We start from the raw sequence: 72089 nt of genomic DNA, 5'->3' as shown, positions 1-72089 counted from the left end.
AGACAGACACATAGCCCAATGGATCAGAGTAGAGAGCCCACATATGGACCCTCAACTCTATGGTCAAATAGTCTTCGACAAAGCAGGAAAAAATATCCAATGGAAAAAAGACAGTCTCTTCAATAAATGGTGCTGGGAAAATTGGACAGTTATATACAGAAGAATGAAAGTGGACCATTTTCTTAGACCATACACAAAGATAAACTCAAAATGGATGAAAGACCTCAATGTGAAACAGAAATCCATCAAAATCTTAGAGGAGAACATAGGCAGTAACCTCTTCAACATGGACCACAGCAACTTCTTTCAAGACACGTCTCCAAAGGCAAAGGAAACAAAAGTGAAAATGAACTTTTGGGGCTTCATCAAGATCAAAATCTTCTGCACAGCAAAGGAAACTGTCAACAAAACAAAGAGGTAACCCATGGAATAGGAAAAGATACTTGCAAATGACACTACAGACAAAGGGCTGATAACCTAAGATCTATAAAGAACTTATCAAACTCAACACCCAAAAAACAAATAATCAAGTGAAAAAATGAGCAGAAGACATGAGCATACACTTCTCCAAAGAAGACATACAAATGGCTAACAGACACGTGAAAAAATGTTCATCATCATTAGCCATCAGGGAGATTCAAATCAAAACCACATTGAGATGACACCTTACACCAGTTAGAATGACCAAAATTAGCAAGGCAAGAAACTACAAATGTTGGAGAGGATGTGGAGAAAGGGGAACCCTCTTACACTGTTGGTGGGAATGCAAGTTTGTGCAGCCATTTTGGAAAACGGTGTGGACGTTCCTCAAAAAATTAAAAACAGAGCTAGGATTTGAATCCAGGTAGTCTAGAAAAAGATCCATGGAAAAGAAATTAAATATATTAAATTCACTATCTCCTTCTCATTAGCCCTTGTCCCATTAAAACTACTTCATTAATGTCTTCTGCGTCCTTTGCTTGAACTGCACTTCAGAGTTACCAGCACGTATATGTAATATGCTATCCACGGCTTCTGACCAATCTCCTCACCTATTACATACAGCAGGGTTGGCATTGCTTCTGATCCAGATGGACCACAGAGATACTATGCAAAGAATCTGACACATAGTGGACTATCAATATGGATTCATTTTTTCTACCTGAACTGTTTTGTTTCAGTTTACTGTTACTTGGCTATTTTATTTCTTTCTTTCTCATTTCTTAGTTTCGGTTTTTTAAAATGAGGGGATCACTGTATCCCATTTGAAAGAGCCAACATACTGAGCTTTGAGCAGAGTTGGGAATAGCTTTGTGTTCTCATAGAAATATAAATGCCTTTCTTCTTGGGATCCATTATATCATGGACCATTTATCCAGACAGATAATCCAGCAACTGAAATCTCACTCCTCCCAGACTATAATCCTATGATAAAGGACTAAACCATTTGTACTGGGTTGAATAGTATTCCCCCAAATTCACAACTATCTGGAATCAGAATGTGACCTTACTTGGAAATAGGGTCTTCGCTGATGTAATTAATTAAGATGAGGTCATATTAGATTAGAGAGAGCCATAAACCAAATGACTGGTGTCCTTATAAGATAGCCATGTGAAGATCCAGACGCACAGAGGGAAGAGGGCCATGTGAAAAGAGAGGCAGAGATTGGAGTGATGCAGCTACAACCAAGGAATGTCAGGAATCTCTGGCAACCAACAGAAGCTAGAAGAGGCAAGGCAAGATTCTTCTTTAGAGCCCTTAGAGGGGCATGGCCCTGCTGATACCTTGATTTCAGACTTCTAGCCTCCATACTGTGACAGAGTAAGTTTCTATTGTTTGAAGCTACCCGGCTTATAGTAATTTGGTATAGTGGCCCTAGGAAACTAATGCACTCTTTGTGCTAATTATTTTCTCAGTGCTTTAAGTGCTCCCTCCTAGATTCTGCTCTGTGATGCTAGGGCTAGTATTTTGAAGCCATGTTTATGCTTTGCCAGCAGCTCCCTGTTAGATCTCCCAATTTGAATCATAGAAGGAAGCTTCACAGTTGGGGAGAGTTATGAGGCACGCTTTGTCCTGTTTGCTACTCTTCGATGTGTGTTAACACAGCAATGCTTCTTCACCCTAGTGTGGACAGTTAATTCCAGGAGCAGCCCATACTGTCAGAACCAGTCTCATTGACCTCCCCAACCAAGAAACCAGTACCAATCTTCTAATTTCCCCACAACAATCATGGGGCTCCATGTCCTAGGAGACCGTCCTCTAAGTTTCTACATGATAATAATCCAACCTCCTACCTTTGCTTCCACAGCCCTAGGGTGGTCAGCTATAGTTAGTCTGTATGCCATAGTCTCTTTTTGCTCTGTCAGTTCTTAGTAACAAGTTAACAAGTCTTTAAAATATATTTCACCCTTAAAATAACTAATGTAGTTTCTCCTTCCTAACTGGACTCTGATTGGTTCAGCCTGTAGTCCTTGGCTTAGTAAAATGCTCCATTCCTCCCTGTTTGTTCAAATTAGCCATGGGGAGGCAGATCAGTTAGGAGGATTGGGAGCAGTAAGAGTAAGACCTGACTACAATGGCTTAACCCAAAGGCTTTTCTTTCTTTCTTTCTTTCTTTCTTTCTTTCTTTCTTTCTTTCTAATTAAGACTTTATTTTTTAGAGTAGTTTTAGTTTTATAGCAAAATTGAAGGGAAGGTACAGAGAGTTCCTGTATGCTTCCTGTCTCCACTTTTACACAGCCTCCCCCATTATCAACATCCCTCACCAGAACACATTTGTTACAACTGATAAACCTACATTGACACATGGTAATCATACGAAGTCCATGATTTACCTCCGGGCTCACTCTTGGTTTTGTGGGTTTAGACAAATGTATAATGACATACACCCATCATTATAATATCATACATAGTATTTTCACTACCCTAAAAATCCTCTGTGCTCTGCCTTTTCTTTTCTTGGCTTCTCCCCCATCCCATCCACAACCACTGATCTTTTTTCTGTCCCCATAGTTTTGCCTTTTCCAGAATGTCATGTAGTTGGAAGTTAAAGTGTAAAAGTTTACAGTATGTAAAAGTAAAGTGTAAAAGGTTACAGTATGTAACCTTTTCACTTTGGCTTCTTTCATATAGTAATATGCATTTAAATTTCCACTGTGTCTTTTTTTTTTTTTTTTGGATTGATAGTTCGTATCTTTTTAGGGTGAATAATATTCCAGTGCCTGGATGTACTACTCTTTGTTTATCTATTCACCTACTGAAGGATATCTTGGTTGCTTTCAAGTTTTATCAATTATGAATAAATATGACATAAACATCTCTGTCTAGGTTTTTGTGTAGTATATGTTTTCAACTCCTTTGGGTGAACATAAAGGAGTACCAAAAGCATTTTTTATGAGGAAATATCCAGAAGCTGGCTTCCCTGTTTATTAATTCAGTGGCTCAAGGCTATAGTGTCATGACTTCCTTTTCTCACCTCTACCTCATGGCCGTGGGATGTCTGCAACAGTTCATGACACAACAGATGTCACATGGAGAGGTGAGGATGTATAGTGAAGACAAGTAGCATGCTTCCTCCTGTATACCTTTTACTAGGGAGTAAAATCTTCACAGAAGCCCCCAACAAATTCCCCCAAAGGTTGAACTGTAACACATGTCCATACTCTAGCTCAGATAGGTGTCAAAAGTGAGCACCTGGCATTTGTAGCCTCTTATATGCAGGACAGTCACCATCAGCTTCCTTCACTTGACAAACCTTTTCTAATATGAGCCTCATTTTCCTTGTCTATTAAGTAGGGTAATAAAAACTATCCATAAAATATTTTTGCAAGAACTAAATGAGGTAAAGGACTCAAATGTTCCTAACATGTGTGGCATTTAATGCACATTCTATAGAAACAGACTTGTCCTCCTATTATCTGACTTCTTGTCCAAGGGGACTGCCTACCCCATACAACCAAGAAGATGCTCTTGGTTCTTGGTCTTGTATTTGGGAGGTCAGAGCTCAAAACTCCTGCTAGAGCTAATGGATCTTCCATTTACATGGCACTTTGTCTTTTTTTGGAGTACTGTCACCTATGTCACAAAAATTGTGTGAGGAAGTCATCATTACCACAAATGTGGAAGTTGAAGTGTTAAGGAAAGAGTTGGATCCCTGTCCCTGATGAGTTTATCAATATGACTTTTTAGTCCAGAGTTGTGGGAACCATTCTACCTTTTAGGATGAATCTAGGTGTCTGCAGAGATTTTGCCAGGAATAACATAGACCCCCATTTTATGGTAACAAGGCTTTCTGCTCAAGTCTCAACCACTGAAATTTTCTTAAGAGTTACTGGGAGTATACACTATGGAGTATTATGCCTCCATCAGAAAGGATGAATACCCAACTTTTGTATCAACATGGATGGTACTGGAAGAGATTATGCTGAGTGAAATAAGTCAAGCAAAGAGAGTCAATTATCATATGGTTTCACTTATATGTGGAGCATAAGAAATAATATGGAGGACATAGGGAGATGGAGAGGAGAAGGGAGTTGAGGGAAGTTGGAGGGGGAGATGAACCATGAGAGACTATGGACTCTGAAAAACAATCTGAGGGTTTTGAAGGGGCAGGGGGTGGGAAGTTTGATGAGTCTGGTGGTGGATATTATGGAGGGCATGTATTACATGGAGCACTAAGTGTGGTACATAACCAGTGAATTCTGGTGCACTGAAAAGAAATTAAAAAATAAAAAATAATAATAAAAAAATAAAAAAAGAGTTCCTGGGAGAAGTATTTTCTGTACACAGTTGTAAATTTATTCATCTATACCCTAAGAACATCATATTTCTAACACTGCATTTTTATTTTGACTTCGACTCTCCCCAGCCTTGTTCATCTGCACAAAGAACCACTTTGAATCCTTTCTGCTTCTGCTGAATTCACAAGCATATTAGAAGCATCAAGGAGAAAATGAGGTTGTTGGATCTGGGGCAATGCATTCTGAGTAATGGAGGATGTATGCTGTGTTATGGCCCAAGGCAGCCCCCAAGACAGAAACCTTCTCAGCTCATTTCTGGGGCCATTCGGGTATCTTCATGCTCTATCCTTGTAGGTCTGGGGAAAACTGCTCATTTGAAGAATCAGGACTACTCAGTCTTCTCTTTTCTTTATTTTTCCCTATTTGTGTTACATAATTTCCCTCCTGATATGGGCTGTTAAGTGTACAGTCTTTTAACTATAATGTATCAGGAAGCAAAGGGTATTCACGTTGATTAACCAAGAGGTAAATTACCAAGTGCCTTGACTTTGAAACATCCCTCTGAATCTTATATCTTACAAGAATTCTGTAAGCACTGGTTTCCTCTCCCTACCTTTCCCATGATAGTATAGACTTACCCTGGGAAACACGGTCTTTCCTCTTAACCAGAGAGACTCTGTTGCAATGGAGTGGTTCTCAAACTATGGTAAAAATACTAGGTTCTGCCACTTAACATCTTGAAGAACTGTTTAGATCCGGTGTGTGTATGTGTGTGTGTGTGTGTGTGTGTGCGCGCGCGCGCGCGTGCTCTTGTGTGGGAGCACGCACAAGCATGCTTGCACAGGTTCATGGAGGGTAGGCAGTAAATGTTACATTCTTCTCTAGGACAATCAGAATTTCTCATTCCTTTTTAAATCCTCTGTAGTAAAAGAGCTGAAGCACCCTCTTGCCATTTTTTATGGAACCCTCCCCCCCACACACACACATGCATCTTTGCAGTAAGTGCTTAAAAAACTGTTACTGTCTGGCTGTACTTGGAAAGAGACAGGGCAGGAGATGAAGGGCGCCATGTCTGTGAAAAGCTTCCCCTTCAGTCAGCAAGAAGCTTACTTGTCTACTCTATGGAACTTGGAGCCCAGCCTGCCCCCTACATAACAGGACATGTTATCAGGAAGGACACTATTTGACAAGTAGAGATCAAACTGATCTTATGGATGGCAATTGGTATTCTTGTATGTAGCATAGAGGGGTTATCTGGGCTCTGTCAGGCCTCCTTTTAATTTGATGAAAATGCAAACAATGTTATGTGAAAAGTCAAATAAAAAAAAGTTCTCAAAGCATTTTGAAGCATGGTGGAAACAAAACAACGAATAAAAACAAAGTATTTCCTTCTCTGGGAACTGCATATGAAAACTTCTGGAGAAGCAGGAAACAGCCTGACTAGGAACAAAGTTTTTCCTCAGGCCTGGGTTCTGGTCCTTGTAACTGTCCCTCAATAATATATTGCTCAAAATATAACTTTAACTAATGAGGAGTTGTACTGGTCATGCAAGCATGCTTAAAGATGACCTTGAGAAAAACATGTACTAGCAGCAGGCCTCTGGTGGAGAGGATGATATATGTCATTGAAGCCGAGCAGCTGGGGATGCCCAGCTCTCGCAGGGGCAGGACACCACCTGCTTCATGTGAGCCAAGCATCTGGGAACGCCTGGCCGGCTCAAGGTGGAACACTGCCTGCTTCCCTTTTTTGCTGTCTCCCCTATCTCAGAGAAAGCTTGCGGTAAAGGTAATCCCTTTAAGTGCGCTTGCTCAACTACAAATCCATGCTGCTGGACCCTACACACCTTACTCTTTTGTTTACCTCGTTTGCCTTTAAGACTTGTGACCAACATATGACTCACATTCCTCCTTGTTTACCTACTAGACATATGACTATTGTATAGCCTTCTTTTCTTCTCATTTGTTGCTATCTTGTATCTAATACAAAGGAGTTGTTCAGGGCTACAGTCCTTCCAGCTATCGTCCCCTGCTCCCTCTCTCTTACAGCTGACTTGTTTGTGGCTCATTCTTCTCCTGTGTGCCATTAGGTCCTGTCCCTGATACTTACCCAGAGATCATGGGCAGGTCACTTAACCTCTGACAGTTAACAGGGTTAACTTTTTTTTTTTTTAAATGGAATTTTAGGATAAAATGCAGGGACATCTGCTGTGACTGCAGGAGCAAGCTGGCATTGGTGAAGGATGAGAGCTAAGTCTTCACTAATAAGAGTTCTGTGTTTTGTTTTGCAAGTTGGAATATCTTTTCTCCTCTAATACATGGTGTATTTGTATGTAAATCTATGGCATGCATTTTAACATGGGGTTCATGTTACTCCAAAGAAGCAGCAGATTTTTAAAATCTCGGCTTACGTGGCTCATTTTTAAAGAATCTGAAATGAATTATTCCGTCTTTTTTTTTCTCTTTCTTTCTTTCTTTCTTTCTTTCTTTCTTTCTTTCTTTTTCTTTTTTTAATAAAAAACCATTTAGGGAGAAAGGTCAAACATTGAACTTCTCTGTTGGAGAAGAAAAGTTTCCAAAAAAGAAACCCATCAAAGTTGAACATGAAGTAAAAAATGTATACTTCTAAATAGGTAATAAGTGCCAAAAAATTAATCTAATATGTTCTCAGACTCAACAAACATGGTTCTCTGCACAGGAGACAGATTTCCATGCCCAGTAGAAAGAGGTGGGATGGGGGAGAGTATGGAGAACAGGGGTCTGATATCTATAAGCTCTTCATTTCTCCTCAGTCTGCCTCTGTCATCACCATCCCCACCCTGTCCGACCCATAGCAAATAAAGTCAGAGAACATGCTACTATATTATGACTTTAACCTTGTTGATTTCTAAGTTAAAAATTGACATTTTTAAAATGTTTAGCCTAAATGTATTATGCAATCACAACAATGCTTTAGCTTAGCACTAAATTGCTTTCCTACGAATGAAACAGATAAAACCACATTTTCATGTCTTTTCTTACAGCAAATATGTTGCCTAGTTCAAAAGTAGTTTATTCAGAGAGGGAGTATAGGAATAATCCCCAGGATCAAAATTACTTAACCTCCTATATTTGCTATTATGAGCAGTGGTGCTGTGAGCATTCTTGCATGTCTCTTCTGTTGCAGGGATGCAAGAGTTTGTTGTATTGGCTTAGGAAAGGAATTGGTGGAAGATAGTAAATGCAATTGTTCAATCTTACAAAATAATGTCCAGTTGTTTTCTGAAGTATTTATACTAATTTATACAACTGTAAGGAGTTGGATTGCTACAAATCCCCACTGATACTTTGTATTATCAGACCAACCAATCTTTGCCTAACATCTATCTACATATTGAAGCAATAATTCAATGACAAAAATAAAAAAGACGGCATAAGGTACACTATTTTTATAAAGTTCACAAAAAAGGCAAAATAAAACTATTACTTAGGAACACATACATAAAACAGGTTTTAGAAAGTATCAGTCTAAAACTGAGTAATTGTTACTTTGGGGAGTGAAGGAAAGGACAAGGATAGGATTAGGCAGGAGCACACAGTTATTGGTAATGATCTAGCTGTATTCTTATGCTTCGTAACTTACACACTGAGGCTTCCATTCATCCTCTCTAGAAAATGGGGCCAATGAAGAATATAAATTTCTTAAAGTTGTTGTGAAGACTAAATGACAGAATGCAAATAAATAAAGTCTTTATTCTAGAGTTGGTACCTTTAAATATTTTAGTGTTTGTTTTACAAGAACTCTCTTGTTGGACCTTAGAAGTTTAGAGAAAAGAATGGGTAAATTTGCATTTGGATCTTAGATACCTTTGGAAGAGAAGCCTTTGCAACTTTTCTTCTCAGACATCCAAAAGAATCCAAATCCATCTGGATGACAGATTGAAGTTGGTGTTTGTTAAGTCCCTGGGGCAGGAATTATACCCTGAAGTAATATTTTGGTGTGGGATGAGATGGGTCAAGTGGGGTGGTGTTCAAAAGGGTCTGCAAAGTTACAAACACACTAAAACTTGTCCTGAATCACGCATCTTGGTGTCAGGCCACAGTCCTAGAACACCAATCAGTGGGTATGAATCTAAACAGGCCAGAATTTGACCACCACTATCACCTCATATCATTAATATGCAATAGCCACCACGTCAGCAGTGAGCAGGATACTCAGCCCCAATCACGAGTCTTTGCACTGCTGGGATTTCCTTGAATGTTGACTTGGACTCTGTCCTTGGTGTGTACAGCAGCATCAAGTAGGGCATGGAGACATTCCAAGATTGTAACCCTTTTGGGTTGCATATTTCCAGAGTGGTGAGGATTCCAACCAGTCTTTTAGCTACAACTTAGGCCTCTGTGGCAAGCAGGTATTCTTTGGCGGTGGCAGGGAGACCTCAGCCTCAACGTGAGTTTGTAGGTAAGAGCAAGCAGGTCTGGATGTGGGAGCATGATGAATAAGCACCACCGGGTTTGTGCTTTCTAGACATTGCAGAGTTGGGGGGAAACCTCTGTGAGGAAAGACAGGATTTCCTTGCTAACCTCGGCCCTGGGAGATCTGAGTGTTTACTATACTTTGGTCCACAAGTGGTTGGGGAACAATCGTTATTTGGAATCCAACTTATAAAGCCAGACATTCCATCAAAATATTTTCATATTGATTACAATAAGATGACATGTCTGCAAAGTATGAAGGCTGCCATCAGTTGAAAATAAGGCCTTGTACTCTGTCAGCAGAGTACATATTTATGTCCTCATCTTGGTTAGATCTTGTGGGATGGAAGGGAAACTCTTTTTGAATGTACACTGGATAACTTAGGACCTATAGTGATAGTTCTAAGTCTCCTAAAGTGCATTTAGAGGGTTTTTTTTTAAACTTTATTTGTATAATTTTTAGTATAATAAGCACTCTTATTCCTACCATATAATATTAATAATTGCCAACATTTGTTCTACTTGCTAAATATTTTAAAAAGAAATAAAACATTATAAATAGATCAAGTTGAAGTTCTTTTTCTTACGCATTCTATCCTATTCTTACCCATTCTGTTTTCTTGCTCTTCCGAACTGCTCTAAGGCAACTAATAATACAACTTGGGAGGCATCCTCCCCCTGCATGTTTTTATACCTTTACCATACTTGATATATCTATACAACATTATTTAGGTTTGAGTCTTTGTTTTTTAAGTCACTATAAATTGTATCATCTGTACATATTTTTCTGAAACTTCTTTCACGCATTTGTTTTTGAGATCTGTCCACTTTTGATGCATTACCATTTTGCTATAATATGAATATTATAATATAAATATTCCATAATACAAATATATAATGTTTTACTTATCTATTCTTTTACCCATGGGTATTTAGATTTTTAAAAATATTCACAAATTCAAATATGGCTATAATGAATAACCTCCTAAAGGATGTTCTTAGCATGTTCTACCAATTAGATTTGCCTACTTCACAGGAAACATGGTTTATTGTAGCATCAACATAGTCATCAAGGGCAACCTGTGATCACACTGTGGCCAGCTTGTCTTGTTTTGCAAAAGGCAGTTGTTAAAATTTCGTGAATTTTGTAAGGCAGTTAAAAATAGCATTATTAAAAACACAATCTAATTTTACAGTATAATAAAATTATATTTTAAAGGTAGTAAGTACTCAAAACTCAATACTTCCTAACTATTTCACAATAACTTGTGATTATGCTCTTGAAATTATTTATGTCTTATTTCTGTGTGGTGGAAATACTATATGATATGCATGACTCTAATCTCTCAACTCTGCCTTGTATCGTTAGCTCGAAATTAGCCAAAGAGGGAGTATTTACACTATAGAAATCAGCAATGCTACCAAATCAAGGCTTGATTTATTGTTTTGTTGATTACATAGACCAAGAGTTGGTAAACTTTTTCTATAAAGATCCACAGAGTAAATATTTTAGGCTTTGCTGGCCACAAGCAGTTGCTCTCCACACCCTCTCCCCCACTTTCTTCTTCCCCCTCGGCTCTTCCTCCTCCTTCTCTATAATCCTTTAAAAATGGAGAAAAAACAGTTAGCTAATGAGCTTTACAGAAAAAGGAACCAATGGCCTGTAGTTTGCTAACCCCTGGTCTAAACATAAGAAAGTAATAGAGAAAATGTTAGTGCAGATTAACTGAAGAGTGTGTTGTGTATATAAATACACATTTGCGAATAGTGAAAAAAATTGGAGATGTTCTTCTAGTGTTTGAAAACTGTTACCTGCTTCAACAAAGAAGCTATTCACATCCTTCACAAAGGAATGAAATTTTGACATATGTTCTTATTGTTTATCTCTTTTTCATCTTACTCATTAACACAAATGAAATATCAACCAACATTCATTGGAACTACACCTGGAAATGTAGTTGTTGTACATTTATCAACATCTCTGGATCACACCCATTCAGTTTATGAAGAAAAGAAGCACAGAATAATTTGATTGAGATGCCTTATTATACGCCACAAACACACACCTACCCCTGCCCCCGCACACACCACTCATAGAGTTGGCATATCTTCTTCTTATGTATGGTCTTCCAGTTTTCCACTTAAAACTATTTAAATTGCTACTGTTATTGATACTATGAACATCTTTATCATCATCATCATCATCATTATTTCACAGTCTGTTTTCTCACCAGATGGCGAACTTCTCAAGGGTAAGAACTTTGTTGTAGTTATTCTTCTAAGCCTCAGCATTCTCATTTGAAAAATAAGCTTAATAATAACTACCTAATAGGAGTATTCTGTGAGCATTAAATGAGATAATATATGTGAAGTGCTTTTGATGGTACCTGGCATATTGTAAACACCCAGTTACTATTAGGTATTATAACCATTATAAATGTTAATGGTATTAGTATTATTCTCATTACCCTCAATATCAGGGTAGCTTCAAATCCCAAAATAGTTCCTGGCCTATTGCATATACACTGCAAGTGTTAAATTCATGAATGTGACCTCTTCTTAGCATATGGGATATACCAATAAAAAAAATTAAGCTGTTTAATCTATTTCTAATGTCCCTATGACAAAACACTAGATGATGTGGTGATACCAATGTATGTGACACATAAATGCAATTCCCTTATTTAATGAGTTGATTAGGGAGACTGACCACACTAAACAGTAGCTGGTAAAGTGCAGTGGAATAGAATAGGCTCTAAGTGCCAGGGCACAAGAGGTCAGGGAAGCTACTATCTCTGCAATGATCAGGGAAGGCTTATGGGTGAGATGGGTCATGGGCTGTTTCAGAGGGGCAGAATTTCTTTTGTCAAAGCCACCTAATACCACAAATTAATGTAGATCCTTAAAATAATGTATCTATCTTCCCCTCTCTTTTTTTTAGCAAATCATTTTCTTCTCTCTATGAAATGCCCTTAGTCTCTCTCACTTATGTATCTAAAAAAGCATCTCACCTCTCAAACCATAAAAGCAAATTCTGACATATAAACAGCACCAAGTGCATCCTTGCAGATGCTGGCAGCCTCTCTATCTAAAAGAATTTGCAAATTCCTAATAACCCTAGACAGTACTCCCACATCCCATAAAGTGCTGCAGTAAGTCACTCGGGAAGTATTCTACTTCCATGTTAATATTCTCAATATCTGGCGGGGCCATCTTGTAAGAGGGCCTGGCATCTGTCTTAATGAGGCTCATCCATGAAGCTGTCCTGTGGTGAGCCAGGCTTTCTCTGAAATGGCCTCACCCAGATTCCCAGGTCTTTCTTCTCTGTCTATTGTGATGTCTGTTGTGATGTTTCCGATCTACAAGGTGTCCTAGGGCTCTCATCACAAGCTCAGGAAGAGCCTGAGGAGGAAGCATAATTCCAAAAGAATGGTCTTGAACATTTGTTAGCCTGCCAAAAAGGTCTGCATATTCTACTAGCTGGGTTTCTAGTACTGCAAAGTAGAGCTGGTATCATGCATATCATGTAGTACCTTTCTTTCTCTTTACCTGTTGGGTTTTGTGAGGGTGTAATTAAACTCACACTTCACCCCTTTGAGGTCTAAGCCTTTTAAGAAATACACACCCAAGTCAGATGGAGCTCAAAATATCTATAACATAATTGTCAAAGATGGTAGAAGAATGATTTGATAGGGCCTAATGAGCATCCTGTTCTTTACCTCTAAGTCTAGATCTTGGGATGAACCTGGAGTAAGTGGGTCTACATAGCAGACTCTCCTCTAGCCAGCCACATGGACAGACATGGCTGGCCTCATACCCTGCTGAGGCCAGAGTCCTGAAAGAGAGACACAGAGAGTGGGCCCTAGGCAATAGTGCCTTCAAACCATTACCCTGCCCATAGAGACTGGCAAACACTAGATGCCAGAATCTGATCCCCTCACCAAGCAGAGAAGTCTCTCTTCATCATAGAGGAGAGCCAGAAAGAGGTAGAAAGAAGTGCAGCAGTCTCCCACTTCTCCCCCACCCCCAATGCCTCTGAGAAGGGGACATTACTATTTTTGAGTCAAGATGTTGGGCAGAGGAAAAATGCTCAGTTATCTAACACACACAGAGAAATACCTCATTCCCAAATAAACTGCTGACCAATCACTATGCATCTCCATATTGTGACCAGTTGTTGGTGGCCTAAGGGAAAGCCTCTCTCTCTCCTCTCCTCTCCTCCCCCTCCCCATTCCCCTTTCCTCCATTTTCTGCACTCCCATTTTTTCTTTTCTTTCCTCTTTCCTTCCTTTGTTTTGTTTTGTTTTCTTCCCTTTTTCTTTATATTTTCCTTTCAATAAATATTTATTGAGTGCCTGGTATATGCTGTTGATAGAATGGTGACCAAGACCAATATAACCCTTACTTTCAAAGAGCTTACATCAAGTGGGTAAGACTGTTGAAAAAGTAAGTACCAAGCAAATAGTAGTTAAGTCATGGTAAATGATGCGAAGGAATCAAACAAAAATCTGAGATAGAGAATAATGGAAAGCATTCAGGCATTTATTTAGAGAGCTCAGGTCTCTATGGGAAAGTCTCTTTGGAGAGGTGTGTTTTAGCTGAGTTCCAGAGGATAAGAAGTCAGGAGTGAAGAGGAAGTAGAGAGAAAGGGGGAATAGGGCAGGGAAGAACTTTTCCTAGGCTACTTACAGGATTGGCCCTTCAGACAGGCCAAAGAAAGCAGCCTCTGTCACCAGATAGGAGCTGCCTGTTGGTTTTCTCTCTCTGTGCAATGCTGATAAGTTGGTAGTGGCTTCCTAAAGTGTTGTCTTTTAGGTCCTTAAAGTCCTGATAGTAAAGAGGTCCATGGAAAATTGGTTGTGCCTGCTGTAGGAGTAAAAAGGGCTCCTGGGACAGAATTGTCCCTCCTATTCTATAGGATTTTTCTGGTGGTCTGATTTCTAGGAGGCGGGGGAAGAATATGAGGATGATGTATTTCCCACTATTACCCTTAAAATAAAATTATTCCACTCCACACCTTCTATAGCAGAAGGTTTAATAACTCACTCAGCAATCATTTAGCCAATGAGCTGCAAGATTGAAGGTATCTGACCCCACCTTAATGTATCTCTTCAAAATTATTCCATAACTCTCCTATGTGTTACTTCCAGCAGTTGGACAAATTCCTAAAGGGAAGTGAGGAGTAGATCCCTCCCCATCCTGCTTTCCCATTTTAGAGTCTTTTTATGACCCTACTATATGGAAAGTTAGGTGGCCTCTTTCTGTGAAGGTGGAGGGATGCAGAAAATTTCTTTGGAGCACTTGGAATTGCAAGAACTACTACCTCTTAAATGGGATTTGCCTCATTCAATAAAAACCCATAAAATCCTGTATCACATGGTATATGTGCAAACCTGTATATTTATGAGTCATTTGGATTTGTGTTTCTCAAGTGATATATTCTTATCAGTAGCTGTACATGAGATAATGTTATGTGGTATGTGGACTTTTTAATTTTAATATAAATGTTAATATAAGAAAAGCATTGGTCTATGATTTATACAAGAGATAAAATTACCTTTTCTAGTCAATCTATGTCAGTACAAAAAGGTGATTTTTAAACAGTAAGGGGGTTATCACATAGATGGTATATGAATGTAACAAAGGTATGATGATGATGATGCATACACAAAGAGCTGACATTTGGGAAACACAGTTCAAGTTTTGTATGGGCTCAGTAGTGTTCCCCCCCAATTAGTATGTGGAAGTCGTAACCCCTAGTACCTCAGAATGTAACCTTATTTAGTTAGGTTCTTTTACTAAGAGTGAACCCTAATTTAATATAACGAGTGTCCTTATAAAATGGGGACATTTGGACCCAAAGACAGGCACGCATCGAGGAAAAACCGTGTGGAAAAACAGAGAGAGAAGACAGCTCTCTGTAAACCAAGCAAAAAGACCTAGAACAGATTCTTCCATCATAGCACTCAGGAAGAACGAACTGTTCCTTGCTCACACCTTGATTTTGAACTGCTAGCCTCCAGAACTATGACACAATAAATATCTATTGCTTAAGCCATCTGATTTACTTCATTTTAGTAGCCCTAACAAATACAGAGTTTATTTTCGTAACATTGCGAACAATTGCCTCCTGGACGATTGTTGAAATCTCGGAAGTGTGGGCTTCTAAAGGGTGGGAACTTCCAAGTGCCTGTAATGCCCAATAGCATTTACAGAAGATAGCTTAGTAAATCCCTTTTTCACAGACAATCAATATTCTATTAGTGTGGGAGGGAAAAAAAAGAAGTTGCTTCTCAATATCTAGATTATCTAGTAGAAACAACACTGGCCTTGGAGTCCAAAGACTTGAGCTCAAGTTCTTACTCTGCCACAGACTGTAAGGACTTTTTTTTTTTTTTTTTAACAATTTCTTCATTTGTGAACTCTCCTGGGGTCCTACAGTACCTATTCAGTTCTATTTTTCTCTCTTCAAGAATCCATGTTTAGAAAGTATATGTCAGTCATCTCCACAGCTGGAGAGAAGGAGAGTCAGGGCAGGGCTCATGAGATGGGAAGAGGTTTGACTAGCTGTCTAGACAGACAACCTCAATGTTTAAACCTGACTGAACATCTGTTATTCATCTAAGATACTCCTGACACTACATCAGTCTGGTCATCTGGCCAGCAAAGATGTTGTCTGATGGTGGCAACTCAGGGGCTACAAGATAGTGAATTAGTGAATGGGAAAGAATCTATCTAGTCTACCTAGAATCCAAACCCTAAATGATATTAGGAACTTGATTAGGCTACTAGCTTTGGTCTACTAAGATTAAAATTCAATTTTCCTCTTAATTGGCAGGATTCCAAGATCCAAAAACCCTCATTGCCAAGTGTTTAGTCTGGGTATAAGAAAATGTATAAATTTTATTCTAAAAAAATCAGTTAATCTGAACTGGAAAAGGTACCTCTTTCTTTAGTCTTTACTCCAACAGAGGCCCCATCCTCTCTAGTCACTACCAACCAAGTGAGGGAAAGACACTTATTCTGACATTGGAGATTATCTCCTACTACCTTCTTGTTATCTCCTTGAATTTTGGGGAACTCAGAGTAAAAATAAGAAAGGAATTTGAGGGGCTCCTGGGCAGCTCAGTCATTAAGCATCTGCCTTCTGCTCAGGCCATGATCCCAGGGTCCTGGGATCGAAACCCACATTGGGCTCCCTGCTCCTTAGGAAGCCTGCTTTTCCCACTCCCCCAGCTTGTGTTCCTGCTCTTGCTGTCTCTCTCTCTCTGTCAAATAAATAAAATCTTTTTAAAAAGTAATTTGAAAATCAGTCACATGAAGTCACGTTAATCACATCATGAATCCAATCAGGGTGAGCGGCTGCCTTGTTGGATCTGTCTTAGGCAGAAAGAATCAGACCAGAACTCCAGCTAGGTTGGTTGTGGTTAGTTTCCATCTTCCCATACAGCGATAGTTGCTGAATCTGCAGAGAAAAAGGAATCTTTAGATGGGAAAGACATAGGCTCATCCTCAGCTATGTATTTATCTGGCTTCAAATGAGAGAGAAGCTAAGAATATCAATATTATTCAATTATTCAATATTCATTATTCAATATTATTCAATATTCATATTGAATCATCAATATTATTCAATATGAATAATCAAATGAGAGAGAAGCTAATCTAAAGAGAATGAAAAGATATGAGGCAAAAAAATATTGTTTCTTCAATCTCTTCTCCAATACCACATTGTCAAAACAACAATAAGTGTTTCTCTGAGACAGTGTTAGGCATTAGAGATCCACCAACAGCAAACGTAGCACTGGTCTCTCCCCTTTCCGAGCCTGTGTGTTAGGAGGGAAGCCCAGTTTTTTTCAGAACACTGGATGTGCTAGCACTTTACATGGTTTATCTCATTAAATACTCCAACACTATTGGGGGACTATTATGATACCTGTTGTGCTATTAGGAAAATTGAGGTTATGCATGGTTTATCTTTGCCTATGGCCATGTATCCTAAAAATGGTGGTGGTGACATTTGATTTCAGGTACTCTAGGGTGGAAGACAGTATACCTATTCATCCGTTCTCAGACTTTCCAACATAGTCCTGTAAACAGTTATATATCTTATCTCTGCTCTGTTTACATGTGTGTTGGTGCCCTGGGAACCAGGACACATCCCTGACTGGACTTTGGCTTACTCACCAACATCTCACTCTTCTCTTAGGTCCTGCAATTCAGAATTCAGCATTCTTGTTTAACTTACCTCTGTCTCTCAGAAAGCTCAGTTGCAGAATGCTATTTCAGTTCTGCAACCTACTTTTTTTTTTTTAAGATTTTATTTATTTATTTGACAGACAGAGATCACAAGTAGGCAGAGAGGCAGGCAGAGAGAGAGGAGGAAGCAGGCTCCCTGCTGAGCAGAGAGCCTGATGCGGGGCTCGATCCCAGGACCCTGGGACCCTGGGATCATGACCTGAGCTGAAGGCAGAGGCTTTAACCCACTGAGTCACCCAGGTGCCCCTACTTTTTTTTTCTTTAATGTGTCTTCTGACCTCTTTGTTCTCACATTCTCATAGTAACAGTTTGACAAGGAATTTTTTTTAAGATTATTTATTTATTTATTTGACAGAGAGAGATCACAAGTAGGCAGAGAGGCAGGTGGGGGAGGGGGAGCAGGCTCCCCGCCGAGCAGAGAGCCTGATTCGGGGCTCGATCCCAGGACTCTGAGATCATGACCTGAGCTAAAGGCAGAGGCTTAACCCACTGAGCCACCCAGGTACCCCTGATAAGGATGTTATATCTGATTCTGAATTGGTATTTCTTCCAGATTTTGGTCCTGTATTTGAGGTTTGATACCAGTTACACATTCATCCTTCCTTCCTTCCTTCCTTTCTCTCTCTTTCTTTCTCCCTTCCTTCCTCCCTTCCCTTCCCTTTCCCTCCTGTCCCTTTCCCTTCCCTTCCTCCCTCTCTCTCCCTCCCTCCTTTCTTTCTTTCTTTCTTTTCCTTCCTTCCTTCCTTCCTTCCTTCCTTCCTTCTGTCCTCCTTTTTTCATCAGTGGCAGACAAATATAAGGAGATGGGGAAGACCAAATTCCTGGATCAGCTTTATGAATACCCAGATTTAGGGCCGCTGGCACTCTGTGCTGGAATGTAGACTGACCTTGAAGTAATAATGGGTATTCCAATAACTTCCTCTTCCCCATACCCCAAGTTTAAACTTTGGTACTCTCTTTGGGTCTGCACAGCTGATAGGTAACTAACCAGTTACCTGAAGGGCTGTATAGATAAAGATAGGATAGCAGGATAAAGAGCTGAAGAGGGGACTGAGGATAAAGAGCTGAAGAGGGGACTGAGTTTCTAGATTTTCCCTTGGAGACAGATCCACAGCCTGACCTGGCATGCTGTCTGTGTAAGAGCAAGAACACAAAGTACAATTTGGCCCCTTTTTCTGGGAGGCTGGCTGAAGTGAGAGTGGGCAGAGCCTGTTTCCCACTTTTGTGGCAGAGTATCTCCACGTACTAGATCTAGGATTTGGCCTTCCTGAGAATTTACTGGGCAGGAAGGTAGTGATCATATTAGTGGGTGGAGAGAAGAGTAGAAGTGCTGGTGGAAGTACACCCTTTTCTGAAAGAGTAAAGGTAAGAAGAGTAAGGAATTCCTTCAGCATTCAGACATGTGACGCATGATTTCTCCATTTAGCAGACTATAGAACTCTTCTTTCTGGGTGGAAAAAAAGAGCCAGAAAAATGCTTAGTGCTGGAAGAGGCAAACTCTTTAATTTTGCAGGTAGAAAACCGAGAACTTCAGTGATTTGCCTGAGGACACACATCTGCTTAGGAACTGAACCAAGGAACCAGAAGTCCTGACTCCACTCCCAGTGCTTCTCTGTTCATTGACTGGGGCTGAACTTAGAGACTTCTCTCCCTGAGAACATCCACAACACCCACAAACAGTTTTCAACTCACTCTCAAAAGCATCATGTAATAGCTAAATTCCCTTTGTTCAAGAGCTTTGATCAAGTGGCCTTAGGCAGTACATGGCTCATTCCATTCCCAATCCAATTGTCTCTATCTGTTGACTGTCACCCTCTTCCCAGCAGTCTTTTGTTCTACACCAAGAACCCTAAGGGCAAGCCCGGAAAATCAAAGAGCCATCCTAGTAAGTGCCCTGTTACTCTGGACCAGCCTGGAATAGGGATAGGTGTTTAGTGACCCATCTTCCTTACATTCTCCTTGGGAAATTTTTAATTTGAATTTCTCTTTAATAACCAAGTAGTATAATGAGAGTTATAAAGAAAAGATGGCGTTTTCATCTCAATAGAGAAGGACATGAATGGATGTAGGCTTGAAATCAAGGAGGACTGGGTGCAACTTCTAGCTCTGCCACTCTATTGATTTATGACACTAAAAAAGCTTAATCTCTTTGAATTGTAGCTTCTTCATCTATAAGTGGGAATAAAAAAAGCTGTGTGTGTGTGTGTGTGTGTGTGTGTGTGTGTGTGTATTAAAGCAATAATGTTTATAAGGTCCTGTATATGTACTTTCAATAAGCTTTAGTTCTCCCCCACTCTCCTTCTTTACTATAACGTTTTAATTTTGCTGTACTTTTTTTAAGTTCTTGTCCAAATGCAGATATATCTTTAAAGGCAGTGGATGTAATTTTGCTTCTTGCATTTTTCATCTAATGTTATACCATTATTTGTTTTCCTCCATTTCTTTTACATTTGGATTAGATGAAATTGCTCATATTCATCTGTTTTGAGCCAGATAAAGGAATGTTATATATTCCCATCTAATACAGAGTTTTTAGAATCATCATTGTAAAAGATTATTTTATTGAGTTGATATACCAGGATTTGTATAAAGATTCCCCATTGTTGACCATTTTGGTTATTTCTCATTTTTCCCCATTAAAAAATCTTCCATAATAAAAATCTTCATCAACACAGATTTTTTTCCTTTCTTTGAAATATTTTTTTGGAATGAATTTCTAGTTTTTACTTTGAGGCCTAATGAACTCTATTCATTTTGCCCATATGTATCACTTCCTTGATCTGTTCCTTTGGTCTGGTTAGGAATGAAATCTTGGGTAGAAACAACTCCGAAAACTATGGTAATTCTAGAAACCAGCACCTGGTGTTTGTCAGGGCTGAGGCAAGGGGCAGAGAACAAAGATACAGTGGGAATTCATCTCTGGAGGCCTGGTCAATCTCTGCTAGAAATTTAAAAAAAAAAAAAAAGGAAGGAAAGGAAAGGGAAAAGGAAAGGGGAAAGGAGGAAGGAAGAAAGAAAGAAAGACCATTAATTCATGTTGAGCTGTCAAAAAGGAAAAAAAAATGCACAAAAAGGAGAATCTTGGAAATGTTCATCCATAGGAGAATAAATAAAATGTAATGTGGTTCTCTGATGGACTAATGTAAGCAGTTAAAAGTGAACTAAATCTATATATAGCAGTATGAAAAATTCTCAAAAAGAATTAATGAAGAAAAGTTAATTAAAGTACAGTATATTATGTGTTTTTGTCAACTTAAAAACCATATGTTACAATACTTTATATTATCATGGATACTAACATATGCATTTAAAATGAATAAAAACAAACAGGAAAGATACACATCAAAATCATGATCCTCTTTACCCATGGAAAGGAGGAACAGAGGTGATTTGAATTATGCCTATAATGTTTTTAATTAAAAAAACACAGAAGCAAATATGGCAAAAGTGAATGATAGTGAATTCTAGGAAGAAGATGCTTAAATTCTAGGAAGAGGACACCTTGTTTTATTATTTTTGGTTCTTGTCTGTATAGTTAAATTTCTCAAATCATCATTATCATCATCATCAATAAGAAAAGCTCTAATGATGAGAAGTGGCAGAGTTGATGGACAGGGGAGAAGGGCCACCCAAGTGGAACCTCAGCAATTCACTTATCTAGTTCATACTGTCTCTTTGTTACTCTTTGCTAAGTCAGTTTTCCTTTCCTGACATTAAGACAGCTCTACCCTCTTGTTGGCTTCTAGAGACTTTCAAGTGTTCAGTCAGCTGGTGTTTCTGGGAAGTGCTAAAACCCCAAGGCTATTTTTCCAGTCTTACCCGGATCCCATTGAGTTTGAATCTCCACTTGAGATTCTAGGAGTGATCTCATAGAGCAGCTACTTACCTGATTCTGGAGCAAATGCTGGCGATTCAGACACTGACCAATTGCTGGCTTAGCTAATAAGTAGTTTTTGGTAGTTTATTTCTGATAAGTGGAGCAAGAAACTGCAAGGAAGGGACAACCTAGGGAAATTATATTTTTGATCTAAAATGAACACATTTTAAGTCAGGTCAGGCATGTAAAACATAATAGCCAGAGAATAGATAGAGCTGAATGCCAAACACAGAGGTTAAGCTGAGATGGCCAAGAGGTCATATTGTCATATTACCCACCTGTAGTGGATACTGTGATATACCACCGGGCTCTGCCTTTGGACTGAGACACTTGCCAGGGGCCAGTAATGTTGACTCCTGACAGCTCACAGCTCTGTCCCTCCCGAGGAATTGCCTAAAGCAGTTGCCTTGCCCAAGGTTATCCTTTTTCCTTACTCCTGACAGCTCACAGCTCTGTCCCTCCCGAGGAATTGCCTAAAGCAGTTGCCTTGCCCAAGGTTATCCTTTTTCCTTAGGTATAATGGATATCCAAAGAGTGGGCTCAGTGGATATATAAACACTTGGCTCCTTTGCTTCAGTTGGGACGATTTAAGGGTCGTTTCAGCACCAAAGCTCCCTATGAAATTGACCAAAGACTGTTAAAACTACAGCACAGTTCAGCTTCTTTCTTCTTCCTCTGCCCACTCTTCGTCCCTTACTCCTTGTCCCTCATGCCCCAGAGGTATTGATCTCAGAGCAATAACTTTCTGAATTCAAATCTCAGAGTCTCAAACAAAAGCAAAAGTAAAAGTGAAAACAAAATAATGATAAAAAACCCTTAGAGTTTTCATGGTCTGTTTATAGGGAGCCTGATCTATAACATGTTGACCTTGAAATCAGCTTTTTCTTATGCTTGTCCGCATTTGGGTAGTTTACATTACTTTTGTAAATTGATAACCCTGATTCCTGTCATCCCTCATAATTAATTAATCACCTATTGTGCTTGCAAGAAGAAGAATCCAATACAAGTCCTGGTCTGGAGTAATTTATAAATCAGATTTAAAACTAAGATTTCAATTAAAAATAAAGTTCCTCCAAATCAAATCACAATGAAAATCTAGCTAAGCAGTACTACAATTTTACTTGCTTTGAGTGGAACAGACTTATTCTGTGAGCGCAAAAGAAAGAAAATGTGGTGGATTAGAGAAGTTAGCAAAGAGATTGGAAAGTTAGCAAATAATAAAAGAATTAGAAAATTAGAAGAAAGTTCACAAAGAAATTGTCCATAGATACAGTGATGAATTAGATGCCTAAGGAGTGAATGGAGGTAATTGTGTATTAGAGTTTAGACTGATTAAAGGAGGAACAAAAAGCCTACCTGGAGGAAATGTAGGGAAAAAGAAGAGAAAGGTATACTGGGACGTGCTCATTGACGGATTGTGAAGAACATCCCCTATTAGGCTAAGGAGCTTGGTTTTCCCTGAAAGCAATGGAATGGGCTTAAGGAGGGGGCAGACACTGAAAGCTTGGGAGTAGGGTAGAGACAAGTGGGCAATAGTGTTGAAAGAAAGCTGAACTGGTGGAGGTATGTAAGATCCACTGGTATAAAATCCAGTGGTATAAGTTCCACTGGAAGGAATGAACCCAGAGGCAGCCTGAGGCTTTGTGTGGAGGTCTACCTTCTAATTGTAAGACAGAAAATAAGGATGATGGCAAGCCTGCTTCCTGGGCTGACTACTGAAAATTAGTCCATAGGTTTAGTGCAGATGTTTAGTGCAGTGGCACAATAGTTGCCATCTCTCTGCTTTTGGTTCTTTTCCCTCAGTAACCTCCTTATCCATCAGAAGATGGATCTACATACCACTTGTTCAGTGCAGCCCAGGACAAGCCATGCCTCCTTCATGAAGTCCGCTCTGTCCCCTTCAGTGCACGGTCATCTCTCTCTTCTTTGAATTCCTACAGTCTTTCAAGCCAAACTGTTTAATTATTTGGTCTGAGTTAATCTAAATTAGCACTGTCTTATAACTTATTGTTGCAACTCATAATTATGTCTAGAAAAGTGCTGGGAACCAGCTATGTACCACTGTGTTGTCTGGTTTCTTAATTCTTTTCAAAAATAAATTAACAATGTTTATTCTTCCAATCTGTGAGCATGGACTGTTTTTTTTTCCCCCATCTTTTGTGTCTTCAATTTCTTTCATGAGTGTTCTGTAGTTCTGTAGTTCCTACAGATACTTTACCGCCTTGGTTAGGTTTATTCCAAGGTATCTTACGGTTTTCGGTGCTATTGTAAATGGAATTTATTCTCTAATTTCTCTTTCTACAGTTACATTACTAGTGTATAAAAAAATTGATTTCTGTATATTGATTTTGTATCCTGCCATATTACTGAATGGCTGTATGAGTTCTAGTAGTTTGGGGTGGAGTCTCTAGGGTTTTCCATGTAAAGTATCATGTCATCTGCGAAGAGAGAGAGTTTGACTTCTTCTTTGCCAATTTGAATTCCTTTTGTTTCTTTTTATTTTCTGACTGCTGTTGCTAGGAATTCTAGTACTATGTTGAACAATAGGGCAAGAGTGGGCATCCTGTCGTGTTCTTGATCTTAAGGGAAAGGCCCTCAGCTTTTCCACCTTGAGAATGATATTTGCTGTGGGTTTTTCGTAGATGGATTTTATGAAGTTGAGGAATGTTCCCTCTATTCCTATACTATGAAGAGTTTTAATCAGGAAAAGATGCTGGATTTTGTCAAATGCTTTTTCTGCACCAAGGGAACCATGTGATTCTTGGAGAAGTTGTGGAGAAGGGGGAACCCTCTTACACTGTTGGTGGGAATGCAACTTGGTGCAGCCACTTTGGAAAACAGTGTGAAGGTTCCTTAAAAAATTAAAAATAGGGGGCGCCTGTGTGGCTCAGTGGGTTAAAGCTTCTGCCTTCGGCTCAGGTCATGATCTCAGGGTCCTGGGATTGAGCCCCGCATCGGTCTCTCTGCTCAGCGGGGAGCCTTCTTCCCTCTCTCTCTGCCTACCTGTGATCTCTGTCAGTCAAATAAATAAATAGGATCTTTAAAAAAAATTAAAAATAGAGGTACCCTCTAACCCAGCAATTGCACTACTGGGTATGTAGTGAAAAGAGGGGGCACCTGCATCCCAATGTTCATAGCAGCAATGTCCACAATAGCCAAACTGTGGCATGAGCCAAGATGCCTTTAACAGATGAATGGTTGCCAAACTGTGGAAAGAACCAAGATGCCCTTCAACAGACGAATGGATAAGGAAGATGTGGTCCATATACACTATGGAGTATTATGCCTCCATCAGAAAGGATGAATACCCAACTTTTGTAGCAACATAGATGGGTCTGGAAGAGATTATGCTGAGTGAAATAAGTCAAGCAGAGAGAGTCAATTATCATATGGTTTCACTTATTTGTGGAGCCTAACAAATAGCATGGAGGACAAGGGGAGTTAGAGAGGAGAAGGGAGTTGGGGGAAATTGGAAGCGGAGGTGAACCATGAGAGACTATGGACTCTGAAAAACAATCTGAGGGGTTTGAAGCAGCGGGGGGTGGGAGGTTGGGGGAACCAGGTGGTGGGTATTGGAGGGGGCACAGATTGCATGGAGCACTGGGTGTGGTGCAAAAACAAGGAATACTGTCATGCTGAAAAAAAAATTAAAAAAAAAAGAAAAAAATGATTAAGCTAAAAAAAAAAAAGATGAATGGATGAAGATGTGGTCCATACACACAATGGAATATTACTCAGCCATCAGAAAGGATGACTACCCAACTTTTGCATCAACATGGATGGGACTGGAAGAGATTATGCTGAATGAAATAAGTCAAACAGAGAAAGTCAATTATCATATGGTTTCACTTACTTGTGGAGCATAAAGAATAGCATGGGGGACATTAGGAGAAGGAAGGGGAAAATGAAGGTGGGGAAATCAGAGTGGGAGATGAACCCTGAGAGACTATGGACTCTGGGAAACAAACAGAGGGTTTTAGAAGGGAGGGGGATTGGGGATGGGTGAGCCTCATGGTGGGTATTAAGGAGGACACAGATTGCATGGAGCACTGGGTGTTATATGCAAACAATGAATCATGGAACACTCCATCAAAAACTAATGATGCACTGTATGGTGACTAACATAACATAATATAAATAAATAAATGAATAAATAAATTTAAAAAATTAAAAATAAATATATAGATTTTTTAAATTGAGGTATAATTGAGATGTAACATGATATTTGCTTCAAGTATATAACATAACATTCTGTATTTGTATATATTTGCAAAATGATCACCACAGTAACACCTATCACATAGTTACAAAAAATTTTTTTCTTATAATGAGAACTTTTAAGATCTACTTTCTTAGCAACTTTGAAATAATGCAATTCAGTATTATTAGCTATCATTACCATGTACATTACAACCCCATGACTTATTTATTTTATAACTGGGAAGTTTATACCTTTTGACCTTCTTCACCAATTTCTCCTACCCTCCACCCCTCTACCTCTGGGAACCAGCAATATGTTCTCTGTAACTGTGAGCTTGTTTTTTTGGCTTTGTATTGATTTCGGTTTTGTATTTTTAATATTCCACATATAAGTGAGATTGTATGGCATCTTTTCTGATTTCTTAATTCTTAAATAGTCGATGGATTTCCCTTCTTCACCCTCATTTCTAAAATATTCTTCTCATCTATCTTTTCCACTTCTGAGTAAAGACTAGTGTTTGACACTTAATAGTGACAATTGAAATTCATTAAACACTTACTATATGTCAAACCCTTGTTTTGCACTTACAGCTCTCTAATTCTCATAGCAATCCCAAGAGGTAAGTCTTGTCATTATCCGCATTTTAGGGAACATGAGGCACAAGAGGTTAAATGACTTGCTCATATTTACACAACTAGTGAATAGTAGAGTCAGGGTTCTGAACTAGGCAGCCTGACTCTACTACCTACCCATTTAATCCCTGTACTATTCAACAAGGGACTCGGAGAAGAGTTGATGGATGCATGAGGGAATGAGGAATGGATCAGGTTTGACATGTCCAAGTCTTGTTACACAGTAAGAGATTAGCTTCTCAGGGAGGGTATTCTCTGAATGTTTGTAAGGAAAGAAACTTTGCTACAGATCCCAGGTATTTCCATGGTAGATTTAGGGTGTGTATATAGGCTGCTGTTGAAGGGAACCATCCAGTTCTTAGAGATTAAGAGACTATGAAACTCTCAGAAAGAGTACTGAAACTAGGAACTTCTACAAAGCATGTTTGATTGACTTAGATGTGTATTTAAAATTAAGGTGCTAAACCAGTCACAAATCCTTTTAAGTATATTGTTCATCTCAATCTGTAGCTTCAAATGCTCATAAACCTCTCCAGATATTATTAGATGGGCTTATAGGGCTTGGATTCCTCTGGGGGTTCTGTTAACTTAAAACAACCAAGGCAAAAGCACAGCCAGGGGTGTTTATCATCAAGGCTCATCATTGTTTTCCACTTTTCTCTTCCTTTATCAGAAGTCAAAGGCAACGGGAAAGATATGTGGCTATCAGAGGGTTATCGCTTGTTGCCAAGTGAAAAAGCACAGCTGAGTTGGATTTAGCTTGATGGCCCCACTGCTTAAATGCAGGATCTCTTATCTTTGCTTCCACTTCTCCTGTCTAGACACTTGACAATGATTTGCAGGAAATTGAGGCACTTACCCCTGCTAAGAAGTCAGGGCTAAAACATTTCTAAATATAATTTGTGTGTGCATATGTGTGTGTGTATTTGATGCAAGATAATGTTCATTCAAAAGGAAAACAACGATGTTTTTCTCTGAGACTGGGATTAGCTGACCTTCACTCAGACAGCGATATGTGACTTTTCATATTCTAGTTTTTCTAGGCTGGTAAGCTTGTCCGGTTATTTAGGGCACAAAACACTGGCCTCTCTTCCAGGAGATTCTTGTATTCAACCATTTTTTTTCTTTTATTTGCTTTCTTTTTATTTTATTTTTCTTACAAAAATGAAAAAAATAATTTTATTCTTTCCATAGCTGGTATCAGAACTTATTATAATGAAAATTTGGGTTTTGTTGGGAAAAAAAAGCAATAATAAATTCACTTCAGGGTTTCAGGGCCTAGGTAATTGTCAACTGGCATCCAGGTTTTGAAAGGAGGAGAGAGGTTTTACTGCTAGACAGAAGAGAAGGAATTTGGGATTTGGCTTTCCTGGGGGCATCTAGAGAGGGTGAGCCTTTAGGGTGAACGCTGTTGGAGAAAGAAAAGAGAGGGCTTCCAAAGTTTGTCAATTGTAAGAAAAATATTTGAGGGAGTATAAAAAAGGCTAAAGGCAAGTTTTAAGGTTTTCACTGTAGGATAATTAATATCAACTACTCTCACCTCACCCCTCATTTCTCCTATGAAATCTAAGGGGGTTTTTTGGAGGAAGAGGAGGCAAATTGTATGTTCATGTTAATGACCAATATTCTTTCATGGATTCAAGAGCCAGAGTTAAGGGGGAAAACAGTTGTCTGGGTCACATTATAGGACTATCTAAATGTTGAATTTTTGCACAGTGGACCTAATTAGTTGCAGATTTTATCTGATTCAGTCAAGATAGCTAACTGACCAATAGGCAGTGCTCAACCCCATTATCTTTCATTCTGCTGCCCATTCAGGAGGAAGGGATTGAGGAAGAGCTAGCACTTGGCAAAAGGCCAAGTTTTCCTATAAGAAGCATTTCAGACTGCAATGGAAATTTATTTTCTCATAGTTCTGGAGGCTAGTCTGAGATCCTGATCTCAGCAGGGTTGATTTCATCAGAAGGTTTCTCTTCTTGGCTTCTAGAGGGATGTCTTCTTCCTTTACTTCACCTGATCTTTGCTCAGTTTCTGTGTCAGTGTCCTAATCTTCTCAGAAGGACACCAGTCCTTTTGGATGAAGGCCCACTCGTACGACCTCATTTTACTTTGATTACCTGTTTAAAGGCCTATTTTCAGATACAGTCGCATTCTGAGGTATTGGGGGTTAGGACTTGAACATACAAATTTTCAGGGGATACAATTCAGTTCATAACAGTAAGGTTATTGGGGAAATTATTAACAGGAAGGTTTGGTGAAATTTCTGCACAAGTGCACATATAACACACACGCCCTACATCTGAAGACACACATTTTTAGCTGCTACACAAAAGCACACATGCATGCATTTTAGTAAGTTTGAAGGATTTCTGCCATTGCTGGAGGCATGAGTGGAGGATATGCAGTAAATTCTACTAAATACTGCATGATGTAGCCCACCAGGAATGTTTTCTGTTTTGCAGCACTCTTTACAATCACACTGGGGATTCTTTTCCCATGTCTGTAAACTCCAAATGGTATAACTTTAAACCATGCTATGCTTGTGAAACTCAGACCTTGATTTGTCTGAGTTTGTCTCCTGCAACAGCCAATGTTTTTTGTTTGTTTGTTTGTTTCAACTCAGTTCCTGGTTTTCTTTAGTGTTTCTATAATTGCTCAAGTAGGACACCTCTAGTATCTATGAAGGGAACTGGCAAGTCTTTTAAATATCTCTGGCCTGCCCACCTTGCTTTTTTGAGAAACATATCAATCTTGAATGTGTCTAAGGATGTTCCTTTTATAACTGGAGATGAAGAAGTTAGTCATAGCATCAGAGCCCAGCTTTTGTTCTGGTGTCTGTGGCCCTTTGCTTGAAGAAATGAGGGGTCTCCACTCTGGAGGAGCTTGTGTGAATCGTGATATGCTTAAGATAATTGCGAAAATTTCCATTCCTCTTGCCAGTGACTAGTTTGAGCATGGAACCTTAAAGAAAGTCTGCTCAGTGGCTTTTGGGAAGAGGTACTTGGGAGATAATACCCCTTCTATTTATTACTGACTATGCTTTTATGGGTTTTGATATTTGGACAGTTGCAGCTATCTTATGCCCATGAAGGGTCTTTGTCTCAGTATAATAGTATCTCTCTTAAGAGTGTCAAGAGGACCAACTATGTTAAATGCTTATAAAATATTTAGGACTGCATAAAACATATAAGCATTCAACATATGAATGTGAGGGACATTTTATCAGCCTTGCTGAAAATGGCAGGGCCCCAATAGTAATGATATTGCTGAAATTCTGAATTAACTAACTCCGACTCTATAGCTGCCTACCACTGGGCATCTTATTTTGTGGGATAATACATACCTTCATTATTATTGAAGATACTTTTTGTTGGGACTTATGTTACTTGCAACAAAAGTCATCCTTACTGATACATATCAATAGATTCTTCTGAGTAAAGGCATGGGTAGTATCACTAGATGATTCCATTGTTTCCAAGGGTACTAAATGCACTTGAGAAATTCGTCATTTGTTAAAGAGTTAACTATGCTTCATAGTCAAGGGCAGTATTTTTCATCTTCCAAGTAATTCATGGCAGGTACTCTGGGATTTCAAAAGCAATAGACCTTGTATTTCTTGGAGGCAGTAATGGCAGTAATATTATAGTGAAAAGAGCCTGGAATTTGTAGTCTCTAGTAGTTGGGCTTACGTACCTAATGAACCACTTACTGGTTCTGTGACCCTGGACAATCTGCTTAATCTGTATGTGTCTGAGTTTCTTTATCTATAGGATGGAAACAAATAATCTTCATTTCCCATGGTTACTGAGAAGCTTAAAAAATTATATATGTAGTAAAAATATTGAGGTTTTCCTATGTGCCATTAGTCACTGTGCTAAAACACAGACATGTTTTTCTCCCATCCATGAATCTACCTAAAACAGTATTAAATATTTCATCAAAGTAGAATCCCATTTTACTCACAGATGTTTAAACTACTCTGACTGAAGATCTTGACATTAGCGTACTTGAGAATAGGAGTAATACCAGTTATAGATGAGCCTCTTCATAGTTATTGCCATTTGTGGAACATTTGAAAATGGCATTTGGTTTTCAATGATGTGCTGAGAGAAATGATGAAATTTTCCCCCAAATTGACACAAAAGCCTTAAAATGTTTCACTGTATCAGAAAAGCACTTATTTGATTTCAATGTTCCTGAGACTATTCTGAACCAAAATGCAGTGGATCAGAATAATTTGCATTGAACAGAGCCTTAAAGAGGCTAAAGAAATGCTTGCCAAACACAACTCCCCTGAGAAAAACGTGCCAAGATAGGTTCACTGTCAGATACCCAACTAATTGGTGTGTTCTGAGTTCAGGTAACATGAGTGGAGATATGTTGATCAATATCCCTCAAGATACTTATAAAAAGAATCCTAATGTCATGTTTTTCTCTTTAGGCAGAGGACAGCATGTTTCTTTTATATTCTCATAATGATGTTTACTTTTTATGTCTTAATTACCAGAAGTCCCAGAGGTAAAATATTGTATTTAATAGTGGTAAGTAGCTTTAGGTAATGGTTCTAGTAAAATTAAATTTCCCTTCTCCACCATTTCATGGTTCTTGATCCAATGTCCTTCTTAAAATGGTCTACATATACCTTATGGTGAGTCACCTCAACTCTTTTTCTAGGAAGTGGATATTATCCATTCATTGATTTATTCATACAACCATGTACAGGTATTTTTGGGCTATCTGTGCTATTTGCAGAGAACTCAGAGGTAAATAAGAACCTTTGCCTTCATCCCCATTATTTTAATAACTCACTGGGAATGAAAGACATTAAACAACTTATAAGCATTTTTTTTTAATTACTAAAAATTAGAAACACAGGGTCCAATGAGAATGTGAAATAGGAATTGTGGGGGTACACAGTCATCACATGCATATTCTGTAAAAAGTCTCCCTAGCACTCCATGAATCTGAGTTGCAGATATCAACAATCTCTTTTACTGATATGTATAGACAGAGCCTGAAGGAAATCCTTTACACATAAAGAACTGGGTCCTTATTATTATTTGTCATTTAAAAAATTCATCCATATTTAGCTCATGATTATCATCATCAAATATAATCTTCAAAATTCCCAAACCATAATATATGATAAAGAAATTTACTTGACATATATTTTCTCAACACGCAAGTTCTATTGTCATTATAACTTTTTTCTCTATCTCTGCTGACAAGAAAGGAGGAATTGTAAGTTCCCAAAGGAGGGTTCTACATCTTTCTACTTTGTTTGGCAGCATATATGGCACCGAGCCTGTTTTAAATAGGAATTTTTGTTATTTTATTTTGAGATTATTTATCTTGACCATTAAGTCTTTGGAAATTTTCTAGGCAGAATTCACAGCTAAGTGTATACATTGACAAATGCATTTGGGAAATTGTTCAAGAATTTAGAAACATAAAATCTTAGTCGAAAGGACTGAAGACATTACTGAGGCTTAATACCTCGTTTTTGGTGGGGAAACTGACCAGATAGAAGTGATATACCTAAGCCTAAGTGCTATATCTCATAGGCTATTGCTTATGTATCTTATCCTTGGTAGACTCCCAATTTCTTCACTTCTGCTATTTTTTACTCTAATTTCTGGACTGACAAAAGGGCCGTAGTTTAGAGTAAGGACATGGAGTGACGTACAAAGGCATTCAAATAACATTAGGGGGCACCTGGGTGGCTCAGTGGGTTAAACCTCTGCCTTCGGCTCAGGTCATGATCTCAGGGTCCTGGGATTGAGCCCCACATCAAGCTCTCGGCTCAGCGGGGAGCCTGCTCCCCCCTCTCTCTCTCTGCCTGCCTCTCTGCCTACTTGTGATCTCTCTCTCTCTGTCAAATAAATAAATAAAATCTTTAAAAAAAATTAACATTAGACCAGAGCACCTGGGTGGCTCAGTTGGTTAAACGTCCAACTCTTGATTTTGGCTCAGCTCATGCTTTCAGGTTCCTGGAATCGAGCTCCCCTTTGGACTTCACACTCCATGGGGAATCTGTTCAAGATTCTCTCTCACCCTCTCTCTTTGCCTCTTCTTGTGGACTATCTTTCTCTCTTTCTCTCTCTCTAAAATAAATAAATCATTTAAAAAATAACATTAGATCATCTAAGAAAGTCACAATGATGGCTATACTTAACTTCTTTGAGACCAATTTCTTGCCCTTTATTCATATGTAAAGCAGTATGCTATAGAGTACAAATGTAAAAACTGAAGGTTTGTACCAGGAAATACATATCTAGGAAAAGCCCAAGAAATCACTTTATTCGTGTTTTGGTTTCATCTGGATACACATGGTTAGAGCACAATTTATGTGGAGAAAATAAAACATGACATTGTTCATTTTGAGGAAGGATGTGCCCTTCAAATCCAAGGCAGTGATCTGATTATTTCTTTTTTAGACAAAACCTATTTAGTCTGACTGAGGAATCTGCTGTTTCTTTCTACCTTTTGCAAAATTGCTGTTTAAATGTAACCTAATGGAAAATTTCATTGTTTTGCCTCAGGAATTTCTGTGGCCTTTTGTCTAACAGGAAGTCAAGGTCATGAAGAGTTTGCATCTTCCAGAATCTACTCCGAAATAACATAAGCTTCTAAGGCATAATGGCTTTCTAAGGTAACCTTCTAGGTAGCTTTGCCATTTTTTAATTGAAAGGGAAAAATAGGGTACCATGATATAAAATTTGCTCCAAGAGGTTTGTTTTGATGGGTGCTTTTGAGCAGTGATTCTCAATGCTGGCTGAACATTCAAATAACCTAGGAGCCTTAAAAATAATGCAAGCTTACAGACATTCTTACGTAATTAGTCAGGAGTGAGTTAGGGTCAGAATTACAAGGGACACATCTCTTCCATCTTTCTAAAGGATCCTTTTGTCTCTCTTGACCATTTTTCACTGCTTCTTCTTTGCTAGATGGCTGCTCAGCCACCTCCCACACCACACATACACCACCTCTTCAATTCCCACTTCTCCTGAGCTAGCTGGAGCTCAAACTTCAAGTAGCAAGAGTCTTAAGAACCAAATGTTGAGTTTTTGCTACTTAGAGTCATCTCTCTTTTTCTGTAGATTTGGATAAAATGCTACACGCCAGGGCATGGGATTTGATTTCCCGAGAGTAGCCATGGGCGGAGTGATATCCATGAAGCAGCTTGCCATAAGGTGAAACTGAAATAGGAGACAAAAGGGAAAAGGGCAGATAAACGTCCCCCCCGCCTTTTTCTCCTCTAAGGACTGTTCTGATGTGAGACTGCTCCTTGCATTAATGGAGAGGTCCTCATGAGCAACTGCTCTGTCTCTTCATACTTTTGGTGAAGTGCTGGCCATCAAAGTAAGCCTGCATGACATTACTTTGCGTCTTTCTTTGCCCATTTCTTTTATCTCTTCACCTTCACTGTCCTGTGCTTGCATCACACAAATAAAGTGTCAAGCTTTTTAATCTTTTCTTCACGCTTTGCTTTCTACAGAACTTAAATTCAGACCTTTTTTTTTTCCAGTTCCCCGAGTGATTCTACCTATTAGCCAAAATAGAAAAGTGCTGCTTCTGAGAAAGATGTGAACTTCCATCTCTTCTAGAATATTACATGGGAATGGGATTTTTCTTGATGTTGTTTCCTTTTATTAATTTTTAAAAATGAGCTTATGATTAAATTTAAAAATTCTCTCTTTACATTCCTTTTCCTCACCATTCCCTATCCACTAGCTTTCTCAAAGTTCCAGCATTAACTACTATAAATGGTTTGTTATGCTGTCTTATAGAAATGGATTTCATAAATAGACATAGAGTTCCAAAGTTCTTTTATTTTTCATGACCTTGATCATCTATCCATATTGTCTTATAGTGCTTTTGTCATTTAACAATATCTCTGAGATTTTTGTAATACCAAAGGCTCCTTTATTATTTTGAGTTGTGGTATAATATTTCATCATGTGGTTATATGGAATTACCCTTAATAAAAGAGCTTTAGATCGCTCATAACTTTTTGATGTTAAAAACAATGCTGAATTGAGTATCTCTTAGTGTGTATCTTTGTGCACATGTGAATGTAGTTCTCAAGTTAGAATTGGAATTGTTGAGTTGAAAAGCATAGTCACAGTAAATTTTGATATATTATTCCCAAATGCCCTTTAAAATGGTGTCTCAATTTATACTTCTACCAAGAGTATATGAGAATTACCATTTCTTCACACCTTTGCCAACAGTGGGTATTTTCAGTTAAATAAATTGTCAATTTGTGTGAATAATGATTGTTTAAATTTATTAAACACCATTTTTTAATCTTTATTTTAAATCTCTTTTGGCCTTGCGTCTCCAGTATGGAAATTTTTATTAAACTTTATTAGAACAGGATGTGAGTACAGTATGGCTGAATTAAGGCAGATCTAATTACTTCACACTCTCTATAACATTGGGGTTTGGAATTTAGAGGGCTGAACCATCCTAGCCCCCTCTCTGAGAGGAATCAGACCTAGGCACCAGAAGATGATTGAAAAGGCTTCTAATATTTGAGTTGCTGGAAGAGACTTTCACACCTGCCTGGCCTGCTCTCCAAATTCCCTGTTGACTCGAACTCCAACCAACCAGTCTGAACAGAAGCAGAGCAGGCTGAGAAGTTTCTCCAAAGACAAACCAATACCCTCTGCCAGAGAGTCTGAGTCCAGAGAAGCTGGGCCAAGATTTCCTTGGTAAACAAATTTTAGGCAAAGCTAATGTTGACTTGCCAACAAAAAAACAGCCCAGCTCTTCAGTATGATTGGAGCATGGTAGTAGTAAAGATAGGGAAACTGTGGTGAAAATGAGGCTTGTTATCAGATATAGGCTGTAAGCCCCAAGTCAGCCTTGCATCTCTACTCCTTATATTGGTAATCAATATTTTCATGTATTACTTTTCCCTGAGAAGAAAAAAGGCATGGTCCCTATCCTTGGGATGCACCTAGTCTGATAAAGAGACATGGTCCTTGGTCCTAAATGCTCCCACACCTACTGAGAAAATAGATAGTGTTATGTCTAGTTGAAATTTACAATATAGTTGATGAAATGAAATGTCGGCACAAAATGATTCAAGAACACTTCAAAAAGCAATGTATAATGAATTTAATATAAGCACATTCAGCACGGAAGGGACCAATAGGAGTAGTTAATTTGGGCACAGTTCTAAGAAGCAGTGTTTAGCACGTAGGAGCCCAGGAATTTGGCTCCTTTCAATTCTTTCCACTTAATTTTCCATCCCTGCTTATCCCTAGGTATCTCCTTCACTGTGGCCCAAGATGAAAAGTCCATGAGTACTCCAGACTGGTTCTGCTTCCTTAATCCATCTTTCAGAGAGAAAGACCAGGTCCTGTTTAGTGTGATGGCTTTTAGCTTAGAATATTACTCTCCCCTGTCTCTGAAGATCCCCATATATGTGGAATTCAATCTAATTCAACATACTTATTAAGAAGCCCTCTAGTGTCAGGAACAACAATGACAAAAACATAATCTCTACTAACAACTTGAGAGAGAGAAACACAAACAAGTAGCTACAAATAGTGTGATGAATACTACAGGGAGATTTAAAAAAGAATTGGTGGAACCTGTAAAAAGGGGCTATTTATTTTCTATATGTTGAGTTCTAATAGTTTATGGGTCATCTAGCAAAACATGAACAGTAAATTGTTGGCTAGATAGATCTAGAAATGATGCAACAGACTGAGGTAATGATGGAAGTTTTGTATTCGTCAACACATGGGTTTACTTGAAACTTTGGGATGAGATAACCCAGGGATAGAGTGATAAAGGTGAAGAACAATTCAATGGAAAAAAAACAAGCTTTAAAGAATGAACAGAACTAGAGCCCATGAAAAATAAGGAAGCACAGCCTTACAAAATGTTATACCCAGGGACCTCCATGTTCACTTAATGTAGAGTAAAAGTGATCAAATTCACCCTCCCACCTGAAAAAAATAAACAAACAAAATAAAACACCATCACCAACAATAAAACAATAAAATAAAGCACCACTAACAATAAAACAGAAGAATATATAACAAGAGTTTTCAAAATACTGGACATTGAGCAACAAAGTGTTGTGATGCATGTGAGATGGGAAAAAAATGAGGTAAGCCCTAAAATTGCCCCAGCTTACTGCCTTGAGAGAGTTTCCAGGCTTCAACACAGAGGGAACCCTGATAGTGCCTGGTGGACTCCGTGAGTTGACAAAAGGTACTAGAGAGTCTGGGGAGGGCAAGGCAGCTAGGATTCACAGGACAGAATACAGGAGGGAGAAATCTGCACAGAAAGAGAATTTCAGCGGTCTGAAGATGGTTCTTCTCTAATATTCAGATGAAAACTGACTAGTGTATCCATATGAAGAAACTACCCAAAACCAAGTAAATAATCACCTGAAATGAATAAAGGGACATGCTGGGGTTCATATGTACAAGACCAGGATTAATGCTTGTTCTTACATCTAGAGTGGAAAATTTTAATATCTTAACTAGATATAAGGGAAAGTACTCAAAAGGGTTTTACTTTAGTAGTATGATAAAATTAGCCTTAGAATAAATTCACCTAACAAAACTTAGAACCAAGACCAAAAGGATCAAATTCTTTCCAAGTAACTTAACAGTATTATAGAACAAACCTCAAGAATATGTATAAGAATACTAAAGTATTCAACAGCCAACAATGTAGAATTCACAATGTCCTGTATTCAAACAAAGTTACCAGTTAATCAACTGAAACTCTTTCAGAGGGGCACCTGAGCGGCTCAGTCAGTTAAGTGCCTGCCTTTGGCTCAGTTCATTATCCCAGGGTCCAAAGCTATGGGAAGATAGACTGCAGAGGGAGGGGCTGGCTCCCAGCAAGTGGCAGAGCAACGGAGCACAAAATCAGGACTTTTAAAAGTCTGCTCCACCGAGGGACATCGCTCCAGAGGCTAAACCAGGGGGAAGCCCATGTGGGGTCAGCATAACCCCAGGTCCCACGGGGTCCCAGAAGGACCAGGGGTGTCTGAGTGTCACAGAGTTCACAGGTAATAGAGCGGGGAAGCCGGCTACAGTGACAAAGCTGAGGAGTGAGCTCTCAGCTCTGGGTTACCTTGAACCAGGCACAGGCTGGGTGCGCTCAGAGCACGGCCGGAGGCCAGGGAGATAGAGTGACTGAGCACTTGTCTCCAAGCGCACAGCTGGAGGCCAGGGAGATGGAAGTGACTGAGCGCTTTTCTCCAAGTGTGAGCGGTCAAGCGCTTTTCTCCAAGCGTGACCAGAGGCCAGGGAGACAGGAGCGATTGGGAGCTTTTCTCTGAGGGCGCACTGAGGAGCAGGACCCCGAACTCTCGGCTCCTCTGGGCCAGAAATTGAGAGGCCGCCATTATCATTCCCGTCCTCTGGAAGTCTAGAGAAAGTGTTCAGGGAACAAAAGCTCCCGAAAGCAAACCCAAGTGGATTACTTAGCCTGGCCCCTGATAAGGGCAGGGCAATTCCACCTCCAGCAAAGACACTTGAGAATCACTACAACAGGCCCCTCCCACAGAAGATCAACAAGAAACCCAGCCAAGACCAACTTTACTCACCAAGGAGAACAGTGGAATTCCAGAGGAGGAGAAAGCAAATCTTATCTGGACAAAAAGACAAGGTGGAAAAACCTACCACAAAAAAAAAAAAGAACAAGAGGCAGTACCAAAGGCTGGGGACCTAATCAATATAGACACTGGTAATATGACAGATCTAGAGTTCAGAATGACGATTCTCAAGGTTCTAGCCAGGCTTGAAAAAGGTATGGATGATATTAGAGAAACCCTCTCATGAGATATAAAAGCCCTTTCTGGAGAAATAAAAGAACTAAAATCTAACCAAGTTGAAATCAAAAAAGCTATTAATGAGGTACAATCAAAAATGGAAGCTCTTACTGCTAGGATAAATGAGGCAGAAGAAAGAATTAGTGACATAGAAGACCAAAAGACAGAGAATAAAGAAGCTGAGCAAAATAGAGAAAAACAAATACTGGACCAGGAGGAGAGAATTCGAGAGATAAGTGACACCATAAGATGAAACAACATTAGAATAATTGGGATTCCAGAAGAAGAAGAAAGAGAGAGGGGAGCAGAAGGCATATTGGAGAGAATTATTGGAGAGAATTTCCCCAATATGGCAAAGGGAACAAGCATCAAAATCCAGGAGGTTCAGAGAACCCCCCTCAAAATCAATAAGAATAGGTCCACACCCTGTCACCTAATAGTAAAATTTACAAGTCTTAGTGACAAAGAGAAAATCCTGAAAGCAGCCCGGGAAAAGAAGTCTGTAACATACAAGTGTAAAAACATTAGATTGACAGCGGACTTATCCACAGAGACCTGGCAGGCCAGAAAGAATTGGCATGATATATTCAGAGCACTAAAGGAGAAAAACATGCAGCCAAGAATACTATATCCAGCTAGGCTATCATTGAAAATAGAAGGAGAGATAAAAAGCTTCCAGGACAAACAAAAACTGAAAGAATTTGCAAACACCAAACCAGCTCTACAGGAAATATTGAAAGGGGTCCTCTAAGCAAAGAGAGACCCTAAAAGTAGTAGATCAGAAAGAACCGGAGACTATATAATAACAGACACCTTACAGGCAATATAATGGCTCTAAATTCATATCTCTCAATAGTTACCCTGAATGTTAATGGGCTAAATGCCCCAATCAAAAGACACAGGGTATCAGAATGGATAAAAAAACAAAACCCATCAATATGTTGCCTACAAGAAACTCATTTTAAACCTGAAGACACCTCCAGATTTAAAGTGAGGGAGTGGAAAAGAATTTACCATGCTAATGGACATCAGAAGAAAGCTGGGGTGGCAATCCTTATATCAGATCAATTAGATTTTAAGCCAAAGACTATAATAAGAGATGAGGAAGGACACTATATCATACTCAAAGGGTCTGTCCAACAAGAAGATCTAACAATTTTAAATATCTATGTCCCTAACGTGGGAGCAGCCAACTATATAAACCAATTAATAACAAATCAAAGAAACACATCAACAATAATACAATAATAGTATGGGACTTTAACACTCCCCTCACTGAAATGGACAGATCATCCAAGCAAAAGGTCACCAAGGAAATAAAGGCCTTAAATGACACACTGGACCAGATGGACATCACAGATATATTCAGAACATTCCATCCCAAAATAACAGAATACATATTCTTCTCTAGTGCACATGGAACATTCTCCAGAATAGATCACATTCTCGGTCCTAAATCAGGTCTCAACCGGTATCAAAAGATTGGGATCATTCCCTGCATATTTTCAGACCACAATGCTCTGAAGCTAGAACTCAATCACAAGAGGAAATTTGGAAAGAACCCAAATACATGGAGACTAAACAGCATCCTTCTAAAGAATGAATGGGTCAACCAGGAAATTAAAGATGAATTGAAAAAATTCATGGAAACAAATGATAATGAAAACACAATGGTTCAAAATCTGTGGGACACAACAAAGGCAGTCCTTAGAGGAAAATATATAGCGGTACAAGCCTTTCTCAAGAAACAAGAAAGGTCTCAAATATACAACCTAACCCTACACCTAAAGGAGCTGGAGAAAGAACAAGAAAGAAAGCCTAAACTCAGCAGGAGAAGAGAAATAATAAAGATCAGAGCAGAAATCAATGAAATAGAAACCAAAAAAACAATAGAACAAATCAACGAAACTAGGAGCTGGTTCTTTGAAAGAATTAATAAGATTGACAAACCCCTGGACAGACTTATCAAAAAGAAAAGAGAAAGGACCCAAATAAATAAAATCATTAGTGAAGGAGGAGAGATCACAACCAACACCAAAGAAATACAAACAATTATAAGAACACACTATGAGCAACTCTATGCCAACGAATTCAACAATCTGGAAGAAATGGATACATTTCTAGAGACATATAAACTACCACAACTTCACCAGGAAGAAATAGAAAACCTGAACAGACCCATAACCAGTAAGGAGATTGAAACAGTCCTCAAAAATCTCCAAACAAACAAAAGTCCAGGGCCAGAAGGCTTCCCAGGGGAATTCTACCAAACATTTAAAGAATAATTAATTCCTATTCTCCTGAAACTGTTCCAAAAAATAGAAATGGAAGGAAAACTTCCAAACTCATTTTATGAGGCCAGCATCACCTTGATCCCAAAACCAGACAAGGATCCCATAAAAAAAGAGAATTACAGACCAATATCCTTGATGAACACAGATGCAAAAATTCTCACCAAAATTCTGGCCAACAGGATCCAACAGTACATTAAAAGGATTATTCACCACGACCAAGTAGGATTTATTCCAGGGCTGCAAGGTTGGTTCAACATCCGCAAATCAATGTGATACAACACATTAATAAAAAAAAGAACAAGAACCATATGATACTCTCAATAGATGCTGAAAAAGCATTTGACAAAGTGCAGCATCCCTTCCTGATCAAAACTCTTCAAAGTGTAGGGATAGAGGGCACATACCTCAATATTATCAAAGCCATTTATGAAAAACCCACTGCAAATATCATTCTCAATGGAGAAAATCTGAAAGCTTTTCCGCTAAGGTCAGGAACACGGCAGGGATGTCCGTTATCACCACTGCTATTCAACATAGTGCTAGAAGTCCTAGCCTTAGCAATCAGACAACAAAAAGAAATTAAAGGCATCCAAATTGGCAAAGAAGAAGTCAAACCATCACTCTTTGCAGATGATGATACTATATGTGGAAAACCCAAAAGAGGACATTCTTTCCTGCTTTGTCGAAGATTAGTTGATCATAGAGTTGAAGGTCCATTTCTGGGCTCTCTATTCTGTTCCATTGATTTATGTTGGACCACATCTTCTTTATCTGTGTTATATACAAACAATGAATCATAGAACACTACATCTTAAAAACTAATGATGTATGGTATGGTGACTAACATAACACAATAAAATAAATAAATAAAATAAAATAAAGTGGGACAGGATGATCCCTAAGTTTCTTTTAGGCACCAAGATTAGGTTTTTTAGCATACTTTGTGATCATACAGAGGTTTTTTAACCCTGTTTCCAATATATGGAAGACTATTTTCACCACTTATCCTTTGATAGCATGACTCCACATTCAAGTAGATTTACTACTGCTGTAGCCACTTCCTGGATTATTGCAGTGTACTTCAGCATGTTAAGTGCTTGGGGGTGTCCTGCAGGGGGGAAAAAAGAATATAATTTATTTTTACTCGGTCTTCCCAAGTTTTCACCACAGCATCATATGTTTCACTAAACACCTTATAAATACCTCAGGATTTGGGGAATGCTGATGTCACCGATTGTCCTCCAGAGGGCAGGAATTAACTGGGGGAGGATGCCCTTGGATGGCTGGTGTGCTGACCCTTTGGAACCAGGAAATGGGGAAGTTGAAAGGAAGTTGAAAGGAAGCATGAAAGTGACCAAATATTGGAAAGAGAATGCTTGGAGGGTCGTGAAAATGTGTAGACATTTTGGAGTGGGCTGTTGGGGAAGCAGGGGCAAGTGGCTTCCTTTGGGATATATATTCTAAGACCTTCAGAGTCACCTTCTTTCTCTCCCCACCCTCCCCAGCTCCATGCAGAATCACTGCAAAGTACTTTTCTTCATATCCATTAGTCTGCATATTCTGCTTGACTTTGAATCTCTCTAATTAGATTTTTAGCAGACAGAAGTCTTTCTGATGCCTTAGATCAATATCTCCTATTGTGTACGGAAAACGGTTTGATGCAGGTGTGGTTCTGTAGGCACACATTTCCCCTGAGGCTGGAACCTCCCCATCCAGGGCCCAGTACTTCTAATATTTGAGAGAATTCAGGTCACACATCCTCTTAAAATTGATCATTTTCACTAATGAAACTAGCTGTGTTGCTTTTTTTTCCTGTACATAGATTTACAAATAGTCAAAAAGATAAAACTCTATGTAAAATTTTGAGGAAAATGGTGGAGAATTAAATTTTACTGCCTGTGATAACTACTATAATTATGATGACCATCTTCCATTTGTCATTATATATGTATATATAAAAATGCATATTTATAATATATGTATGTATATTTGCATACTTAAATATATGTATACACAAACACGTATATATATACACACACATATATATATGCATCTACATTTGCAGGAATGGAATATGATTTGTGGTAGACAGAGCTCTCATAGTTCCTAATCCTCAGAACCAGTTTGTTACATTACATGGCCAATGGGATGAAGGTGGCAGGTGGAACTAAGTTTGCTAATTAGCTGACCTTAAAATGAGGAGATTATGCTGAATTATTCATTTGGGCCTAATATAGTCACAAGGGTTTCTCAATGTAGAAGTCAGGAGCAGAAAAGTTAATAATGTCAAATTGTTATGATATGAGAAACATTGAACTGGTCATTGTTGGCTTTGAAGATGAAAAAAGCTGCCACCAGCCAAAGAATGTGGTTGGCTTCTTAAAGCTAAAAAGGCATATAAAACTAATACATGCTGTAAATACTATTATTACGAAGAACACTTTTCAACCTAAGTCCTTCTACCTCCTTTCCTGGTCTTTACTTCCCCACCCCACATAAACCGTTTTAATGACCTGTTATGTACCTACCCTTCCATGCATTTTCATTCTTTTTTCTTTTTTACATTCCCACAGATAGATGACTTTGAAATTATTTTATAAAAATGGAAGCACGGTTCCCATATGCATCATATTTGAACTTTTTAGATTGATTTTACAACTAAATATGACAGTATGTGACAAAATTAAGGTAGGAATCTACCAGCCTTATGAGAATTTTCTTGGTTTCTGAATGGAGCCTAAGGATATGACCAAACCTATGGCAAAAAAAAAAAAAAAAAAAAAAAAAAAAAAAAAAAGGCGATGCAGAGGTTCTGAGCTTTTGGAGACAGTGGTTGAGCTGTTAGATTGAACTTGGCTATCTGTATCTGGGACCACATCTGAACTTTTCAGCTACATAGGTCAATAAATTCTCTTTATTTTATTTCATTTTTTAGCTATTTTGAACTGACTTTTTTTTTTTAAGTAACTTAGCAACACATCATCCTGAGATATAAACTCTCAAAATCTGTTCATCTTTGGCTATTACACTATTTATTACAGGGTTTGGGAGGTTAGATGGCTTATCAGCTCCTTCCCTCTCCCCACCATATTTCAAACTCTGGCAATTATTTTAGTCAAAAGGCAGTAACAATCTAGCTTATACCAAAAAATAAATAAGCAAATAAATAAAAAGTCCCTCATGAAACCAGGAAACACCACAAAAGTTGTCCTCTTAGCTTTATTGTCTTTCTGTTTTCTCTGAGAAGCTCTCTTCAGTGGACTGGATCTGTACCAGGGAGTGCTTAGCTCATGTCCTCAAAGTATAACAATCAAAGAAGAAAGAGACCTTCTCAATCCTAGCTTTGGTTCAGAAAATCCAATTTTTCGTTCAGAAAAGGAAAGCTTTCTGATTGGCTAGCTTGGGTCAGGTGCACAAGTGATGAGACGCTATGGTTGATCCATCTTGGGTACTAGTCTACCTCAGTGGCCATGGTTGGGGTCATAGTCTTTTCCCAGATGATAGTCACAGTACAAATGTTTCCAGAGAATTATTGCAAATACATTACATGCAAACTTGACAGTCAATAAAAGACTGAATCAAAGAAAGTTAAGTCAGAGAACACTCATGTTTGAGAGTGTCCCTCTTGGGTCTCTGGGTTTTCTTGCTAAAATATGAGGAAAATTTAGGACAAAGTGAAGTACTTATGATGCTTCATTAAGTAAAGAAAAACAAGATGCAGACAAGTAACATGGAATACACAGTCAGTTTCATACATTTAACTTTTAAGGCAAGTTGAGACCAGAGGCTAATACTGAAGACCCTTCTTGTCCCATGACATAATCCCTGATAGGCTGGTCATTTTCAGAGGTCACAGGTCCATGTCTAGGCAGAAGCACCTTTGAGACTCTCCTGTTCCTACAGTTCTCTTGTGAAGATGGTTCTGGCTGTCATCTTTTCTTTCCCTCCCTGCTAGACAAATCTTAGTCCTCTCCCTGGCACAAGACTAGATGACATTTTAAGTCAAGCTGTCTCTTGGAAACAGAAATCATTATGAGAGGCTGGGTTGGGATGATGGGAAAACTGGCATTCAGCTGAGTGGGAGGATGAGGAACAAACCACTTGCCAGATGCTGAAGAGAATGTTTGCAAAGCATATGAAAGAGTGATAGAAGAAAAATGCTGAACATCGTGTGTGTGTGTATGAGTGTGTGTGTGTGTGTGTATGAGTGTGTGTGTGTGTGTGTGTGTGTGTGTACAAATGCCATTCTCCCATCCAAGCTTAAAGAAGAGACTAATGCCATGGGAGCCCCAAACCTCCCACAGATGGTGTAGGACCCTTTGTGGTCTAGAAGGTGGAGTGGATGGCCTCTTTCTCTCTGAGGCCTCCATCACACCATTTAAAGCTTATCCGTGCTTACATTACTTTTGTGTGTATGTAAGACTCATCACCTCTCCCCCATCTGTACACAAGGTAATTTAACCTGCTTGTGGATTGATCCCAGTGACTGGCCCACCCCAGGTTCTCTTCACCTGCTACCCTAAGATGATGAAATAGGCACTTTTTATTGAGTTCCAATTGTGTGCATGGACTGTGAAGTCATACTTTCAGGTACTAGCCCTTCTAGCTACTAATTTAGATATATCACTTAAATGCTATTGCAGCAGTGAGATAATAGATAGAAAGGGTATAGAAGAGTAAATACTCAACAAATGTTAACTATTGATATTAATCCTCATACCCTTCTTGAGACAATAAGGGGAGGGTGGTATATTGCACTTTAGAAATGAGGAAACTGAGTGTCAGGGAATAAATTAGTAAGTGGCTCTCTGAATCACACAACTTCTGAAAGATGGAACCAGAATTCCTACTGTTCCTCTGAATAGAAAAGCTGCATCTTATTAAAGAGTCACCTCCTTACAAAGTTCATGAACACGTAGAAAGCAAATTCCTGCCTTTAAGACTGAGCTGATTATGTAATGCCTCAGAATCTGTTTCCCTGTTTATATGGTATTCTTGCATAACAGTTGTTATGATGGCTACATGAGATAATGTCATAGAAGTAGTAAATATTCATGTCTTTTCAGTCTCCTTCCTTTTTATAGCAAGCAGAATGAAACATTATGGAAGATGTAGATTTCCTACCTGAGAATATGTTCTCAAATGATAAGTTCTTTTTGGTTTATTTTATGTTGTAGAGCATGTGCATTCCCACCCTCCTCATGGTGATAGTCAGCAGCTGATGACTCAGCATCTTCTAACCCAAATTGTCTCTTTCCTTCCTTAGAAAGACATGAGATATGTGTGCAACAGTAGATGGTACAGGGTAGAGACAGGCATTGGGCAAGCATTCAGAACATTGGTGTCCCAGACCAATTCTGCTGTTACCCACTGTGGGTATGACCTTGTCAATCACTGAACATCTTTGGGACCCCAATTTCTCATTTTAAAGTGTAGCCAACGACATATCCTCTGATGTCCTCACATGATTATTGTGAAGTACACAAGAAAGAATGACAGCAAAATAAATTCAAAAGAGTAACACGTTATAAAAATGCATGGATTTTAATTGATGTCATACCCAACTTGATCACTGTTCTTGGGAACTTCTGACAGTCCTTCCCTTTTAATAACAAGGCACCACGGAGGGCTCGACTTAGCATCTGCATGGCACAGTTCAAATTTTAGCTTCAGAACCTTGCAGGTCACATCTCTTATCTGGACTTACATTTTCTTTTCTGTGAAACTGGAATTATTACCCTGCCCTGACTACTAAAATATTTGTCATGAGGATCAGATGAGATCATATATGTGAAAGAGTTTTACAAACTGCGTGACATCATGTAAACTATACAGAACCCAAACAGGGAGTCATCCTAGGCATTTCTATTATGTGAACAAGAAGCCTTCTGGTTTTTATTCTCACCCTGAGAACTTTACAGCCCTGCGCCATTCTCTGTTCTTTCAGTCTCTCCATCTTTTACTTTCCAGTTCAGAGATGGCACACCATCTCACTAGCTTTGTTTGTCTTGAGTGGGTGGCCAAAGGCAAGTTGATGGTAACATCTAAACTCGCCTGGTGGTTGGTGTTCTCTGACAGGTATTCAGCCAGGGACAATAAGGGGTGAATAAAGCAGTGTGGAGGAGTAGGAAAACTTCTCCTTTCTTTCCTTCTAGGTTCCCTGGCTGGCCTAATAATTAAATTGAGGTAAGAAAAATTAGCAGGAGAAAAACAAATTTAATTTTGTCTATACAGGAGCTCATAAAAATATGAGACTCAAGTAACCAAAGCAGGCATCTTTCATACCTTTAAACATAAAAACAATAAATTTGTGCAGAATTGACAAGACCCAAGAAGTTTGGGCTTGAGATAGTAAGTTAGTGAAGAAGTAGCAAGGTTTAAAACTTTCTTGGTCCTGAATTCCATATCTTTCTGATAAAGATGTCTCTTTACCTCCTGGTACAGAGAGGGTACCTTTCATATAGGAAATTTGTTTCCTTTTTTCAGGGTGGAGGGACAAAGGAGGATCAGAGTGTCCTTTTTTAAATTGTTTCTTAAGTAGTTTTAATTTCTAAGTTATCAGTATGCCAAAGTGGCATATTTGGGGGCAGCCTGCCCTGAACTACATCAACAAGGAAGGTTTGATATGGCAACCTCATTACTAGGCCTACAGAGTAGAGATTTTGTTCCTGGGGTGACAGTAAAATAGTTAATGACAGGAAGATTGGGCAATGCCACCCTGGTAATGGAGCAAGTTTGGGGAGACTCCTGCAGTATTAGAAGACACCCCTTTGGTTGCTGGGTAGTATGGAAGTATTGGTCATAGGAGGTGAACCAAGCACGTGGTATGATAGTAGAACATTCAGGAGGCTGGAAGCAATGGATATTCTCTAGCCAGTTTGCAAATCAGCATTTTCAGTGTGTAACTATTTTCTAGTACTGCCTTAGCTGAGACTACCAGATGAGTACCAGATTTACCTTTTACCCAGACATAACAAAATGAACCTTGTCTTTAGTTTCTTCAAAGAGTAGGGCAATGTGCCCAAAGCTGCTTTTTCCTCTTCTTCCTCCTTCACTTTCACCCCCTTCCCTCCTTCATCTCCATTTCTTCTTCTACCTCTGTTTTTTTCCTCCTCTTACTTGTTACTTTTAACACAGTATGAATGAAAAACCCAAACATATGAAAAAAAGATGACGCATTCCTGCACATTTGGCCCTGAACATTTGGTCAGGGTTTGATCCTCTCCCTTCTAATGACTCCCTTCAGTCACTTATTGAATCAATTTCATTCTCTTCTTAGTCTTTAAAAAAATATATCTGTTTATAATTCAGCCACAGTGTTAAGTAAACACTTGATTCAAATAGGAACAAGAATCTTCCATTTCTTCCCTGGCCTTCCTCTTAGGGCAACACTGAAGGTTTTCTTTCTAGAAAGGGGATTTATAGCTGCCATGAAGAATAATGGGAAACCCAAAAAGATGATTAATTAAGCCAAGGGGCAATAAAGAATATATATGGAGAAAATTCAAATCTATTTGCATGGAAAAAGTTGAATTTAAACTGTCTTTGTAACGTGAGAAGTGCTGTTTGTTTTTGTTTTCAAATATGAGAGTATCTGATTTGAGATCTAGAAAGCCACCTAAATAAGTTCTGGGGAGCATGGCAGCTGGGCCATCATCTGTCTGAACTAACTAGCTCTGTGAACTTGGAAAAATAACTTAATCTCTGTTCCTCAGTTTTCTCATCTGTAAATGTGAAAAAAAGGACTAGTTACTATGTCAGAGTTGGTGTGAGATTAAATGAGATCATTCACCAGCATGCTTAGAGCATTGACTGATATACAGTAATTGCCTAATAAATGTTTGTATTAATCAAGCTTCACCAGGGGATAGAACAAATAGGACATCTATCTCTATATATCAATATCTATCTCCCTACATATATCTATAGAGAGAGACAGAGAGATGGTTAGACAGACAGAAAAAGATGAGGAAGATTTGGCTCATACAATTGCAGAGGTTGAGAAGTCCCACAGTCCGCCAACTACAAGCTGGAGAGCCAGAAAGCCAGTGGTATAATTCCAGTTTGAGTTTGAAGCCCTAAGAACCAAGGGGCACATGATGTGATGAGCACTGGGTATTCTATGCAACTGATGAATTACTGAATTCTACATCTGAGACTAATTATGTACTATATGTTAGCTAACTGAATTTAAATAATAAAAAAGACACTAAGTCTTTTATAATAGTAAAAAATAAAAAGAGAAAGGGTTGATGCAAAAGGCAAATACCTCTCAGAGTTTTTGTAAAGTTAAATTGACTTAATATAAATTTATATTTATATTTGTATATATATGAATTTGTAAGTTTGTAGCACACAATAGTCCTTAAGAAAAACAACTTATTTTTGAGTTGTTTTATTCTTCTAAAAAGAATTTTAGTCACTTTATTAGATTACTTATGGACATTTCTTAAGTGGATGTCTGGTTCTTTTTACTCTATTCTCTCTCTCTCTCTCCCTCTTTTTTTTTTTTTTTTACTCTTGTGATGTTTATTTATTTATTCATTCATTTTTTAATTCTACCAATCATTAGTTGTGTTTAACACCCAGTGCTCATCACAACACATGCTCTCCTTAATACCCATCCCCAGGTTACCCCATTCCCCCCACTCCCCTTCTGTAACCCTCAGTTTGCTTCCCAGAGTCAAGGGTCTCTAGTGGTTTATCTCCCTCTCTGATTTCTTCCCATTCAGTTTTCCCTCCTTTCCCCAATGGTCCTCCATGCTATTCTTTATGTTCCACATATGAGTGAAACCATATGAGAATTGTCTTTCATTCCACTGTTGTGTATCCTTTTTCAAAGGAGGCTCTTCCTATGCTGTGTGACCCTGATTTCCTGCTGCCATTGTAGTCGGCTATCCCACTTTATGTCCCCTTGAGTACTTTCTTCTAAAGAGGCAACATCTAAAGTGTGACCTCAAAATCCTTGAAAAATCAACCACTTTTTTTTTCAACCAAGGCTAACTCCTCTGGTTATTTTATTCACACATTGCTGAGGCAAAAATGACCATGATGGGAAACCAGCAGAGGGGTACCAGAGCACTGGAGCTTTTGGCCCTTGAGATTTTTGAGATTAAAAGGCTGAGTTTCAAAAAAAAGAGGCTGAGTTTCCATACTATGTGTCTGCTTTCTTATAGATTCAGTGGATTGGTAATTAAGAAAGGGCAGTAAAGGGATAACTTACTCTGCTTCATGATGTCCGGGGTCTCAGCTGGAACACTTGTAGGCTGGAGGCTAGAGTCAATCATCTGAAGGCTTTTTTACTCACATGTCCAGTGGTTGGTACTGGTTGTTGGCTTGTGGCCTCCATTACTCTCCTTGTGGGCCTCCACACAGATTTGATTGGGCTTCCTTGCAGCATGGCAACTGATTCCAAGTAGAAACATCTTGAAAGAGAGAGCCTTTTATAATTTAACCTCCGAAGTCACAGAATATCACTTTAGCACTGTGTTCATCAAACTTGTTACAAAGTCTTACCCAGTTTCAAGGGAAGGGAATATACATTCCACAAATTTCTGAAAAAGCATGTGGGACCAGAAATATGCTATAGCCATTTTTAGAAATTATGATCTTTCATAGCTTAAATGCCCTAAAGTTCCTGGGATCGTAGAGATCATCACATACTTGCAACTTTTGGAATGACTGCTAATTGAAGTGGTTCTGGGACTTCTTAGTTTGATGATTTGAGTTTATGAACTATGCTGAGGGCTGAGTATGGCCCTGTTCTTTTAGAGTTTCTCTGTTTTTTTCTGGCAAGAAAGTGGAGACCTATAGCAGAAAATATTTTCACAAGTTTCTTGCATTGCTCCAGGCTGCAAACCTTCCACAATAAATTCTGCCCTTTAAAGTTATGATTCAGTTAATCAAATCTTCTGTATTTTTACTGAAAGCATATTTAATCCCCATACCCCAAATCCCAACATTTGGATACCAAGGTCCTACCAAGTTTGATGACATGGACCAGCATGCCTCCTTAGGACTCTACAGGGAAGGAGTCCAGCCTCGGAATCTGAATTAGGGACCAAGTTAGAAAAGCATTCATTCTTCTTGTAGGATATCTGCTTGTAAGGAGCATTCATCTCTGTTCATTTACATGCTCAGATCTCTACCCAGAAACATCCCATATAAATATTTTAACATGGTGATGGTGTTGACACATTCTTTCTTTCTGCCACAAGTGTAAAGGATTCTGTCACAGTGGCCAGTTGATGTATTTTACTGACTTTGGTACTCAAGCTACTAAAGATTGGGAACTAAAATTAATTTATAATGAATTTGAATTAGATACTTTACTCTTTATTTCTTGTTCTTAAATCAGCTTCCTCTGGTTTCACTCTACTTGCAGAGAAGTCAGAAAATTTTAATGTAGTCAAGATTGTGGTGGTGGTGGTAGTACTAGCAAATCACGGGGGTTAAGTGGGGTGGGGAGGTTGCCCTTTCTTGAGTTTGTACATCTTGTCTGGAATATCAGATTGTAGCTTCCTATCTTCAGTCAGTTGCTATTGCTATTGATATTCTTACCGTTCAAGCTGAAGAATCAACAGCTACCTAAAGGAAGTTCTTCCCAAATCAAGAGCAGGAGTGAAAAGGGTGAGTGAAAACCCAAGAGGCCTCTTAAGGCCTTAAAGCGAAAGTTCAGAGCTTTGCACTGTCAGTTCTGCTGCATTCTATTTTTCAGGCAACTTTCATTGCCAAGCCCAGAGTCAATGGCAAGCAAGTACACTTCTTCCACAGTGGAGCATTGCCATGGGTATGGATGTAGAAAAGGTTGAATAATGGAGGCCAACAGTTCAGTCAGTCACAGTTCCCCTTTTCCTCCCTATAATTTATTTGTTGAAGAAACTAAATACTTTGTCCTTTGGAATTTCCCACATTCTGGATATTTCTGATTGCATATCCACATATCCGTGGTATCATTTTACATGTTTCTTAGTTTTCTGCATTTCCTATAAATTGATAGTTAAATCTAGTGGCTTCAACTGACATGACTTTTTACAAGGATCCTCTATAGGTAGTGATGTGTACTTTCATCAAGAGGAGCATAACATCTCATTGTCTCTCCCTTTGTGTTGTTATTTGCCGTCATTGATCTTTACCTAGATCCGTTATTTAGTTGGGGGTTTACTAGAGAATAGTAGCATTTTTCCTTCATTTATTACTAGGAACCCTTCTATAAAGAAAAAACATCTCCTCATCAACCCTTATCTAAGGAATAGGTCCTACAGGAAATCAGGATAATTGCTTAATTCTTTCCTTTCTTTACCAGTTTCAAGAGTAACGTGGTTCCTCAGCAAGCTCCAAAGAGGACATTGAGTGTTGTTTTCAGTACCTTATGAACTCATGGATTTTATATATATATATATATATATACACACACACACACACACACACACATATATATATATATATTTTTTTTTACTTCCTTGGTATGATATTATTCATGTCAGTGCTTGAATTGCCCCATTTTAGTCAGCAGAAGTCTTTTTTGGACTAATTCTTGACCTTCTGATTTGACTCCCATAGTCTTTGACAGTGATCCTACTCTCAGGTAAGGTAAGACATTCCAGGGTCATCTTGTACATTTATTTTCTGCCTCTGTTGTTGTTGTTGTTGTTGTTGTTGTTGTTGTTCTGAAGGATTAGGATAACTCTGCCTCATTTGGGTGCTAAGTTGAAAAAAAAGATAACGAACTTTTGCGGGTAGTGCTTAAACTACTATATTTAGAGGTGGGCAAGGGATTTAATGAGGAAATGGGCATTGCTAATGGATAAGACTGTTTGCTGACTGAGCCACAGAAAGTGGGAAATCCATATTAGGAGAAGTCTTGGGGTTTTAGAACTCCGACATTCCTATTTACCTCTTTGCAGGTCTGATTGTCCATAGATCCATGACCCAGTGTTCTCTGGGAGCTTTTGGTAAAGCCAAGAAATTTGTGTAACAACAATTAATGAACATAATGGATTTGTCTCGAGGCAATGCCATCTCTGGACAATAAAACAGCCTTTAAGCTCTAGGGCACAGCTTCATTTTTAATCTGTCTGCCTGCTTGTTCAGATAACCATTTACATTTCAGCCCCTCAGTCTTGAGTTTTGAACAGCTGGTAGTAATTTTCTTGCACTAAATGACCACTAATTATCCTATACACCACACTTAATTCATGCCTTGTTGGCTGAGTTGTGAGTTCACATACTCATTGTAATTACTCCTTAGCCTCATTCATTTTTACTGCCCCCTTCTCTCTTATCCTGCCTTGTATTTCCAGCACCACAATACAGGGAGTTAGATCCAATTGAAGAGAGGTTTCATAGCACTAGCAATCTCCATGGGTCAGGAAATGAACTCTGGCTCTGCAACATGCCACCTGATGATGAGATGATGAAAGCTCCAAGGAGAAATTGTCATCTCAGCATTATGGTAAACCAGAAAGCATCACAACCAGGAGGCTAACACCTTGGTATTTAGTACCAGATATTCCATTGTTAGCCTTTATGCTTTTGATTGTGTCATTTGATTTAATATACCACTCTCAGTTTTTTCACATCTAGAATGAGGATGATAACCCTTCCCTGTCCATCTCACAGGCTTAAAGTGGGATAATGTATATAATTTGGATTAATTACAAAGTCCTAGTAAGTATTAATTTTGACAGTTCAAGTATTTTGAAATACTACCAAATCTTCACAGTAAATGGCAAGGGGGAGAAACTCTTCCAGGCATGTGAATAGTAATATGTCATTCCTAAAGACTTTCTCTGTAAAGACAGTATGTCTAAAGACATTATCCTACTGAGTCCTCATAAAAAATGATGAGCTGGGTTAGTCAGGTGGAATTATCCCTTGTATGAGTTGAATTGTATCCCACAAAAAGATATGTTGAAGTCCTAACCCCCAGTACCTCAGAATGCGGACCTATTTAGAGATAGCTTGATGCAGATGTAGTTGAGATGAAATCATACTTGAATAGGTCGACCCTTAACCCATAGGACTGGTGTACTAATAAGAAAAGGAGGGGTGCCTGGTTGGTTTATTTGTTAAACAATTGCCTTTGGCTCAGCTCATGATGCTGGAGTCCCAGGATCGAGTCCCACATTGGGCTCCCTGCTTGGCAGGGAGTGTGCTTCTCTGTCTGACCTCTCCCCTTTCTTGCTCTCTCTCTCTCTCTCTCTCTCTCATTCTCTCTCTGTCTCAAATAATTAAATAAAATCTTAAAAAAAAAAACAAAAAAGGTAGAGGGGCACTTGGGTGGCTCAGTCATTAAGCATCTGCCTTTGGCTCAGGTCATGATCCCAAGGTTTTAGGATCAAGCCCCACATCAGGCTCCCTGCTCAGTGGAGAGCCTGCTTCACCCTTGCCCACTCCTCCTGCTTCTGTTCCCTCTCTTGCTGTGTCTCTGTCAAATAAATAAATAAAATCTTCAAAAAAAAAAAAAAAGGAAAGAAAAGAAAAGGAGAAAGAAACCCACAGAGAGAATACCATGTGACAACAGAGACAGAGATTAGAGAGATGGAGCTGTAAGCCAAGGAATGCCAAAGATTGACAGCCACTACCAGAAGGGAAGAGACAAAGAGGGATTCTCACCTATGAATTTCAGAGGGTTGATACCCTGATATTGGATTTCTATACTACACAAATGTTACAGAATAAATTTCTGTTGTTTTAGACCACCTAGTTTGTGGTACTTGTTATGAAAGCCTTAGGAAACTAATATAGTTCCCATATTTCAAACCAGTATTCTGAGCTTTAAAAAGTTTAGTCAGCAATTTTTTGTTTAGAGTCAGTTGTGTGCGAGGTACTTTTCTAGGCCCAATCCATACAACTCTAAATAAAACAAAATTTAAATCATGCTCTAGAGTATACAGCTTGTTAAAGACAAATAATATAATGACACCCAGGTCTCTGGGCTTTCAGATCAGCATTTCTGTTTTGTTTTATTTTCATTATATCCTCCAAAGTAAGGAGGCAATGCTTATACTGCTTGTGAATGTGCCTAGATTGTTTTTGCTATTCTCTTGGGAACTCAGGAACCTATCTCCTTAATAGTGAACCTGTATTTCCCTACAGATACATTACATGTATGATTACAATCCTCTCTAGCCCTGAGGATGGACACCCTTTTTTCCCTTTACCCTGAATTTGGGATCAAATAATCTGATTCAAGAATAGCTGCTTGTGATGGGGCATTTTTGAATGAAGAGAGAGAAAGGGAATTCCAAATTGCCACACTTCGAGTTATGGAAGTAAGTATTTAAAGCCCTCTGAAGGGTTGAGAGTCACTGGTCAAGGGACTTACATAGAAAAGTCCTTCTGGAGCCCCTGAACTTACTCTTCCACATATGAGGAATAACAGCAGATGGTAGAGTATGGTCTGACTTTAGTCCTGCCATGGAGAGAACAAAATTTGGCTTCTCAGCTCCTTGGTGATGGGGCTAACAGACTTGTTATTTCATCACTTAAGGGTAAGAAAGGGTAAAATAAATGTGTACAGGAACCTTACTCCATAAATAAAACCAACCACGGCAATAGCCTTGAAAGACTTATTTCAAGACCTCCTTTCCCTCCTACCTTGACATTTTAATGGGGTAGGCAGCTTGAACTTCATTGTAATGGAAACCAGAAGACAATCTCCAAAAGTGAAAGGCTCCAACAGAGGCCCAGCAGCCTTTGTGTCTAAATGTATCAACTCTGTCCTCAGCAAATGGCAATGTTGCCTGACAGGCAATTACTGCTGTTCCTAATTGCTTCCATCAAACCCGGCTGTTTGAAATACCTAGAGCCCCATACCAACCCATGTCTCAGCCAACAGTTTTCTTGGCTTTGGTTAATGCTTTATTTTTGGCATGCTGGTTTCTGTCTGGCAATTGAATCTATTCCGACCCATTAAACTTTCCGAAGACCCTTTCTGATCAAAGCCAGAAGACAATCTAATTAGGTTGTTTTAAGCGGAAGATTGGCAAGGCAAAGAGTCTCCTGTTCAGTTTGTTGGTACAAGGGAAGAAGATGAAAGCTCTACTTAGAACTCTGCCCACAGATATACAGCTCATGGTAGAGCTGCCCAAGAGTGTCATTGTCTCGAGTGCCTATAAAAATGTTTTTTTTTTGTTTGTTTGTTTTGTTTTTTTTTTGTGGAGAACTCTGAGCATCATGAGAAGGGGTGAATGGGTTTACATTTTAAAGTGCATAAGTTTTATTAGTTTGCTATAGGAAGCATGATTTTTTCTTAACCTAAAAGGTTTCCAGTGTGATTATATGAGAACTCTTGATATTTTTCTCTACAAGTATCCTCAACTCAGGAGAGGTCACATACATGCAGATAATTATGAGTCATCTTTGGGGTTTCCATGTCCCTCATCTGCTATTACTTTGAGTTCCTTTTCTATCTCCACTATTACCAATGTTTCTCAGTCCCCACTGTCTTGCACCTGAACTAGGAAATAGCTTTCTAATAATTCTTACTGATTTCTATTTTCCCTCTCTCCAATTCATTCTCTGCAATGCAGCAGTGATGCACTTTTAAAAATGTACATCCAATAAAAGGCTACCTACTTTATGATTCCATGTATATGACATAGAAAAAGCAAAACTAGAAAGAAAAAGAAACAGTGTTTTCCAGTGTCTAGGGAGTGGATTAACTTCAAAGAAGGGAATTAAAACTTTTGTGGGGGGGTAATAGAAATGTTCTATATCTTGATTGTGACATTGGTTATATGAGTGTAGGTATTGCCAATATTCATCAATCTAAATACTTAAAATCCTCAATTTCATTGCATGTAAGCCACAATAAACTTGACCTTTAAAAGTAAAAAACAAAACAAAAAAAACAAAAAACCCCAATCTTAGGATTTGTCTTTATTTGACTGATGCAAAGCTCTGCTGTCTGTGAATAGACCACTTGTCAAAAACAATCAATGGCAATTGTTTAACATTAGAGTTGTTGTGATAGCAATATCAGTTGAGGCTAACAAGAAACTTTGAGCCAAAACAACTTTAAAGGAAAAATTTGGGAATAAGATGCCCACAGGAGAATTTGAAAACTAATTATATATTCCTGGGATTCTAGAAGGCCTTACATAAATGCAGGGCAGCACACCTTCCCAGAAAAGACACAAGAGAAAAAGAAGTCAATAAAAACTGTCCCTGAGGAATCTCAGACATTGGGCTAACTGGTTAAATACTTTAAATCAAGTCCTAAAAATAAGTTCAAAGAAATAAAGGAAGCCATTTAAAAAGTAAGTGGTGAAAATGATATTTTCTAAATGGGGAATATCAATATAGAGATAGAAATTATTTTCAAAAATAAAAATTCTGGAATTGAAAGATACAACTTGAAAAATCCACTAGGGATGTTCAAGAGCACATCTGAGATAGGAGAAGAAAGAATCAGGAAAAGTGAAGATAGATCAATTGTGGGATTAACTAGTTAGAAGAACAGAAAGGAAAAAGAATGAAGAAAAAAGAGCAGAGCCTCTGAAAACTGTGGGAAATACCAAGCCTCCAAACATACACATCATATAGTGGGAATCCTAGAAGGAGAGGAGAAAGAGAAAGGAAAAGAAGAAATTTGAAGAAACAATTGTCAAAAATTCCTTAAATTTGGTGAAAAACATTAATCTACACATTCAAAATGCTCAATTAATCCAGGTAGAAAAAACTCTAAGAGATATATATCTGAATACATAATAATCAAACTATTGAAAGACAAAGAGGAAATCTTGAAAGAAGCAAGAGAAAAATAATTCACCCTATACAAGGGATCTTCAATAATAATTAAAAACTGATTTCTATTCAGAATCTCCTATGGAAGCTAGAAAGCAGTGGGATGACATATTCAACATGTTGAAAGAAAAGACTGTCAACTGGGAATTCCATAACCAGAAAATTATTCTTCAATAAAGAAAGAGAAATTAGGTAATTTTCAGATAATTACAAACTGAGAATTTGTTATGAGCAGATATGACCTACAAGAAATGCTTAAAAAAAAAAGTCCTTCAGGCTGAAATAAAAGGACACTAGACAGTAACTTGAATTCACATGAAGATGTAAAGATATCCAGTAATAGTAACTATGTAGTTACCATTTATATAGGTAAATATAAAAGAAAGTATAAATATATTTCTGTTTATAACTCTTTTTTTCCTCCTATCTGATTTTTAAAACACTGCATAAAGCAGTAATTATAAAACTTTTGATCAGCTTTTAATGTATAAACATGTAATTTGTATGACAATAAAAGCATGAAGAAGGGAAAATAAAGGAAGTTTTATTGCAGCAAAATGTTTTTTATAGCATTAAAAATAAGTTGGTATTAATCTGATCTAATTTGTTTTAGGTTAACATGCCAGGGCAACCACTAAAACTAACTTAAATTTTAAAAAATTATATATATAAATTAAAATGATATATGACCAAATATGTATTTAACACAAAAAAAGGCAATAATGGAGGACTAGAGGAACAAAAAGGACGTTCAATATATGGAAAACAAATAGCAAAATGGCAGATGTAAACCCTACTTTATCATAATTATACTAAGTGTAAATGGACTAAACACTCTAAGAGGCAGAGATTAGCAAAATTGATTTTTTTTGCCTTGCTTTCTTTGATTTAAATTCAATTAGTCAACGTATAGTAACATCATTAGTTTTTGATGTAGTGTTCAATGATTCATTACTTGCATATAACACCCAGTTCTCATCACATTACATGCCCTCCTTAATGCCCATCACCCCGTGACTCCCCAGCTCCCACCCACCTCCCTTTCTGCAGCCCTTAGTTTGTTTCCTGGAATTAAGAGTCGCTCTTGGTTTGGCTCCCTCTCTGATTTCTTCCCATTCAGGTTTCCCTCCCTTCCCCTATGAAATTCTGCACTATTTCTTATATTCCACATATGAGTGAAACCATATGATAATTGTCTTTCTCTGCTTGACTTATTTCACTTAGCATAATACCCTTCAGTTCCATCCATGACAATGTAAATGGTAAGTATTCATCCTTTCTGATGGCTGAGTAATATTCCATTGTACATATAGACTACATCTTCTTTATCCATTCATCTGTTGAAGGACATTTTGGCTCCTTGCACAGTTTGGCTATTGTGGACATTGCTGCTATGAACTTTGGGGTGCAGGTGCCCCTTGTTTTCACTACATCTGTATCTTTAGGGTAAATACCCTGTAGTACAATTGTAGGGTAAAGTACCCTGTAGTCATAGGGTAGCTCTATTTTTAACTCCTGAGGAATCTCCATACTGTTTTCCAGAGTGGCTGTGCCAGCTTGCATTCCCTCCAGCAGTGTAAGAGGGTTCCCCTTTCTCCACATCCTTGGCAACATTTGTTGTTTCCTGTCTTGTTAATTTTTGCCATTCCAACTGGTGTAAGGTGGTATCTCTTTCTGGTTTTGATTTGTATTTCCCTGATGACTAGTGATGTGGAGCATTTTTTTCATGTGTCTGTTAGCCATTTGTATGTCTTCTTTAGAGAAGTGTCTATTCATGTCTTCTGCCCATTTCTTGATTGGATTATTTGTTTTTGGGGGGTTGAGTTTGAGATGTTCTTCATAGATCTTGGATACCACCTCTTTATCTGTACTGTCATTTGCAAATATCTTCTCCATTCTGTAGATTGCCTTTTAGTTTTGTTGACTGTTTCCCTGTGCAGAAGTACTTGATCTTGTTGAAGTCCCAATAGTTTATTTTTGCTTTTGTTTCCCTTGCCTTTAGAAACATGTCTTTCAAGAAGTTACTGTGACCGATGTTGAAGAGGTTACTGCCTGTGTTCTCCTGTAGGATTTTGATGGATTCCTGTCTCACATTTAGGTCTTTAATCCACAAAATAGATTTTAAAAAAAAGCCCAACTGTATGCTCAGAGACGCATTTAAACTTAAAATACATAAATAGTTTTAAAATCAAAAGAGACATCATGCAAACAATAACCAAAGAGAACTGTATTAAAACCAGGCAAAACAGACTTCAACACAAAAGATGTCACTAGAGACTAAAGAGGATTTTTTAATGGTAAAAGTGTCAATCTAGAAGGAAGAAAAAATAAAAGTTATAAACATATGTACCTAGCAAAAGAGCTGAAATACATGAAGCAAAAAATGGACAAAATTAAAAAGAGAAATAGACAATTCAACAATAAGAATTGGAAATTTCAGTATCTACATTCGATAATATTTAGAACAACTATATAGAAAATCAAATGGAAATAGAAATCTTTAAGAACACTATAAATCAAGTAGACCTAACAGATATGCATAGAATACTACCCAACAATAGAACAGATACTCTTCTTAAGTACACATGGAACATCCATCAGGATACACCATATTTTAGGCCACAAAACAAGTTAAAAAATTTAAAAAGGATTGAAAACATACAAATTATATGGAAGGAAATTAGATGACAATAACGAAAGGAAATTTGGGGAAATCACAAATATGTGGAAAGTTTACAATATGCTTCTAAATAGCCAATCAGTCAGAGAATAAATCAAGATAAATTAGAAAATACTCTGGGATGAATGAAATAAAAACACAGAATACCAAAACTATGGAATGTAGTATAAAGCAGGGCTTAGAGGAAAATTTTACCTTTAACTTATCATATTAAAGAAGATCTTAAATCAAGAGCCTAAACACCACTTTAAGAAATTAGAAAAAAGAAGAGCAAACCAAAGCCAAAGCTATAAGAAGGAAGAATATAATTCAGATGAGAGTGGAAGTTAATGAAAAAAATAATTAGAAAAACAATAAAAAATGTATAAAGCCAACACTGTATTCTTTGAAAAGATCAATAAAATTGACAGACTTTTAGCCAGACCAATAAAAAAAAAAAAAAGACCCAAATTACTAAGGGACACCACTACCACACTTAAAGAAATAAAAAGCATTATAAGAGAATAGTGTGAACACTTGCATGCCAACAAATTAGATAACAAAGATGAAATGAAAAAAAAAATTTCCTAGAAAGACACAAACTACCAAAACTGACTTAAAAAGAAATAGACTCGGGCACCTGGGTGGCTCAGTGGGTTAAGCCGCTGCCTTCAGCTCAGGTCATGATCTCAGGGTCCTGGGATCAAGCCCCACATCGGGCTCCATGCTCAGTGGGGAGCTTGCTTCTCTCTGCCTCTGCCTGCCTCTCTGCCTGCTTGTGATCTCTGTCTCTCTCTGTCTCTCTCTCTCTCTCTCTCTCTCTGTCAAATAAATAAATAAATAAAATCTTAAAAAAAAAAAGAAATAGACTATCTGAATAGACATACAGTAAGTGGAGTAAATTATTCATAATTTTTTTTCACAAGGAAAATCTCAGGCCTAGATGATTTTGCTGTTGAATTTACTAGATGTCTAAAAAGAATATAATCATTAGCAAACTCTCCCCACACCCCGCCAAAAAAAAATAGAAGATGCAGAAGCACTTCCTAACATATTCTATGAAGCCAATATTATTCTGATACCAAAACCAGACAAAGTCATCCAAGAAAACCACAGATTAATATCCTTTATGAATATGAAAGCAAAATTCATCAACAAAATACTAGCAAACCAAGTCCAGCAATATATTTAAACTAGTATACACTATGACCAAGTGTGATTTACCTCAAGAATGCAAAATTGGGGCGCCTGGGTGGCTCAGTGGGTTAAGCTGCTGCCTTCGGCTCAGGTCATGATCTCAGGGTCCTAGGATCGAGTCCCGCATCGGGCTCTCTGCTCAGCAAGGAGCCTGCTTCCCTCTCTCTCTCTCTCTCTCTGCCTGCCTCTCCATCTACTTGTGATCTCTCTCTGTCAAATAAATAAATAAAATCTTTTAAAAAAAGAATGCAAAATTGGCTTAAGATGTGAAAAGCAATCAATGTAATATATTAACAAAACAAATAACATGGATATAATAATGCTATTGACTCAAAAAAGGCAATGACAAAATAGTACACCCTTTCATGATAAAAATACCTAACAAAGTAGGAATTAACGGCAACTTCCTCAACCTGATAAGGAACTTATATAAAATATACACTTCTAACATGATACTTAATGATGGAAGACTTAAAATTTTATCCCCTAAGGTCAAACATAAGAGAAAGATGTCTACTCTTTCTATTTCTATTCAATACTGTTTTAGAGATTCTAGTCAGGGTAATTAGGCAAAAAAAAAAAAAAAAGGACACACATACATGCATATACTATTGGGTTAATAAAAAAAGTTCAGCAAGATTGCAAGTATGAGATCAATATACAAAAAACAGTGTATTTCTATACACCACTAATGAACAATCCAAAATGAAATTTTAAAATCCCATTTGCAGTTGCATCAAAAAGGATAAAATACATGAGTAATCTAAGAAAAAAGTATAAGATATGTACACTGAAAAGCACAAAATATTGTTGAAAGAAATTAAAGAAGATGTTAATGATTAAGTGAAAAATCATCATATATTCACAGTCTAGAAGACTTAGAATGGCAATACTTTACAAACTGACCTGCAGATTTAATAGTATCTCTATCAACATTCCATTTGTCTCCTTTTCAAAAATTGACAAGCTAAACCTAAAATTCTTGAGGACTCATACTTCTCAATTTCAAAACTTGCCACAAATCTATAGTAATCCAGACTGTGTGGTACTATCATAAGGTAGACATATAGGTAAAGTAATGAAATTGCAAACCTACATCTTTAATGGTCAAATGATTTTTGAAAAGGGTGCTAAGACCGTTCGGTGGGAAAAGAATAATCTTTTCAACAAATGGTGCTGGGACAGCTAGATATTTATATTGAAAAGGTTTAGTTGGACTCTTGTCATACCACATACAAGAATTAATTCAAATTGATCATAGACCTAAATTTAAAAGCCAAATCTATCAAACTCTTAAAAGCAGAAAGTATAGGAATAAATCTTTGTGACCTTGTTAGACAAAGCCTTATTAGATATAACAACAAAAACACAAGGAACAAAAGAAAAAATAGGTAAATTGGCTTTTATCAAAATTAAAACTTTTTGTGTTACAGAGGTTATTATTAAGAAAGTTAAAAGATAACCTCCAGAATGGGGAACATATTTACAAATAATATATCTGATAAAAGACTTATATCTAGAAAATATAAAGAACTCTTCCAACTCAGAAACAAACAAAAAGGGGCACCTGGGTGGCTCAGTGCGTTAAAGCCTCTGCCTTTGGCTCAGGTCATGATCTCAGTGTCCTGGGATTGAGCCCCGCATCAGGCTCTCTGCTCAGCAGGGAGCCTGCTTCCCCTTCTCCCTCTGCCTGCCTCTCTGCCGGCTTGTGATCTCTGTCTATCAAATAAATAAATAAAAATCTTTAAAAATTAAAAAAAAGAAACAAACAAAAAATAATTAAAAATGGACCACTTATTTGAATGAGCATTTCTTCAAAGAATATGTAAAAATGGAAAATAAACACATAGAAGATGCTCAACATTATTAATCATTCTGGACATGTAAATCAAAATTACTATGAGATACCACTCCATACCCACTAAGATAGCAAAAATAAAAAATAAAAAAAGATAATAACAGGTGTTGGTGAGGATGTGGAGAAATTGGACTATCCTATGTTGCCAGTAAGATTGTAAAATCATAGCAATTTTGGAAATTGGTTTAGCAATTCCTCAAAAAGTTAAACACAGAGTTACCATATTACTCAGTAATTCCATTCTTAGTCGTATGCCCAAGAGAAATAAAAAAAAAAAAAAATCCACACAAACCTTTATACAAATGGCTATAGCAGCGTATTTCTTAATAGCCAAAATGTAGAAACAACCAAAAATATCCATCAACAGATGAATGGATAAATGAAAGTGGTATATCCATACAGTGCAATATTGTTCAGTCATAGAAGAAATGAAGTACTGATAACATGCCACAAGATGGGTAAACTCTGAAAATCATGCTAAGTAAAAGAAACCAGATTCCATTTATATGAAATATCCATAATAGCAAATCTACAGAGAAAGTAGATCAATGGTTGTCAGGGTCTGGGACTAGGAGAAAATGAGGAGTGACTATTAATGGGACTTCTTTCCGAAATATTTGAGATGTTCTAAAATTAAGTAATGGTGATGATTGTACAACTCTGTAATCATACTAAAACTACTAAATTGTACACTTTAAAAAGAATGACTTATGGTATGTGGATTATAGTTCAATAAGTCTACTATTTTTTAAATGTAAGTTATATTATTCTAAATACATTTTTAAGCTCTTCGGTAGCTAGCTTCTTCTTATCCTTACAATAAAGTCCAAAGTTTGGCCATGGCCTACACTATCCTGCCCCTGTAGAATACAATACTCTCTTGCAGAATCCTGGCTTTTGTTTTTCCTTCTACCTGGGATGTCCTTTTCTGCTTTGCCCATGGTTTTCTCCATTTCACTTTTTCTCTGTCTAAAGTAATTGCTTCTCCTTCCATACATTTTATCACATCAAATTTTATTTTTTAAATTTTTTATAAAGATTATTATTATTATTTATTTATTTATTTCACAGAGAGAGAGAGAGAGAGAGAGATAGCAAGAGAGGAAACATAAGCAGGGGGAGTGGGAGAGGGAGAAGCAGGCCTCCCACTGAGCAGGGAGCCAGATACGGGCTCAATCCCAGGACCCTAGGATCATGACCAGACCTGAAGGCAGATGTTTAAGGACTGAGCCACCCAGGTGCCCCATCACATCATATTTTAAAATTTTTTTATACACTCATAATCCTAAATCTTGTTTATTTATGTATTTATCTGTATATTTGCCTATTGATCCTCCAGCCTTTTACCTCTACAATAAGATATAGCTTCCTCAGGGAGGACTACCTCTGTCCTGTTTTTCACTCTATATGTAATTTTGAGAAAAGTGTTTATCCAACAGTTAAATGCTCAGTGTATATTTCTAGAACAAGTAAATAAATGCTCAGTATAATGAATGACAGATCTGTCTCCGAACTTCTCACAGACAATACATTCTACACAAGGGCCCTCTAACAGATAAACTTCCTGGGTAACCGATGGGTGGTTATGTTTTTCCTCTTAATGGCATCAGGGAACCCAGAAGTTCTTGCCTTTTGCCCTTATTTGGTATTTCATCCACTGAGCCCTGCATTCACATATTCTTCCAGGCTGTAGGAATGTAAAAAGGCTGCCCTTAAGGGGCCCACATTCTAGGGATGGAAACATACCTAAACAGTTGTGAAATAATGCAATACATGCTAATGGAGAGCCACAGGGCACTAGGGAAATACAAAGTTGAAGATGTAAATTCTTAGTTATAGGAATATGGCTTTAGGGAAGACTTCACTGAAGGGGTTAAATTTATGACCAGTGATTCTCAGATTGGTGGTGGGGATAGTAGGGGAGATGGTTCTGCCCTGCAGGGCATATGTGGCATTGTCTAGAGACATTTTTATTGTCACAACTGGAGGCAGGGGAGGTGCTATTGGAATCTAGTAGGTAAGGACTAAGGATGCTGCTAGACATCCTGCAATGCACTTGACAACTCCCACAACAAAGAATTACCCTGTCTAAAATGCTGATAGTGCTGAGGCTGAGAAGCTCTGATTACAACAATAATTATTAATTGCTAAAACTGTTAGGTGAGAGGCTGCTAGGTAATTTTAGAATGGATGGATCAGTCTGATAATACTGATCAGTCTTACCAGAAAAAAAAGAGATAGCCAATTGTTCCATGTCCCCTCATGATGTAGTATATGAAGTGTTCTCACCAAAACATCAAATCTGAACCTGAACAAAAGTCTAGTACAGCACTGACTATGTGAAATATGTGAGCCACATACGTAATTCTAAATTTTCTAGTAGCCATGTTAAAAGATAAAAAGAAACAAGTAAAAATTAATTTTAATGATAGAGTTGACCCTTGAACAACACAGGTTTGAATAGCATGGGTTCACTTTCACACAGACTTTTACAGTACAGTACTTGAAATAAATTTTCTCTTCCTCATGATTTTCTTAATAACATTTTCTTTTCTGTAGCTTACTTTATTATAAAAGTACAATATTCAATACCTAGAACTAGAAAATATGTGTTAATCAATGACTTCTGTTTTTGGTAAGGCTTCTGGTCAACATTGTGCTCTTAATAGTTGTTTTTGAGGAGTCAAAATTATACATGGGTTTTTGACCGTGTGGATGGTCAACGCACCTAACCCCTGCATTTTCAAGAATCAATTGCATATTTTACTCTACCCAGTATAAACAAAGTGCTATTATTTCAACATATAATCAGTATAAACATTATTAATGAGATATTTTACTTTTTTTTGTACCAAGTCTTTGGAATCTGGTGTGTATTTTATACCTACAGAACCTCTCTATCCCTACTAGCCACATTTCAAGTGCTCAAAAAGCACATAGCTAATGGCTGCAATTTTGGATAGAACAGTCTAGAATTAAACACCAGTTTGTAGAACAATTAGAGAACAGAGGGATATGTTACACACACTTCAAGGATGTAATCAGAAAAGATCTGGAATGTGGGAAACCTTTTAGGAGAATGATCTGGTTTCTTTCACAAATTAAAAAAAAAAAGGGAGGGAGTGTATTATCAATTTAAAGTGACTTATGAAATATACCCATCAAATGGATTTATGGATCTTGCTTGAATCCTGATTTGAACAAAATGACTGTAAAAAAATTATATTTGAAAGATTGAAGGCTATTTTATGATATTAAAGAATTATTAATTTTGTTAAGTGGGAGGCTGGTATTGCGATTATAGTCAAAATCAAACTCCTCTTAGAGACACGTACTGACATATTTACAGGTGAAATGAAACAACATCTGTGACTGGGGAGGGAGAAGTGGGTGTGAGTATAGAGGAAACAAGATTGGCCATGAGTTGGTAATTCTTGAAAGTAGGTGATGAATGATTGCATGGGTGTTTATTATACTGTTCTCTTTACTTATGTAAATATTCTTAAAATTAAGATTCATTAAATATCTTAATAAATATTTTTTAAAATATGCTTGATTTTAACAAATAATACATGCGAATATGTTTTGTTGTCCTGGCCCATGGCATGCATGTGCCTCTGATACTTGATGATGGCTTTCCAGAGGAGATCTCTGTCTTTTCTTCTCCCCCATTTCCCTACAGAAACTACTTGTAGGTGATATTTTCAAAGGGAGGTGAAAAGAATTGATGTTTATATTACTTATTTTCATTTAGGAATTGTAATCTTTTAAAAATAAGGCATTCTGAAGATTCTGCATATTCTAGTATTGAGATAAGAGCAGCAATTGAAAGTTGACATAAATGTTTATGTCAGGAATGAAAAAGAGAGAAACTGAAAGAGAATGTTTATATTGCTAACCTTCTGAGACAGCATGTCCCTATTGCACAAAGGCAGTCGGTTTTTCCCCCTAAAAAATTTACCCATAAGATATGATTGTAGATGGTATAAAAGAGCTTTAATATTATATTCATTTTATGTGTAGTAAACTAAAAATTAAGTAGCATATCAAACTCATAATTATGTGGATGTTATCAATTGGGGGAAGGATAAGAAAGATAAGATAATAGATAAGTTTAAACAAAAGTATTAAATATAGTAGGTGGGACACAGATATGGCATAAATTCTGAAGGTGATTCACAAATGGTTGAGTTTTGGGAAATGCTAGATGCAGAGATTTTCTTCTCCTCGTAACCTGGATCTTAGGGGAAGAAAAATATTGAAAAGCACATGGAGAAATAATCATATAAAACAATTCAGGCTGAAACGTCATTTTAATCAAGAGTGATTTTCATTATGAGAGTGACATATTCCTAGATCAATCTGTCTTGTGCCAAGACATATTTTCCCATATCTTGTACCTCCCAGAGCACAAATCTGGTGGGAAATATAAAGAGAGAAAGTATGATGGTTTTGCTTTAGGGACAACATGTGCTGGGTAATAAAGTTTTGGGTAGGGATGGAGAGATCTCTGCTTACATGTGCTCTATCACGGACATTATTAAGTCAACTAGTGCCTCAGTTGTTGGCCTTGTGTGATCTGGTCCCTGCTCCTCTCCAACCTACAGCTCACCCTGTAAGCTCAGTTTCATGGCCAGCTTTCTGAACCCCAGTATGCAAGGCTTGTTCTATCTCAGAGTCTTTGTACTTGCTCTTTCTTCCTTCTGTCTGCCTTCCCAAAGATCTTTGCTTGACTAGTTTCTTATCACTGAGCATCATGTCCAACATTATAGCCTCCTTTCAGGGTCTTTCTCTTGAAAGAACCATTTCTGTATCAAAGAACCACTTCTTTATCACATTATCTCATTTTTGTCTTCTTCATAGAAACTAATGGTCCCTGAAATCATGGTTTTTGTTTACTTGCTCCATGAAAGAAGAGACTTGTCTGCTTTGTTCCCAGTATTTCTCCATCATGTTGAATGGTGTCTGGCATGTGGAAAGAGCTTGGCAAATATTTGTTGAATGAATACACGAATTAGATAAGCTGGGGTTTGGACTAGATCATCTCTGCGGGTCTCCTTCCAGCTATGAAGTACTATGATTTTCAAAATCCATCACCAAAAGCATTCATCTTTCCAACACAGAGGTTTTCTCCATAAATCGGCCAAGATAGGATTTCTCAGGGCTTAACTGAAATGGTGGGTAAGCAAGCTAAGTGAAGCAGATGCCTCCGGGTGCCGACACATCTTTCTCTGAGTTTAGGAACAGAGCAAGGAGCAATCATCATAATCAGTGAAGAGGTGGATGAGAGAGTAACTAGGTCCTCTGCCAAATTGCCTTTGTGGATGTCAGAGCCAGCTTCTCTGAAAACAGCCCTTTATTTAAAACATTACTCCAAGTGAAGCGAGCCCCCAACCCCACCCCCTTCCCTCTTACTTGGGCCTGGGCCCTCCAACTTGTCACATATGTGTTCAATTGCTTTCTTAACATCAGTTTGGGTAACCCTGATGTGAGGGAGATGTGAGAGTCAGCCATTAGCTCTGTGAAGGCCTGATGAAAGCAACTTTAACACATAACCATTTGCTTTGGCAGGAGCTCAGGCCAAGAGCAAAAGTCCTCTTGATGTGTCAAATTATAGATAAACACAAGTTTCAAAAACATTTGTGATATAACTGCAAATAAATGCTGGTAACTGGCAGGGTGCTCCGTTTACAAATAGTTCCTGTCAACCAAACAGTAAGAGGATAAACTTGAACACGACTGACTTCCCAAACATTTGAAAGCACTTTAATAGCAAGGCTCTGAGGCTGCAAGTATAAAACAGAATAATAATTAAGGCTTAAAATGCCATCCAGCCAACAGCAAAGCTACACAGGACTGTGCCTTGGGTTCTGGGGTTTATCACGATGAGTCAGTGTCTGATTCCTTGGGCCCCTCCCATGTTTCCAAAGACCCTCTGAGATGTCCATGCCCTGGCTTTGGTTTGAGTTGTCTTGTTTTCTTCACATCCGCAATCCAAGAAGCATGATCCATGGAAACTGGAACAGTTGATATTTAAGAAGAGATGATGCATTTCTTGCCTAGGTGGGGAGTTTTAGGCCCCAACAAAATAGTTTCATCTGGTAGGTTTTTTGTAATGGGACAAAGTCAAAACAGACACTTACCATGTCTGTGAAGCTCCTTGGTAATAGTGATAGTGGTAGGAAGAAGATGGGGATATACTTCCTTCTGCTCATTGGCCACTATGAGTTTTCATCCATCAGTGCATCTATCCATGATTTGAGAAAGAAATATTAAGTTCTTCTGATATGCCAAACATGGTGCTAGACACCAGAATACATTGGAAGAAAAACTTGGGTACTGGAATCTGATGTCTATGATACAGTAAAGCTCTGAAAAAGGAAGCCGTAAGTGTAGGTTCGGGTCTGTATTAACATTAAATCTGTTGTCTTAGTGCTATATCAGGAGCTTCAAACTCAGTGCTTGATCAGATAGCAAGTGAATGAAGCAATCAGGGTAGGAACCATGTCTTCTCTGGAAATTTTGTGCCCCATGCACATCAGGTGGTGAGACCCACCTCTGGCTAAGTGTTGTTGTGCTTGAAGATGGTAGAGATTTCCATATTTTCAAGACAAGCAGGGAATCTTGACCTTTAAAATGTAAAATTCCCTCATTATAAATATTCATGATTTAGTTTTTAAAAACACTGGTCAGGACAAAATTAAAATCCAGGGTATAATTTTCTCAGTTTGTTCATCAGTAAGAGAAAGGTCCTGTATCTGTGGAGTCTGATGATCCATGTGGTGATTTATAGGCAACAGTTGGGGCAGCCTGCCCCATGCTTGCTAGTTGTAGGTTCTAGTTAAGTTGTTTACCTTTTCTGTTCCTCACTGTCATTTTTAAAATGGGGACTACAACAATATCTACTCACAGGAATAGTATGAAGAGGAAAGGAGTTAATATAAATAAAATGATTAGAACAAGGCCAGATGTGATGATGATGATAGGTAGGTAGGTAGGTAGATAGATAAATATCTATATTATATTATATTATATTATATTATATTATATTATATTTGATTCCATATATAAAATTGGGCTATTATTATTTTAATTTCTAGTTCCTCTAACTCCCTTCTCCACTCTTTTCTCTCCTCACTTACCTCTCTTTTCCCCATTCAGAAACAAAAACAAAAATATGCCCATGACTTGTCTCTATTTTCACCCAGATTAGTTTGTCTTCTTTCTCCTCTGAGCTCTTGGCTCCTGCTGATGTCATATCCCAACTGTGTTTACCAAGGTGTTTTCCAAACAATGATAGTTCCCTCCCTAAGAATGATTAAGATGTCAAATGTCAAGATAATATTTTTTCTACATGTTATATTTTATATATACACAAGATGTTCCATATTTTAAAGATATTTTATTTATTTGTTTGACAGACAGAGATCACAAGTAGGCAGAGAGACAGGCAGAGAAAGAGGAGGAAAGCAGGCTCCCCACTGAGCAGAGAGCCTGATGCGGGGCTTGATCCCAGGACTGTGAGATCATGACCTGAGCGGAAAGCAGAAGCTTTAACCCACTCAGCCACCCAGGCACCCCAAGGTGTTCCATATTTTAAAAGTAAGTATTAAAAACCCTGGTTAGGTCTTCAGGGTGTTTTCAGCCTCTAAAATTCCATGATTCCAGGGAAATGAAGTTTCCTAGCAGCCTGAGATGACTCCATACATGTCTCCTCATGATGGATCAGGAAAGGCTGGAGCACACAGCCTGGCTAGAGCTCCTCCAATACTCCAGAGCTTGGAGATACTGTTGGCCTTTTCCTAAGGAGTCAAAGAGGCTGCAGTTCTGGAATGCTGGAACCTTGTACAATATTCAGATAATATACTTTCCCCTCAAAAAAAAAAAAATTTTACCCCATTACTCTTAGACTATTTCTAGCCTCTTTAATCCACCCCACCTTGAGAAAAGTCAGTCATGCAGATAATATTGATGGAGACAGACTTCTCTCGGTGAAGAGAAATAATTATTATAGATTTTTTAAATCTTATTTTTGTATATTGATTTTGGCTTATAGTTAGAATTAGCAGATACAAAATCCTCAAAGATCCATTCTCTTCTCATTCTTCAATAGAGCCAATAATCATATATATATATACACACACACACACACACATATGCACACATATATATGTATATATATAAAGCATATATATGTGCATTATAATTTTTACAAAGCATTTTTTCATCTATTACAATATTCATAGAAGAAAACAACACTGAAAAGAAAACCTTCCAAGATCTACCTGTTTTAGATCTACTCTATGAGTCCTTCCTTTTTTGTCACTGTGGCTTCGATAAAAGGATGGCAGTCTGATTTTTTGGCCACTAGTTGCTACCCTTGGCATTTTTTAGAATGAGAAGTTGAGATATTCTATTGTAGGTTTGGGAATAGATATTAGGAAAATGAAAGGAACAGGAAAGGCGTGTTCTGCAATCTGTTTCACACAGGTGTGTCATGGAAAGAGCACAACAGACTTAGCACTGAGTTTTAACTCTGACACTAACTAGCTTTGTGAACTTGGGTAAATAAAATTAACCTGAGCTTAGATTCTTCCTCTGTAAGATAGGAATGATAACGTCTGCCTCACGAAGCTATACAAGTTTGATAACACCTATAGCAGGGGTTGGTCCTCTTTTGTGAAACATGTTCTCCTGTGGAGTCTGTAACACCATCCCTTCTTGCATTTTATTACTACCTTTTTAGCTCCTCCTTCTCAGTCTCCTTTTCTTTTCTCTAGGCTAGCTTGAGTTGAATTAAGCTCTTCAAAGTTTGGATCTAAGAGCAACTGTCTTCTCCCTTGACACTTTTCTCCTAATTTCACAGATACTATATTTATTTTTATTCCACTAGAAAGGATAGGAAGATGGTTTCCCATTTCCTCATGGAATAGAAAAAGAGGAAAGGAATATATAGTAACATATTGGCACCCAAATGGTTTTCAGTTTTGGGTTTTTTCTAGAAGGCATTGCCCTAGAAGATAAGCAAGAGCCTGTTTGAGGAGCAGTCGAGGTAGGCTGAAATGGGGACATGATCAGTTGTCTAATAATACCAACACCCTGTATTCATGACAGCAGGATCCTGAGAGCATGGAATATTTCTGACACTAGTAGTGGGTCCTAAAAATCATCTGGGGGAACTCTGGGACCTTGCTGCCATGTAGGGGATGTTGGGGAGCACTGAGGTGCAAACGTAGCTATACAAGGGAACATGGCCACATTTGTGTCCACAGGCTGGTGAGACCATCTTGAACACCTGTTATAGATGTGGAATGCCTAACCAACCATGGGTTCCCGATACATTTTAAATAATCTCTCTCCCATTTATTTGGATACCAGAA

This window comes from Lontra canadensis, unplaced genomic scaffold (genome assembly GCF_010015895.1).
Source record: "Lontra canadensis isolate GAN:19392208 unplaced genomic scaffold, GSC_riverotter_1.0 scaffold5, whole genome shotgun sequence".
NCBI classification, from domain to species: domain Eukaryota; kingdom Metazoa; phylum Chordata; class Mammalia; order Carnivora; family Mustelidae; genus Lontra; species Lontra canadensis.
This window is presented reverse-complemented; position numbering follows the sequence as displayed.